A 72089-nucleotide genomic window follows, 5' to 3' on the forward strand; every position below is an offset into this window, starting at 1 on the left:
GGCTGGCGGAGGGGTCACCTTGCGAGGGGCAGGCCACAGACACCTCAAGAGCCAAGCTGAGGGTCAAGCTGTGGACGCTGGAGCAAAAGGGAGGGATGGGAAGGCTCCGCTAGACTCGGGGGCCTGGTGCAGGTGTCCAACAGGGTCGGGAAGGCCTGGGCTATGGGGTGAGGCTGGGGAAGCAGAGTCCAGGGTGGGGTCAGGGAAACTGATTCAGGCAGGGGAGGGGCACCCGGGCCTGGCAGGACAGGATCTGGGCTGAGGGGGCAGGCCCCGGGGATCCTGTCTCAGGACGAGCTTTTCCAAAGGTGTCTTCCATGTGCAGCTGGCCCTACACCCAAGGTCACTTTCTATCCTGCAGCCGGAAGGTGTCCGATCCATCGGAAGGCAGGGTCAGTTCTGACGGATCCAACTGGCTGGTCCCTCACGGCTCAGTTCAGCTGCTCTCAAAAGCTTCCTGACTGACCCCTGGGTTAGTTGACACAGGCCCGGGGACCTGAGGCTCCTGCAACAGAGTTGGTGGGCGGGGCAGGTGGAGGTGGGGCTGATGGCTGCCCCTCTGCTTTAGGACACAGTGCAAGGTGGCCAGGAAAACATGCCACAGACCAGGGGCTTTCACCACGGAAATAAATCATCTCCCAGTTCTGGAGGTCAGAAATCTGAGGTCAAGGTGTGAGCAGGGATGGTTCCATCCTGGGTCTGCAAGGGAGAGCGTTTCCCAGGTGCAGCTCCTGGGATGACTAGCTGCCCTTCCCAGCTACGTGTGCTGGACACAGCCTGTGAGGCAGCAGCACTGCTCCCATGGCCTCAGCCCCAGAGCTGGGGTTCAGAAAGGCCGAGTCTCCCAGAAGGTTGCACAGTGTTTTGGGGTCCAAGCAGGTTTCCATCACGAGGACAGCACCTGAAATGCAAAGCTCCACGATTGGGTGCTGTGCCAAGATGTGTTTGTCAACCCTGACACATCTTTTTAAGAGGTTACAGAACTCTGCTCCCAATGGCTCTGATGCTCTCATGGAGACACTGGGACCCAAACTGAGAGAGTAGGAGAGAGAGGTTGCCAAGGAAACCTGCCCAGAGATGCAGCTGGCAACATTAGTGCCCATCACTTTCACAAGCCTGTGGTGTGGAAGTCAGGCAACCACAGGGCACATGCACCTGCTGGGGGTGTGCACACATGAACATATATGTATGCGTGTGAGCAGGTGTGCATGTCTGTGTGTGAGCAGTATGAACATGTGTATGTGTGTGTGAGCAGGTATGCACGTGCCTGTGTGTGTGAGCAGGTATGCATATATGTGAGCAAATGTGCACATGAGTAAGTGTGCATGGCAACAGGTGTACACATGTGTATGCATGTGGGCAGGTGTGCACTTGTGTCTGAGTGTGAGCAAGTGTGCACATGTGTATGTGTGCATGTGAACAGATGTGCACGTGTGTGAGCAGGTGTGCATATGTGTGTGAGCAGGTGTGCACGTGTCTGTGTGTGACCAGTTGTGCATGTGTATGTGGGCAGTTGTGCACATGTGTATGTATGTGTGGGCAGGTGTGCACATGTGTATGTGAAGGCAGGTGTGCACGTGTGTCTGAGTGTAAGCAGTTGTGCATGTGTGTGGGCAGGTGTGCATATGTGTCTGAGTGTGAGCAGGTGTGCACATATGTATGTATGTGAAGGCAGGTGTTGACGTGTGTCTGAGTGTGAGCAGGTGTGCACATCTGTGTGCATGTGAGTAGGTGTGCACGTTTAGGCAGGTGTGCACATGTGTATGTGTGTAAGCAGGTGTGCATATGCCTGTGGGCAGGTGTGCATGTGTGTGGGCAGGTGTGCACATGTGTGTGCAGGTGTGCACATGTGTATGTGTGTGGGCAGGTGTGCACATGTGTATGTATGAATGTGGGCAGCTGTGCACATGTTTGTGTGGGCAGGGGTGCACATGTGTATGTGTGTAAACAGGTGTGCACATGTGTCTGTGAGTAGGTGTGCACATGTGTGTGTGCAGGTGTGCACAAGTGTCTGTGTGTGTGGGTCAGGTGTGCACATGTCTCTGTGTGGGCCAGGTGTGCATATGTGTCTGTGTGCATGTGAGTGTGGGGGGGCATTGCTCTCCCAGATACAGTGTTAGTGGGAGTCCCAGGCAGTCCCAGGCCCTCAGAGCTTCCTCCCCCCTCCACAGGCTGGGGAGGCAGGAAGATAAATTTGAGCCATGCGGCTGGTGGGCCCAGCCCGAGGACAGGGACATTTTCAGAGGTGGGAGGCCGCCGGCAGTGGTGACTCCAAGCCCTGCCCCTTCCCTAGTTTGTGTCCACCCAGCGTCCTGCCCTGGTCACCAGCATCAGCAAGGCTTCCCAGACATGGCAGTTGACATTCCTTACTTTTTTTAGCCCAGGGTTAGTTATGCTGCAGGTGGTCCATAAATGCTGCCCTGGATGCTTTTTGCAGGAGAAATCATAGGAAGAGGAGGGACACCCCACCCAGCCTCATGCCCCCAGGTGAAGGATCGGGCAGAACAAGAACAGGAGATGGGCCTGGAGCTAAGGGTGTCCTTTTTATGTCAAGAGTCCCTTTATATGTCTCTGAGTGCCATAACGCACTGCTTGGCAATGAATGGCTCCTTTAAATTCGCATTTGCCAGCCTAGTTCCCCTCCTGCACCTCTGCCCATGCATTGCTTTGCACTTGCTTTTTGTGGGGGCTTTGCTCCCCAGGCCAGGCAGGGAGTGAGGGTGGGGACTGGGCCGTCTCTCACACCCTCCCTGGGCTGAGGCTATGGGACTTCTACGTTTTGTTTTTGAGATGGAGTCTCCCTCTGTCGCCCAGGCTGGAGTGCAGTGGTGCGATCTCAGCTCACTGCAAACTCTGCCTCCCGGGTTCAAGCAATTCTCATACCTCAGCTTCTTGAGTAGCTGGGATTACAGGCATGCACCACCATGCCCGGCTAATTTTTGTATTTTTGGTAGAGATGGAGTTTCACAATGTTGGCCAGGCTGGTCTCAAACTCCTGACCTCAAGCGATTTGCCTGCCTCGGCCTCCCATAGTGCTGGGATTCCAGGCGTGAGCCACCACTTCTACTTTCTAGTTTGTCTCCCTTTGAGTGACTCTCCATGAATCAGGGGCCTGGCGTGAAGGAGCCACAGAATCTCCAGTGGGCAATTGTGGGGCTGATGAAGGATGTTTTGGGGTGAGAGGGGTGGTTAGGGAAACCAGCAGGGGCTGGGAAAGCCCGTTTACCTGGAGCTTACCTGGGAGCACCGGGAGGAGCAGCCTCACCTGGACATTGTCCAGAAAATTACCCTTCCCTGCCTTGGGCCTGGAGGGGCAAGGGCAGAGGCACTTCCCGCACCTGGTGGGCACTGATTTCCAGGAGCTCCTGGACCTCTGGGGTGACCCAGGTGGCCCTCCCACAGCCCAGTGGTCAGGGAGCAGGGGCCTCACGTGCCCAGACCCACCTCATTGAGGCAGGAAGCCTGAGGGATTCTGTGCGCAGGGGAAGCCTGGGTCCAGGGCTGAGGCTTGTGCCTTCGTCCACTCTGTCCTTGAGGGCTGTGCGTGCCTGACAGCAAGGAGCTTGGCCCATATATACTCTTTCTTTGTTTTTCCGACGCCATGGACCCTCCTCTGTGTGCAAGGGAGGCCCTGGGCCCGGCTGCAGGAATATTGACACCTGCATGGCTGGTGCTCTGAGAGGCCGGATTTAGGCCCAGGCCTGAAACTCCCAGCCAGGCTGCCTCCCAGGCCAAGGACTATGAAACGTTTTCTGAAGACAACAGGCTCCCAGGGTTTTGAGCCTGGGGGTGACTCTGGCATTTGAAAGACCCCTCTGGCTGCTGCTGGGGAATGGTCTGCAGGGCAGGAAGGAGGCCGCTCCCAGCCCAGAGAACCACACCTAGGCAATGGTCAGAAAGTCTTTACGTGTAGGGCAGATGGTGTGCTGTGGGATCCCCTGCATCCAGCGCTGGCCCAGGCACCTTGGCAGAGGACTGTCTGCACCTGCTTCTCTCTTCTTTCTCCCCCTCCCACCTCCCCATCAGGAACTGGGTCCTGCTGGCTCAGGGCAGACTGCCATGGTGACAGCCACCTCTGCAACGCTGAGTTCCTGGAAGCCTCACTTTGTCTTTACATTATCACGGGGGAGATGAGGAGAGGACTGAGACCCAGACAGGAGCTGCTCCTGCCCTTGGCCTCGTGTCCATGTGCCACAGCTGTCTCTGATTGGTTGCCCTGGGGAGTGGGCCCCACCTCAGGCCTCAGCAAGTCCCTGTGGGGATCACTGGGCAATTGTGGGCCAGAGCAGTGTGGGCAGAGCTGTGGGTGGCTGCACTTGATCCCACTGCCTTTTCAGTGAAGCCATTGCTGTCTCTGTGGCATATTCGAGCTAGGGTGGGTCTCTGAGCTCCCGCCTCAGCTTTCTGCTTTGGGGGCCCTGCCTGGGGACTTTTCCTCATTCAGTACATCTCCCTGTTGGCCTTCCAGAGCTACCCACCTCCTCTTCATCCTTGATCAAGTAGCAAAGTGGATGTGAATATCCCTGAAAGACTCAGACCCTCCCCCTCTGGAGACCCTGCCTGAATGCAGACTGTCATCATCTCTTCTCATCCATCTTCCTTTCTGGCCTGGGAGTAGCCAGAACCTTCCAGGGCCTTATCTGATGCTTGTTGGCCTCTCCAGGCCCTGGCGTGGGATGGTGTCAAGGAAGACAGGTGACGATTGATCATGAAAGCAATGAACAAATGGGTAGTGAGACTGCTGGGTCCTTTTGAGAACCCTGCCCGGCCAGACCCACTAGGACTGTCCCATTCGACAGCGTAGGAGACTGAGTCTCCAGGTGGGGGATACGGTTACTGTCTCAGGGGGGCAGCTCCTTGCAGTGTCCTTTCTGGTCCTCGTTCATCTGCATAACTCTTATCATCCTTCAGGGCTCGGTTTAGGAGCTGCCTCTCCCAAGAGGCCTTCCTGGGCTCTTCTTTGTGTCCCTATTCCCCTTTCCTTACTTGGCCTCAGCCCTCCACTCCCCTTGCCTCCCCCTCTGTCCTGTGAGCTTCCCAAGGGCAGAGCTGGCTTTAGGGAGGTGCTGCCCAGAGGCACTTGCAGAGAGGATTGCTGTTCATCTTCCAGATGGCCCAGGCAGCTCTCACGCTCTTGGTTCCACCCACAAAGGCCCTTGTTCAAGGGGTAGAGGGTCCTCCTGGGCCCTCCCCTGCACTTTTGGTTTGTCCCCAAGAGGACAGGCCATGCCTCCTTTACCTCTGGTGGCAGCGCCCCCAGTCCTGAGCCCCTCCACTCTCTCTCTGGGAACCTGGGTGCCTGGGGGTCCTTTACAGAGCTTCTGGGTGTCTGATAAGGGCTGCCACAGACATACTGGCCAAGAGGAGGAACCAGCCTGGCTTTTTATTTTTGCACCTTCTTAAAAAGAAAACAACAGCATCAATATGTTAAAAATAAAGTATTTTTACTTTAAAAGGGCAAAAACAGCCCAAACAAAGAGCCAATGAAAAGATCTTGGCTGGAGGTCCCGGCATTTACTCATAGCTGCCCAAGGGTGAAAATGATTCAGGCAGGGACCCATGGAGCAGGGCGCCAGCAAAGTACCAGCCCTACTGCGTGCCACGGAATGGAGAGAACACCCCTGAGAAGCACATGGTGCCTGCACAGAGTGTGCTGAATGAACCAACAACAGGTCATGTGTCTTTAGAGTAGCTTCTGCCAGAGAGGAGGCATGTACACCAGTAGCTTGTGGGGCTGGGAAGTCAGGGAAGGCTTCCAGGAGGAGGTGGCTGGTCTGTGCTGAACTTTGAAAGGCATTCCAAGCAGAGGGAATGCTGTGGAGGAGCCAGTGTGGTGTGTATGGGGTACCTGTGCTAGCAGAAGGGTTCAGAGCAGCGCTCACAGGCCAGGGAGCCCCAAGTTCAAATCCTGCCCCACACCTGGAGGAGCTGGGACCTCTGGCAACCTGCTCACCTCTCTGGGCCTATGTGCATGTGTGCAAAGCCCCAGGCAGGGAGACCCAGCGGCTTCAGGGCTGTGTGTGTGGAGCATAGAGTGAGGGTGCTGCTGCCGTACCAGCCCTGTCCGGTCAGCACCTTCCAGTAGGTTGTGCTTCCCCATTTGGCCAGACTATCTGTTATCTCACTGGGCCCCAAACATCCCTGGGAAGTAAGTGGGGCTTTCAGAAGTGGGAAACAGCTGCTCAGAGAGGTTGAGTTACTGGCCCTGGGGCACACAGCCCAAAGAACAAGGAAATTAACCCTGAGTCGTTCTGTCTCGGCCACTGTGGTCTCTGATGTCTCTAGTCAGGGGAGCGGGGACCCCAGGGTGGGAGGGGGCATGAGGAGGCCCTGTGCATTGAGGGGCCGAGGGTCTTGGGCCAGGGTCAACATTCTTCTAAGTTGTTGTGGATTAGCATCAGGGCTCTTGGGGGCAGTTGCACTGACTGAACTGGAAGGGAGTTTGAATTCATTCACTCATTCATTTATTCACCCATTCATTCATTCATTCATTCACTCATCCTCCTGGCTCCTTACTCTGCCCACACTGTGCTGGGCACCGAGGGCGTGGGGGGCAGTTGCACTGGCTGAACTGGAAGGGAGTTTGAATTCATTCACTCATTCATTCATTCACCCATTCATTCATTCATTCATTCACTCATCCTCCTGGCTCCTTACTCTGCCCACACTGTGCTGGGCACCAAGGGCACAGGGGGAAGTGGCCTTTGGGCTCTGCTTCAGGAGCTGCTGCTCTGCGGGCGGGGGCTCACGAGCTGGGGCTCACCAGGCCTCTGGGACCACCATTCTCAGCTCACCAGCCTCCCTCTAAGAAGGCCCTGGCCCCTGTAAAATCCAGTTTCCAGGTTCCACTTGGAGATCTGGACTCAGGAAGTCAGAATGAGGTGAGGGACCTGCATTTATCACCTCCCTGCTGGTTCTGAGGCAGAGCCCATTGGTCACACCGGGCTGGCCTTTGTGGGACCTGGACTGGTCTGAGCCCAGGACCAGGCTACTCCTGTTAGAAGCCTCTCGTGGGACCGCCCACTGCCCCACCTCCCTTCCAGGTCCCTAGGACTCCTGCAGAGGGAGGGGCTCGGGAGGGGCTTGCCAGGATGTCTGAGGACCAGAGGTGGGGCAGCGGGGGGCCTCCAGTGGGACTGTGGGAGCTGTGTGGGGATGAGGACCAGGGCCTATAGGTGGTCAGGGAGCCAGAGGGTTGAGGGTGAGCTGAGCTGCCGAAGGCCATGGGCCAGGGAGAGGCAGGCAGGGCATGCCTGGAGCCCTCATCACTCCCTAGGCTGGCCTCCTTGGGCACGTGGGTCGGGGCACTTCAAGCTTCACAGGGAAGGCTCCTGGGGCTGGCCTGATCATCCCACAGGGTCTCGGGCCCAGGACCACACTAGTGAAGTGGCAGGGTCTGGGCCTCCTTAGGGAATGTCCATAGGGAATGTTTATGTGTCCCGTTTCCTCGGTAAGGGATTGGAGGGGCAGGGAGCAGGGGCTCTTGGCTCCCCATCTGTGGTGGGCTCATAGCCCCCTTTGTAGGAGACCGTTGGCCTCTCTGAGCTTTAGTTAACTGTATGGGAACCATGGAGACCTCACCGGTTGTTACGAGGCTCGAATGAGTCAAAGATGGTGAGGCCAGGTGTGGGCCTGGCGCTCAGTAACTGCTCCAGATGGGCTGGCTGTCACCATTACCCCAAGCCTGTTCAGCCAGGAGTGATGAGCCCGGCAGGACCCCAGCTCCGATGTCTGCAGTCTCCCTGGGCTGTCCTGTGGGGCGCGGGGCTCCCTCTGCTTTAGGCTTCCGGCTTGTCTGGTGTCTGGGACCCCTCAGTGACCACATCTCCAGCCCCTTTCAGCCACCCCCTCCCCCGTGGGCTGAGGCAAGGACAGCTAACCCTCTCTCTTTCCCAGTCTGTCTTGGCTCCAGAGACCCTGGCTCCACGTCCCTGCCTGAGGTCTGGCCTGACGAGCCCCTGCCCGCCTCCGTCTGTCCAAGGGCCTGCCAGGCACAGCCAGCTCCTGCCGTAGTCTGTCTGCCGGCCCCTTGAGCTCAGCGGTCTCTGATGCTGGCCGGAATGGCAGGCAGTGTGCGTGCCATCGCTGTAACCACTGTCAGGTGACTCCTCTTTTCTCAGGCAGGGACACAGAGCAGGATGTGGGGCCAGGCAGGAAACCACAGGGTCTCTGTGTCCCTCAGACACCTGGGACAGGAATGGACACTGTAGCCCTAAGGGTAGAGAGGGCTGCCATCCCACCAAGCAGGGGAGTGCCCTTTGACTCTGCCCAGCAGAGAGGTCTCCTCAGAGCTCAGATATCCCTGGGCCTCCCTCCTTGTCCCTGTCTGTGTCCATGAGCACCAGCCTGAGATGTCCCCATGGTGGGACAACAATGATGCATTTCAGCACTTTTAGCTTGGCCCCAGGGAGTAGGTAGGGCTAGGCTAGATTTGTGAAATAGATGAGTGAGTGAATGAGTGAGTGAAAGAGTGAATTAGTGAGTGAACGACTGAATGAGTGAGTGAGTGAATGGGTGAATGAAAAAATGAGCGAGTGAGTGAGTGAGCAAGTGAATAAGTGAACAAGTGAATGAGTGAGTGAGTGATTGAGCGAATGAGTGAGTGAGCAAATGAATGAATGAGTGAATGAGTGAGTGAGCAAATGACTGAGTGAATGAGTGAGTGAGTGAATGAGTGAGTGAGTGAATGAGTGAGTGAATTAATGAATGAGCGAATGGATGAGTGAGTGAATGAGTGAGTGAGTGAATGGGTGAATGAACAAATGAGAGGGTGAGTGAGTGAGTGAGCAAGTGAATAAGTGAACAAGTGAATGAGTAAGCGAGTGAATGAATGAATGAGTGACTGAGTGAGTGAGTGAATGAATGAATGAATGAGCGAATGAATGAGTGAATGAGTGAGCAAATGAATGAGTGAGTGAATGAGTGAGTGAGTGAATGAGTGAAGGAGTGAGTGAATGAGTGAGTGAACAAATGAATGAGTGAGTGAATGAGTGAGTAAATGAGTGAGTGAATGAATGAATGAGTTAGTGAATGAATGAGTGAGTGAATGAGTGAATGAGTGAATGAGTGAGTGAGTGAATGAGTTAGTAGGTGAGTGAATGAGTGAGTGAATGAGTGAGGGAATGAAGAAATGAATTAGTGAGTTCAGAGCCCATAGACCCTGCAGGACGAAGGTGCATTAGGCCCCTCCAGTTCAGCGAGTTCCTGGGAGGTCTCTGGATGCTGTGGGATGCTAAGCTGTCACCTCATGATCCACGCAGATGGGGCCTTACTGGCCTGGGGCCAGGCTCAGGGAGGAGGAGGATGCATCCCTGTTCCTGGGGACCAAGCCACAGTGGGGTGGGGCAGATGGGTGAATGCAGAGTCGCCTGCCTGGGTTTGCTTTCCATCTCTGCCCTTGCCTGCTGCTTGGCCCTAGGCCTTCGACTTCACCTCTCTGCTTCTGCTTATTTATCTGCAAAATGGGCCTAGTGGGGGAGCTGTGAGGATTGCATAACTGTGGTGCATGAATGTGTATGTAGGGCGGGGCCTGCACATGGGAAGACCGATTAGGTATCAGTATCACTGCGCCAGGCACTCTGTGGGCTGCTCCCAGAAGCCCATCCTATGGAATTCACACACCCGGCATGCCCACCCTGCAGCCTGGCGGCCCTGTCTTCTCCCAAGCACATCTTCCACAGCCTCACCCCACGCGGCTGCCCTGCCCCTCAGGCTCTTCCTCAGCCTGCTGGAAGCTGGTGCCTCAGGGCCTTTGCACTTGCTGCCTGGAACACGATTCCCTGTATCCACGTGGCTCCCTCTCCGGCCCCCGTGTCTCTCCCTAAGCACCCCCAGTGAGGTCTCCCCTGCAGGTGACCCCCCTGTTTTATGGGTTTTGTCTCTCGTGCACTCTTGCTCCCTGTGGCTTTCCTGGCATGGATCGGACACTCAGAGTGCATGTGGAAAGAAGGAATAGTCTACAAGGAGCAGTGCAAAACACGCTACGCACAGGCGTGTGGAGCCGTGAACCCAGGACAGGGCTGAGGCCGCACACTGAGTGTCCAGGGGAGAGGAAGGATGTGTCCAGAGCCTGGGCGGAGGGCAGGGCCAGGCTAGGCCCAGGATAGAGGAGACGGTCTATGTGGAGAGCAGAGCCAGGCCCGGCCCAGGACAGAGGAGACAGTCTGTGCTAGCTGTGTAGGAGTCCCGGCTTTGTCTCGAGGGCAATGGGAAGCCACAGAGGCTACAGGCAGAGCCATGCTGGACAAACCCTCCCTGGAGAAGGTTAATGACAGGTGGGGGGAGAGGAGGGCCAGGCTGGGGGCAGGCCCAGGGCAGAGCTGGCTGCCAAGGTTGTGCACAGATGGTGAGACACTCACAAGCAGGGAGACTGTGCCAGGGGCCATCTGACCTCGCTGGACACAGAAGAGTGAAGAGGCCTCCTCCATCTGTGCAGAGTCCAGGGCCCGCCCCCACCCCGGACACTGTCTGCCAAGGGCACGCACCCTTCCTCCCTCTCCACTGAGGTGGGGGCACTGCTTTCTGACCTGGCAGGCAGCCCTGGGCAGAGGGAGCTGAGCTCTGTCCTGCCTCTGACTGTGTGTGCGTGAGAGATGGGGGCCCGGGGGGTGAGCACGACTGTCCCTCATCTAGGCAGCCTGCAGGGGTGGTGTGCCCACCGGCCAGGTGGGGCTGCTCAGTGTGCGCTGTGACCATGGCAGGGGAGGGGCTTATTAACATACAGCTGTCAGGTCTGGATATAGCTTGGCCGGGGCCCAGGCTGAGCTTGATAGTTTGCAGTGGTGGGTCTCATTTTAGGGGGCTCCATGAGAGCGGGGATAGACCTTATTTGTCTCTGTACTCTCAGCATCTAGCACGATGCTTGGAACAGAGTGGAGGAGAGTAGACTTTCTGTAGAATGGATCAGCAGTGGTGTCCCACAGCCCCACCCTGGGTTCGAGTCAGCCTGGCACGCATTCAAGGAGAGACTCGAGGGTTCCACGATGAATGCACTGCTGTCTGCAAGATGAGAGGTGGCTGGTAGGGCAGGGAGGGCTTCCTGGAGGCACTGGGGCAGGGAGGGATCATGGGGTGGTCACTCTCTCAGGGCAGAGTTAGCTCCAAGGCTGTGGCCTGTAGGCGCCGACCCTGGGGAGCTGCTGGTCCTCTCCTCTGCAGAGCCCTGCCCTGTCCTGCCCCTGGAACCCCTGGGTAGAGTTCTGTGACCCAGCACACCTGGACGGTTCAGGCTGGCCCCTGGCTGTGCAGAGAGAGCAGAGGCCCCAGGCCACCGTGGAGGTGCTTGAGCCTATGGTCCAAGGTAGAACCACGTGAGGAGAGCTTTGATGCATGAGGAGTCAGAGCCAGGCCGAAGCACCTGGGGTCAGTGACACAGGCTCCAGAGAGCTGGCTGTGCTCCTGTGTCTCCTCCCAATGCTGCTTTCAGTGCCTTGGGGGCTCCAAGTCAGCCACGGTTGGGTTTACACCATGGATATCAGCAAATGCTAAAGTCAGGGCTCTCCCAAGCCCCGATGCAGAACCAGTTGTTAAATCTTTACCAGCACGGCACTGACAGGGAAGAGGGAGAGCTCAAAACAGAGAAAGGTCCCAGGACGAAGGTGTGGAGAGGACGCCCAGCACATGCAGGCACATATAGACACGCTTACATGCAGATACATCCAACACCCGAAAACACAGAGACTTCAGACAAGCAGACAGACACATGCACACACCGACATGCCACAGGCACAGCTATGCCCCAACACACAGACACATGCACACATACATTCACCCATGAGAGCACACTCAAACAGGTTTGCATACAGTTAGAAACACACACTGGAACTCTCAGACACACAACTCCATGTATACACACAGCCACATACAGATGCACACACACAGGCAGGTGAGGCTCAAGGCTGTGCAGCCTTGTCTTGCTGCCGTCTTTCCCCTGGCTTGGGCTTGTAGAGGGTGTGTTTCTGACAGCTGCCCAGCCCTACCCTGGGGGCTGCTTGATCTGGCCTCTGTTCATTGGCCACACTCTGCTAGGATATGGCCCCAGTTTGGGCCTTTGATTGACTCATTGTCCCTTCACTTATCACACACTTTTCATTTATGACCCAAATATTTGCTCACTCATTCATCCACCCACCTGAACATCCATCCATCCATCCATCCATCCACCTATGTACCATTTATCCACCCATCATCCATGATATAACCATCCATCCATCCATCCATCCATCCATCATCCATCCATGCATACATGCATCCATCCACTCATCCATCATCCACCCACCCATCCACCAATCCACTCATCCATTATACACCCACCCATCCACCCATCCACTCATCCATCATCCATCCACCCATCCACCTATCCATTCATCCATTATCCATCATCTGTGATATATCCACCATCCACCCATCCATCCACCCACTTGAACATCCATCCAACCATCCATCATCCATCCATCTATTATCCATCCACCCATTCAATCACCCATCCATCCATCATCCACCCATCCATCCACCCACCTTAATGTCCACCCATGCATCCATCCATCTACCCATCCACCCACCCATCCATCATCCATTCATCATCCATCTGCCCATCCACTCATCCATCCATCTATCCATCATCCACTCATCCATCCATCCATCATCCATGTTACACCCATGCAACCACCTATCATCCACCCATACATCCACCCACCTTAACCTCCATCGACACATGCATCCATCCATCCATCAACCCATGCATCCATCCATCTACCCATCCACCCACCCATCCATCATCCATCCACCCATCCATTATCCATTCACCCATCCATTATCTACTCATCATCTGTCACCCATCCATTCATCTGTCTAAACAGGTATTTCCTCCCCCCTCACTTGCCCTTGTCAAACCATCAATCTTCCTGGGGCCATGCTGTGTGTCTTGGGAAGACTGTGCTCACCTCAGGCTTTGTGTTGTGTGGTTTGTGTGAGTGGTTTGTAAGTGTGTTGTGTGTGTGTGGTGTGTTGTGTATGCATGTTACTGGGCAGAGGCCTCCAGGAGCACCCACGCATGGGCAGGGATATTTGCCCTCCCTTCACACTGTCCTGCCACTCCCCTCTCTCACTCAGCCCCTGCTCTCTGTAGGAGCGGGATTTCTCCTCCATCCAGGTGGGGGTGGTTTCTGACACCTTGGCCTGGCCTCCTGCTCTCACTGTCTGTGCCCAGGGGCAGGGCCTTGTCCTGGAGCCCCCACACAATGAGGGCCCCTAAGTGAGGGTGGGGGGTCAGCAGGGTGCCCCGTTTCCTGACCCTGCTGCCTGGGGAGGCTCCCAGCTGAGCCGGAGCTGAGAGAGGCCCTTCGCAATTGCTGGCCTGGCTGTTAGCTTGGAGCCCAGCCTGGAGCTGCACATGGGCTCTGCTGTGTACTGAGGGTGGTGGGGCAGGGTGGTTGGCGCCCTTGCCTCCAGCAGCACCCAGGCTGCAAGTTCCCCAGGTTGTGAAGACCAAAGAGAGAAGAAAAGCAGGGACTTCCTTTATTTTTTGGGGGAGGTTTCTCATGGGAGTGGCCTTGGGCACCAGCCTAAGGGGCTGAGAGACAGTCTGGTGTGTGGAGCGCGGAGAGCGAGGCTGGGCAGAGAGGCATCCTCTCAGGGTGCCACGCCCTGGGGGCCCAGCGGCAGGTTACAGAAGGGAAAGGTCCTCGTCACTCCTCGTGGAGTCAAGGGTTGCGTGGTCTGGGAAGGCCGGGGGTGAGGACTGTGTCTTCCTGACCACCTGGAGTGTGGAGACAGAGCTGAGGATGCCTGTGGGTTCTGCTCAGGGACTGGGGCCCACATGTGGGAGACGGTCTCACAGACCCAAGACCTTGAGAGCAGACCCTGCTCCCCAAGCCCACTCTGCATGTGGGGTGTCCCCAGGGTCCCATGGAGCTCTGGAGTCATGGAGTCACCTTGCCTTAATTAGCTCTTGGTGCTGTTTGAGTTTACTTAAAGGGTGTAGGGCAGGAGGAGGCAGTGACTGTGGGGGTTTGAGAGGATTTTGGAGGACAGATCTAGGGGTGGGGGTCCCTGAGGGGTTCAGGGCGGGCATCCCTGTGTGTATGATGGACCGAGGGTAGGGAGTGCCATGCCACTGTCCCAGGCCACTGGGGCAGGAGGACTCTGCTTCCCCTCTGGGATTGTTCATTTCAGAGACCCTGGCCTCCTGGCAGTGAAGCTGCAGGTCTCAGTGCATCAGAGATTTCGGGTTTCTCTCCCTGCCCACCTGGGAGAGGTGTGGGCAGACCCCGGAGGCTTAGCCAGTGGGGAGGAGGGATGGGCCCATCTGCAGGTTGCCACAGCAACCAGCTACTTCTTTCCCACAAGGCTCCAGGCTGGGAGACAACAGAGGGCCTCTGTGTTGACCCTCCAGGCCCCAAGACCTGATCCCAGGCAGGGGAACAGGCTCTAGGTTCTGGGGAGGGGCTGGTCCAGTGGAGGGTGGGGAGGGAGCTGCAGGCAGCCTCCCCATAGCTCAGTCCAGGGGTCCGAGAGATCTGGGGGAGAAGGGTGGGATGGGGGGTCTATTCTAGGGGTGTAAATTCCCCAATCCCTGAGGAAGGGGGTGCTCTGATGGAGAACAACACACATGACACACTCATGCAGACATCATACAACACATGCAGCATACATGCAAACACACCACACACACCATGGACACCACACATGGCACACACATCATACAAGCAACACACCACACACATTACATACACAACACACAGCACATGTATCATACATGCAACACAACACACACAGCACACACACCACACATGGCATATGCCACACACCCAGCACATACATCATACATTCAACACACCACACACATCATATGCCACACACAACACATGCATCATACATGCAAACACACCCCACGCAGCACACATGGCACATGCATCAGACATGCAAACACACCACACATACCACACATGGCATATGCATCATACATGCAAACATACCACACACAGCACATACCACACACACACATACTGCTGTAAGCACACACACACACACACACACTACACAACACAGAATGGAGTCTCAGCCACACGGGCCAGAGTCTGGGTTGGAGGAGGGCTCCCCTACCCAGTGACTCTGCCCCTGGGCTCTGCCCCTCCCATTCTCAGCTTCTCCAGCCAGTCACCAGGAACTTATCCTGAACCACCAGCTGGCAGCCAGCCAGGGTCCAGGCCTAAGGTTCTGCCTCCTAAACACCTCTTTCTGTGGCCTTTTGCCCTCTCTCCTGCCCCCGGATCGAGGCCTCTGCCATCTCTCTCCTGGACGATGAACTACAGTGGCCTCCGACAGGTCTCTCGGCCTCCCACCTCCCTGCAGCCCGGCTCCCTGTCACTTGCTGATGGCCCCTGCTGCCCTGGGATGCAGTCTAAGTTCTCAGGCCAGTGTGGCAGATGGCATAATTGGCCACAGTTCTTCATTCTGCCCTGCATCCAGGCCCTCTGCCAGGAGACTGTTCCTCCCGCAGAAGGAGGAATGCGTGTCCTGGCCCTGAACTGGGCTCACCCCGGGGCACGTGGGCGGAGAAGAGAGTGTGCAGGCCCAGGGCCTGGGCCTACAGAGGTGGAGGGTTTTCTACTCTCCCCAGCACCTTCGCCATTGCTGAGGGAAGCAGCTCGTCCCCACCAGCCCCCAGTCCATGAAGGAGAAGCAACAAGGGGACACCCCAGACCCAACGGCTCCAGCCAGCCAGCCTCCCGGCGGAGCCCAGATAAATTACTGCATTGCGCGCCGTCGAGATTTCACAGGTGCTTGTTGGCTGCAGGGGCTGACTGCTATGGGGCCCTGCACCCAGCTCCAGCCTCCTGGGCAGCCTGCACGTCACAGACTGCTGTCTGCCCAAGTGCCCACTGCGGCCTCCACTTGTCCAGAAATGTTCAGTGAATACCTCCTCATTCCACATCTCCCTGCCCCCCGGGAGGTGGGGTCAGAACTCAATGGTCAGGAAGATTGAACCAAGCCCTCATGTTGCTCCAGTTCCTCAGGCTTTGGGGAGGTGCTGGGCTCGGCGTCCTTTGAAGAGTCTTGTATTAGTCCGTTTTCACACTGCTGATAATGACATACCCAAGACTGGATAATTTATGAAGAGAAAGAGGTTTAACGGACACACAGTTCCACGTGGCTGGGGAGGCCTCACAATCATGGTGAAAGGCGAAACACACGTCTTATGTGGCAGCAGACAAAACAGAATGAGAGTCAAGTGAGAGGAGTTTCCCCTTTTAAAACCATCAGATCTCAGGAGACTTATTCACTACCATGAGAACGCTATGGGCAAACCGCCCCCACGATTCAATTATCTCCCACTGGGTCCCTCCCACAACACATGGGAATTATGGGAGCTGCAATTAAAGATGAGATTTGTGTGGGGACACAGCCAAACCATTTCCAGTCTCATTCTCCCCTCGCCTGACTTGGTCTCCCCGACTCTTTTTCTTTTTATGCCACCCAGGTCTTTCCTGCTCTTGAACGCATCATTTCATGCAGGCTTCCTGGACTGGGCTGATCTTTAGGCAGTGTTTTCAGGTGGGCGGAGGGAAGGCTGCACACCCTTCGCCTGTCTGGAGTGTCTCGCTATTGCTGTCTCGGCTGGCGCGTGGGTACTGGCGCGTAACCCGGCACCACAGACTGGCGGCTTCAATAGCAGAAACGTACTTTCCCCCAGCTCTGGAGGCTGGAAGTCTGAGATCAGGGGTTGTCACGGTTGGTTTCTGTCTCCCTGGCTCGCACGCGCCGTCTTCTCCGTGTGTCCTCACAGGGCTGCCCCTCTGTGCATATCTGTGTCTTCATCTCCTCTTCCTATAAGGACACGTGTCAGATTGGATTAGGGTCACCCATGTGACCTCACTTTGTATTAATCTCCCCTATTGAGTCCCTGTCTCCAAACACGGTCACATTCTGAAGTCCTGGGACTCAGGGCTTTGACAGATGTATTGGAGGTGGACAGAATTGCCCCAGACAGCTGAGCACAAAGTTCCTGGGTCACCGTGAACGCTGGAGATGGGGAGAGGTGGCAGGGGGGGTTAGTGTGACGGCCCTCCAGGACCCCAAGCCTCACAGTGGGTGGACCTCAGGCACGGGGTCCCTGTAGGGGCAGGGGGCCTAAGGCGGCACTGAGTGGTGCGTTTCACCCCATTTCCCCAGCCTAGCTTGCCTGTCCACCTGCGGGAGTGGCGGCGGTGTGAGCTGTGGTCTCTGTGGATTGCAGGGATTCTGGTGGTGGATCGGCGGGGTCTGTGCGAGGGCCACTTGACATGCCTCTTTAAACCAGAAGTGTTTTCCTAAACTCCTGGGGTTTGTGCCCCACATGTTTCTTTTGTCTGACTTTAAGAAATGGCATTCACGGTTGAAGCTACAGATTGATGCCCAATGACAGTTTGGGCTCTGTCTCTTGTTTGCTACGTAGTATGCTTATATTTATTTTATTACAAATGATACGTCATTGTATGTCCTCTTTGCTCCATTACTTTTATATTTCTAAGCGGTTGGCTTCTTTGTTTAAACTTTTATGATTTGTAGCTTCATTGCATTACAAGAAAGCAAGAGTGGTGTAAATTTTGCATTTTAAATATTTACTTAGATTTACTTTGCATCTAAATGGTTGCAGTAGGCATCCCTGTGCGAGGCGCTCCTGCAACGCCAAAGCCCTGCTCATCTTGTCTTCCCACCCCTCGCTGGACTCATTTATTATGGCCTTCAGAGTGGACCTAATCCCTTCCCCTGTATTTATAAAGATTTCCCTTTTTTTTTTTTGGTGTTTTGCTGCTGTCTTGGTGAGTTCACAAATGCTGCTTACTGTTAGCACTCCATCTTTATTTGCATATGTGAAGATTATAAAATGATTCCTGATGTAACAGTGAATGCTTCCTGTTGTAAATTCAATTTTGCAATATTAATGTGCCAGCCCCAGCTTTCCTGACTTTTACTGTAGTCTGTGCTTTTTTTCATCTTTTCATTTTAAACCTTTCTGTGTTATTTTGCTTTATGAAGTCTCTTATAAGTGGTAAGACATTAGACTGGTCTTTTTTTTTGTAACCAGAAATCCTTTATATTTACATAATTCTACCTGGAATTTGGAATGAGTGTGTCATATTGACCTCTTGTCCTTCCCCTCCACCTCTTCCCCCCTCCTTCCCTCCCTTCTTCCCTCCTGTCCCTCCCTTCCCCTCCCAGTCTCCCTTCCTTCTTCCCTCCCATCCCTCCCTTCCCCTCCCAGTCTCCCTTCCTTCTTCCCTCCCGTCCCTTTCTTCCTCTACCTTCTTCCCTCCTATCCCTCTCTTCCCCTCCCCTCGTTCCCTTCACCTCCATCCCTTCCCTCCCTTCCCCTCCCCTCCCTCACTCTCTTCTTTTCTTCCTCCCTCCCTTCTTCCCTCCCTCCCTTCCCCTCCCCTCCCTCCCTTCTTCCCTCTCATCCCATTTCTTCCTTCCTTCTTCTCTCCCATCTCTCACTTCCCCTCCCTCCCATCCCTCTCTTCCTCCTTCCCTCCCCTCCCTCCCTTCTTCCCTCCTGTCCTTTCATCCCCTCCCCTCCCTTCCTTCCTTTTCCCTCCCATTCCTCTCTTCCCCTCCTCTTCCTTCCCTCCTTTCCCCTCCCATCCCTCCCTTCCTTCTTCCCTCCCATCCCTCCCTTCCCATCCCCTCCTTCCCTTCTCCTCCCTCCTCCCTCCCTTCTTCCTTCTTGCCCCTCCCTTCCTTCCCCTCCCGTCCTTCTTCCCTCCCCTCCCTCCTTTCTTCCCACCTCCCATCCCTCCCTTCTTCCTTCCCCTCCCTCCTTTCTTCCCTCCCATCCCTCCCTTCTCCTCCCATCCCTCCCTTCTCCTCCCCTCCATATCTTCCTTTTTCCCTCCCATTCCTCCCTTCCCCTCCCCGCCTTCTTGCACAATGAGACAGCTGACCTGCACCCATAATGACTGTCTAAGGGACCACCTTCTTCCTGTTGACCACCTCCTCTTCTTCGTGCCCCCCAATTCTTGTTTTTCTACATATGGTTACTTTTCTTCCCTGCTCTATAAACCCCTAAATTTAGCCAGTTGAGGTGATGGATTTCAGAATGAGCTCCTACCTCCTCAGCTGCGCACCTGCATGAAGCCTTCCTTCTTCCCTGCAGTATTCATTGTCTCAGTGACTGGCTTTCTGTGCAGTGAGCAACAAGACCAACATCAAACTCCTGGTGTTTCAGTCACATATTTTCTGTCCACATATTTCTTCTTTTAAAAAACCTGTAATGATGAATGGTCATGTGGCTGGCTGGCTGGACTGAGCAGTGGGTGACCCCATCCTACAGTCCATCTTGTAACCCGCCCTGCACCTGGGGGCTCACAGGATCAGGCCCTGCCAAAGCCGAAGTGTCCTGCCTCCCAGCTCCTTTCCTGTCCTCCAAGGACACTTGTGGTTGAGGGTCTGTAGGACTCTTCGGGACCCTCGTTCTTCTCAGGAAGCCCCAGGTCAGCACAGATCCTCAGCGGGAGTTTTCTGGAGCTGAACCCCGCCTGTGAGAGGCCAGAGCTCCTGCTGGGGAGTTTCATGGGAGGGGGGCTAGGAGCAGCCACTCAGACCAGAGGCTGATGGAAAACCCTGGAGCTGGTGCTCCCCTGTGGGAGTCCTGATGAGAGTGAGGGATGGATTTGGCATGTCCTGATGTGAACCTACTCTCCCAGCATCTGAGCTGCAGCCAGGCCCACCTGCAGGAGATGCTGGCCGGGCAGAAAAAGGACGCTAATTCCTGTTTAAAAGTCAGGGATCCGGAAACCAGTGCTGCCTGGAGAATCCAACAGCAAAAACTGGGATGATGTGGTTGCACCACTCTAAGCAGGGCTGGAAGTTGCCTCCCAATGCTAACGTTAACCTTAACTGATGAGATTCTGACCAGCTCTGTCTGGAAGGTTCTGTGTCTCCGCGTGCAGCTGTCACTGTGCCCCTCCCTCCCTCCCACGGTGCTGTCCCCGCCTCACCTGGGGTGGCAATGTGGGTGCGCTCTGGCGGGAGCAGCACCTCTCCTACCCCCTCCTGAGCTACGTCGGCTGGCTGGGGTGGGGGTGTCTGGGGCTGAACACCTGCCTCCTGGAAGGATGTTGGAGGCCAATGGGCTTGGCGGGGGGTCCCTTCCCTGTGCCCCTTCCAGCTGGCAGAGCACCAGCCCCTTGTCGGAAGGGCAGCTTTCACCTTGTGACCGCCTGGGAGCTGTATGGAGTGGGCAGGAGTGTGCATGCAGATGTGTGTGTGAAATCGTCCCCATAAACTTCATAAAATTAACCAGGGAAGAAGGGAGGGGGAGAAACGAAAATGAACCCAGCCTGGCGCCCTCACACTTGTCCCTGGGTGGTCGTGCTCTGACGGGCTGCCTCAAGCCTGTCTGCTGCCTGTGGCCCCAGAGTCACACAGGCCCGGCCACAAGTCCACTGCCTTCTCGACTGCTCTGCAGATGAGCGCTGGGAACATGTGTTTCCCTCTGAGATGCCCCTTCAGGCCCTGCGTGCCGAGGAAGCTCCTGACGCCAGCCGGCCTATAGGACCCTGGAGGACCTGAGCTGCTGAAGAATCATCAAGTCCCCACATCTTGATGATTTCAGCCCCTTACCCCGGCCAATCAGCCAACCCAATTCTCCAGCCTCTCACCCTCCATGATCCCCTTAAAAACCCCAGTCCAGAACTCTTCAGGGACAGGGTTTTGTGGCTCACTCCCACCCCCTCACTCACTGCCCTGTGATCAATAAGCCCTTTCTCTGCTGCAAACCCTGCTGTCTCCACGTCAGGGGTGTGTTACAGCGCTGTGGGCATACACATCTGCTGGTCCTGTAACACATGTGCGTGCCTCCTCCATCAGACGGGCTCCTTGGGGCGGGCCTGGAGTGTCTGTCCAGTGCAGGAACGCCGTCTCCACTGCAGCCTCTGAGCTCTTCTGGCGAGCATTGTCTACTTGATTAGGTTATTTCAGAGGCGTTTTCTCACTTGGTCCTCCCAGCTACCAGTAAGGAAAGTGCTAAAAACCTCAATTACATTTATATTTGGGGAAACAGAGGCTCAGCAGGGGACATGACAGAGCAGAAGGCAGACCCCAAGACAGACCAGCAGGCAGCAGGAGAAGCAGGCTTGGGCCCTGGCTCCCTCCGAGTCCAGAGTCCCTTTCTGGGCTCTTCACTTTGTGCCCAGTGCGGTGCTGACAACAGGCATCAACTCATGGAATCCCCAAACCAGCCCATTTACTGCTGGGGAAACTGAGGCTTAGAGCTGCACCTGAGCCTGAACTGAGGCTGCAAAGGCAGTGCACACAGATGCAGGGCCCTCTGCTCCAGAGCCTGGCTGTGGTAATGCCTCGAGTCATTGGCCCACCCCACAGCCCCGCTTTGCTGCTGTGGAGCTAGGGGTGTGAGAAGGGGCCTCGGGCCCGGGAGGGTGGGAGGAAGAGCCCCTGGGCAACCTGCAGGTGAGACCCTTCTCCCGCTGCCAGCCTGCCCACCAAGCCACCCTCAGAACATCGCTCAGTAACTCTGCCCAGAAACTGGAAAGATAATTGGGTCAGGGCAAAGAGTGAATTATTCCTCCGGAGAAAGTTTTAAAATGCATGAGCCCTCAATGGCAGAGAGAGAGGCAGTTATGAAGCTCAGAGGCAGTCTTGGAATTGGAGCCACAGAGTGGCTCCTTCCCTGTGCCTTCCGGGGTTCAGGGAGGAGCTGGACAGGACCCCCATCCATAAAGGAGCCCCTATTCTGGTGGGAGAGACAGAGACCCAGACATGAGTGCTGGCAATGCTGGCAATATGACCTTTCAGGGCTGTGGGGGGAGAGGGAGAGCCTGGGGCCAGCCTGGAGGGGGAAGAGGAGGGTCAGGGAGCACCCACATAAGAGGAGACAAGACAGTGAGGGGTGCCTTAGGGGGAGGGGACCATGCAGGCTGAGGCTGGGGTTTAAAATTTCCTAGCATGGTGAGACTCCTTTGAGGACTGCTGAAAGGGAGGGCACCCCAGCTAGTGCAGCGGGCACGCCAGGACCTCGGGCAGCACAGGGAACCCCCTGACCACAGGTGGCCTGAAAGTCGGAATAGGAGAACTCCTACACATGCTTCAGGGCCCTGCTCAAGTGTCCCAAATCCCTCCCAAAGGCTGAGGATACCGCATCTGAGAATTGGGCTTCTGAGGATGTGTCAGACATGGCCCAGGAGGCATCAGCCAGGGCGGGGCTCAGGGGCTCCTAGGAGCTGCTCCTGGCTGCTGTGCCCTGCCTGCTGGTCACCCATCCTGCACTAGGCGAGAGGGTCCTGGAGGGCAGCAGGACTATGTCATAGGAGGTGTGAATGGGGCTTTGCTGCAGGCTGTGGGCGGGGACTGGGGCTCCTGGGGGCCGAGGCACATGGCAGGCAGGGGAAGAAGCTGGGGCGGGGTGCAGAGTGTGGGGAGAGAGCGCTTTCCCGGCCCAGGCCTCATCTGGAAATGGGAGGTGATTTTCCAACACAGGCAGCTCCTGGGCTTAGAGGCTGGACGTTGCCTCAGTGAGCTACGGGCAGTGTTCCTCCTGGGGTGGGGTGGGAGGGGGTTCTTATGGCCCCTGGGGACCTTGGGGCCCGGTGGGGTCCAGTGCCCTGGGAGGGTCCCAGTGTGGGAGAAGGAGGGGTCGGGGGGTGGTGTTTAGGCATGCAAAGGGTGGAGATGTCCCTGTAAGTCTGGAGCTGGCAGCACGGGTGTCTCAACTGCAGCCTTTAGGGCCGCAGTGGACCAGCAGAGGCTTCACCTCCCTGGGGACCCCAGCAGAGCGTGAGGCAGGGGCCTCTGTAGGCCTTGATCCCACTTTTCTCTGGGTGGGCCCGTGGCAGCAGATGTTTGATAAGCCAGAGATGGGGAGCCTGCCTTGCATGGCCTCGCCCTGCCTGCACAGGCGCTCACCCCGCCCCACCCTCCAGGACACTCCGTGGGGCATCGCTGCTGCCCCGTGAGGATCCCCCTTGTGGGGTGGAGGTGTGTGGGGGCCAAAGGCGGGGCCTGAGGAGCTGTGTCTGGGGCCTCAGAAGATGCTGGTCCCCTGCCCTGTCTACACAGCCTGGCTGTCCTGGGGGGATGGGGAGACAGGACACAGGCCACGGGTCTGTGCGGGCTGCTGTGCGGCTGGGGAGAGCCAGCACCCTGAGGGAGGAGGTGGCTGCTGGGGAGCAGGATGAAGCAGGAAGGGGTCACCCCACTGAATGGGGTGTGGGTGCAGTCCCTTCGTCCTGAAGCCACACATGCCTGGTTCGTGGCCTTTGACTCATGCTGGTGATGGTCACCGTGTGTCCAGGACAGAGCCTGGAAGATTAAGAGCATGTTTAATTTTTACCACTGGCCGGTGATGCTGGTGTTTTCAGAGGGGAACTGAGGCCTGTGGAAGGGAAATAGCTGGCTGGGGGCAGAACACTGCTGGCCAGTGACAAAGGGAGGGACCTACACTGGCTGTGTGCCTCTAACACGCGTCCTCCCACGTGGCACCACCCACAGCGACCCCAGCCCCCTTGCTTTTCTTCAGCACCTGTCATGGGGCCAAGAACCCGAGACTGGGCTGGTGACCTGGCTGTGACCACAGGCCCCTCCTCTCCGGCTGGGGCCCATGTCTTCAGGTTCATGCGGGTCCAGACGGGTCAAACAAACACAGCTCACCCACGCAGGGTCATCCTGAAGCTGAGGATGGAACTTGAGAAAACATGTTTCTTTGTTTGGCAATGAGGTCTGCAGAGGGTTCTGAGGGTTTGGAGACATTTTCTTCCTGGAGAGGGCCCTCGTTCCTCCCAGGTATTTGACTCCCACTCCCTGCGAAGCCTCCGAGAGCCGTGCTGGGCTCTCCTTCCTCGGCCGCCTCCTCTCCAGGGCAATAGCCCTACTGAGTCCTTGCTCACCTCCAAATGACTCTTCTGTGGAACTTTCCAGTGGAGAAGGAGGAGGGAGAGGAGAAGCAGGGAGCAGCCCAGCCTTCCTCCTCTGTGCCCACTGCCCTCCTGCCATGGGCCCTGTCTGGGCACCCACTTAGGGGTCTCCAGCCTGACTGGTGGCACTGCAGCCTCCCCATGGCTCTAAGGCTGTCTGGGGTGTCCAGGGGTCACAGAGATGGAAACAGATTCACCTTAGTTCTGCAGTGCCTGCTCCTGACACCATATGTTCAGGGTTAGACGGTGTCCCCCGCAAAGTCATGTTCATCCAGAACCTCAGAAGGTGACCTTATTTGGAAATAGGCTCTTTGCAGGTGGAATTAGTTCAGATGAGATACGGGGGTAGGGTGGGCCCTGAACCTGGTGATGGGTGTCCTCACAGGAAGAGGGAAATCCAGACTCAGACACAGAGAGGAGGAGGAGGAGGCTGAGACAACAGAGCAGACAGTGGGGTGATGCGGCCACAAGCCAAGGATGCTTGGAGCCACCGGGAGTGGAAGACACAGGAAGGGTGCTCCTGCAGAACCTTCAGAGGCAGCGTGGCCCTGCCTGCACCTCCATCTGGGACGTGGGACTCCAGACTGCGAGGGAGTGGATGCCCGTTGTTGAAGCCCTGTGTGGGCACCCTTATCGCGGCAACCCTGGGACTCCTCAACTGTGCCCTGTCACCTCTCACCCTGCTGCTGGAGAGGCTCGGTTTGCTCCTGGAAGTCATGACTGTGAAACGTGGATGTTTTGCTGTGGCGTCCATTGCTACTCTCATGCTGGGGTCCTGCTCTCTCCACCCGGGTTCCGTCACTGCTGAGCTGGACATCAAGGCCGAGGATCTTCTCAGTGGGCAGAAGTGTGTCTCTACAAATAGTGCCAGGTCCTTTTCATTATCCTCCCTGGTCCCTCCCCTCCCCTCCCCCTCCCTCCCTCCTTCTCTCCCTCCCTCCTTCCATGTCTGGAGAGGACCCTGGCTTGGAGAAGGCATGTTCTGCTCTGTTGTGAGGCAGATCTCGGGCCTCCTCACTCACCGTCCCACTCGCCAGGAGTCTGGAGGGCATGGTTGGGGGCTCTCAGTTGGGGTCTCTCAGTGGGTGCCCTCGGGGGCTGCTGCCATTGAAAGCGCTCTGGGGTGGGAGGCCAGCAGTGTTTGCTAGGGGTGGGAGCTCAGCTGGGCTGCCAGAAGGTGTCCCCACATGGGAACCCCTGGATGGGGGGCTCGGGTGGTGGCTGTCCCCTGCAGAGAGATGGCCCAGGAGAGTGACATGGGCTGCCTGCTGCTCTGCACCGGCCTGGACATGGCAAATCACTGTGCTGTGTCCACTTTCCAGTGTGGGGCCTTGAGCACTGCCAAGAGGTTTTGCCCCAGGGGCTTCCAGGAGGCCTTGCCATCGTAAGTGTATGATATCACCTCCCTGGGTCTGAGGCTCCTTCCTGGAGTGCATGGGTCCCTCCGAGGGACTAGGACTGGCAGATACTCAGCGTCCACAACTATGAATACCTGAGCAGAGGCGGGCTGGGATCCAGGTCCAGCTTTCTGGAAGCTTCTCCATGGGATCTCTCAGGATCCCCATTTTCTCCCGTACCAGTGAAGAAAACCAGCATCCACCCACCACAGAGCCCACAGCTCAGGCTCCTGGCCCAGTGGCCTGGTGATGCCTGGAGACCAGGCTTTGTCTGCTGGTCATTGCTAGAGGCCCCTGGCCACTCTCACTTGATCTCCCACATGGAACTTCCTGCAAACTCTTGAGCGGAGGCACAGTGGCCACCATTGCCGACATTTCAGTCAGCAGGACTGTGGGCCTGGAGGGCCCCGGGGGCCGAGGTTGCAGAATCGGGGTCTCAAAGGCCCCCACCGACATCCAGTCCAGCACTTCCTGCTGGAGTCCGAGGACACTTTGAGCTCCGCCTGGAGCTGTCTGCCGGCCCCTCAGAGGGAGTGATGCTGGATGCGGCTCTGGCCACTCGCAATGTGGCTCCAGGGAGGCCGTCTCTGGGGTCTCAACTAGAAAGGTCAGGAAAAGGGGCCAGATATGTGTACAGGGGTCCCCAGAGAGTTGAGGGAGACTAGCATCTCCTTAGGGTAAGGAAGGCAAAATGCCCATTCCTGATCCCAGATTGCTTAGATACTGTGCCTGGGAGTCCTCCCACCTCGCCTTAATTCCTATCTCCACTCACAGCTTGTCCAAGTTTCTTCCCCTGTTGGAGTCTCACTCCCAATCCCCTACTCTATCTCTCCAGGAGCCTACAAAGCACTTTGAAATCTGAAGTTTGTGGGAGGTGGCTGTATCGCACAAATACTCTGAGGTGCAACATGACTTGACTGGTAATGAGGCAACCATCCCACCTAGGGCAGAGTTCAAGGACTGCCTTCAAGAGGGGCTGGCCTCAGTTTGCCTGTTACAGAAGCCAAGGGCTAACAGAGGCTGCCCTCTGCCTCACAAAGAAGGAGATAAATGGGTCCACTGGAGAGCAACAGTCACAATCAAGTCTTAATGATGAATTAATAATTCATAATTACCCCAGACTTGCAGATAAGCGCAAGCCCACTGGAATTATTTCCCAGGGAGGATCACAGTCAGAAAGGGTGAGAAGGGGACTTCAGTATAGACATTACTTCCAGAGGCTGTTAAGTTCATTCCTCTGCTTCCCAACCAGAACCTGGAAGAGATTCATTAGCTTCCTTGTCTGATTCCTCCTAACAGCTACCACCCCCTGAGCTTCTAAACAGTGCCATATTACCCCTCTGTTCTTCATAAGGCCAGAGGACCATTCCTGCCAAAGTGACCTCAGAGCCTGGACTCTGGATTTCTGGGGTCTCTCTGTTCTCTGCTCCCCATTCTGCTATTTACATATGAGGTCCCCTGTAGGAGGGCCTGTGCTAGGTGTCCCGGTGAGATGTGGACATCTTTCTGGCTCTTCTCCTTCTCTTATCTAAGTCCTTACATGGTGGGAAAATACCTCTCTAATGCTATGTAGAAAGAGAAGCAGGGAGTGCCCCTTCTAGCATGGATGCCTTTGGTTCCCAGATCTGGATTTGAGGGGCTGGCTCTATCTCTTAAGAAGACATTTACCTAGCCTCGGTAATGGAGATGGGGCCTTAATATGGCTAGGGAGGCACACCCAACTCCAGACCCAGCTCTCTGCTGTTCCCCTTCCCAGTGCACACAATCCCAATTCCCACTCCAGAAAATTTTTTAAAAACATATCTTAAAAAAAAAGCCTCGAAAAGCCAAGCAGACCCTCAGCTTCAAGGTATCTCCTCATTCTCTCTCTCTCTCTCTGTCTCTCTGAATCTACAAAGAAGGAGTGAGTTTTGCCTCTCCAAGTACTCAGAGCCTTAGATCACAAAGGGGCCTTAGATCCTGGTCTTTGGGAGATCTTTGACCACCACCTCTGCTGTGGCACGACCATTGTCAAAATGCTAGAAAGAAGAGAGACTGGCTCTTAGACCAAGGGAATTTGGGACTTGAAAGGACTTCCAATTCCAGTTCTATAGATTTCCTTCCTATTAGCCTCTTCATGTGCATCAAATGTAAATGGCAGGCTAAACCTACAGGATGAAAAGAGTTGAAAGACTGCTGCCTAAAAATACCCTTGTCCAAATCTGTGGGTGCAGAAGCACATTGAAAAGCAGCTACCCAGCCTGGCGGTGTGGCACATGCCTGCAGTCTCACATACTTAAAAGGCTAAGGTGGGAGGACTACTTGAGCCCAGGAGTTTGAGGCTTCAGTGAACTATGATGGTGCCACAACACTCCAGCCTGGGAAACAGAACTGGACCCCAATTCCAAAAAAAAAAAAAAAAAAAAAGTAGTTACCCAGGTAAGGCGGATGATCAAATACACCCAGTGAGAAGCACACAAACCTTACCGTTTACCCAAACTCTCTCCCTTACCTGGCACATTTCTGGTCTCTAGAGGAGAATCAGTTAGGGGGTGTGACCCAAGTTACCCAGATAATTAACTGTGGAAGCACAAGGTTTTTTTTTCACTCCTTTAACGTCTAAATATGAGAGATCTTTACATCTCTTGCCTAGCTCACTCTTATTCTCTACCCTCTCCCCAACACGCACGCAAATCCTAACAACAAAAAATCCTAAACATAGGAAGACAAACCTTCCTGACCTACCATTTTGGCCCACCTGCAACCCCTGTCCCCCGCCCCCCCCCCCCCAATTTTTTTCTCTCCTGAGCCTCTGCTCTTGGCTTCTAAAATTAAAAAAAAAAGAAGAAGAAGAAGGAATTTTCAATAGTCCCACTTGTCAAGCGAAGACCATCTGTTAACCTTCAACAGCAGCGAAAGCCATGTGAACTCTTGGTGAACCAAGATTGAAGTCATAAATCACGCGTACAAAGGCGGCTGCGGAGGCTGGCGCGGGCTGCTGCACCTTTAACGCTTTCTGGGGCTGACAGGCGGCGGCCCAGCTAAAGTTCACAGCGCCCGGGGAGGGCCCGCCTCCGCCTCCCCTCCCACCCCCGCCTCCCCTCCCACCCCCGCCTCCCCTCCCACCCCCGCCTCCCCTCCCACCCCCGCCTCCCCTCCCACCCCCGCCTCCCCTCCCACCCCCGCCTCCCCTCCCCCAGCCCGGCCCCGGCCCCCAGCCCCGGACCGGTCCGCCGCGCGGCCACCTGAGCTGCGAGCTGAGGAGGCCCCTTGGCTGTTCCCGCAAAGGGCCGGGGGGGCGCATTTTCTCTCCTGCCAGCCAGCTCCATCCTGGTGGTTTATTCCCGGCCTTCCCTCACCCCCCACCCCCACAGCCTGCTGTATGTAAATAGGGAAATAGATCTACACGGACACAATAATTTAGCTTGGTTGGTCTTTGGCATTTTCTATAAGACCCCAAGAGGTGGACTTTCCTCTCCCCTTCCTCCTTTTAGAAATGGCATCCTTCATCTCTGTCTATGCAGGCCCAATTATCCAGATCCTCGGGGCTCCAATAGGGTCTGAGTCATTGGAACCAGGAACACCTGGCTGAAACATGCCACATAATTAGATTTTCTTTTTCTTCACCTTTTCTTTCTTATTTTTATAAGAGGCCCGGAATTAGCCTCTTCGACTGGGGCGGAGTAGCTGGGGTGTGGGAAAGGAACACCTTCATACAACTTCCAGCTTTCAGCCCCTTGGAGAGATTTCCAAATTCCCCTGAGCCGCTAGCACTTCCTTTCCTCGATCTCTCGGCCACCTCCTCCTCCTTCTCCGATCTTTTTTTTCCCCCTCCTCCCACTGTCTTCTCTATGGTTTAATCAAAGTTCAGCGACTCCACTTGCCTCTCCTCTCATTTCTTTCGGAAAGCGGAAACCAGACGATCCAGCGGCCACAGGACGAGTCGCCCCAACTCAACCCCAGCAGGACGCTGGAAGGGCCTCCCTTGCCCACCTCTCTTCGCTGGCACTGGCCTCCCACACCCGGGTCTGCAGTCCCTCCACCATCTCACAGGTGTGCAGCCGCTAGGCCTGGGGGATCCGAATGACTGGGGCTGGATAGGAATGCCTTCGTGTTTCCCAAGACCCCCGGGCCTGTTCCACAAAGTTTGAAGGGTGGGTACACCCCGACCCAGGCAAGTTGCTCCCCCAAACCCATGACTGACTAATCTGATATGACAAAAGCCCATGATGGATTTGGTGTATGTTAATTCACAATGCCCTTTCCTTCAGAATTTAACTATAAGTTAATACACACCGGAAACCACGTGCATACACACTCCTTAATGGGCTTAGGTATTAGCGAGTCCTAACGATGCCTACAAATGTGCTCTGTGCTCTGTGGACCCCTCAAGATTTATGGGCCTTGAGCTCTCTGAAGCTGTAAACAAGGAGAAAAAAAAAAAGAGAGAGAAAGGGAAAGCGACTGGGGGGAAGAGACAGAGGCCTGACTCGCCCCTCCAGGTTTTGGAGAGAAGGGATTCTTTATGTATTTTCCTTTCCTTGCAAGCTCGGTGCGTGTGGGTTTTGGCATTGGTCTGGGGATGGTGTTCTGCCTGAATGCTGGTGTGCGTGGGCAGTGTGTTGTTTGCGTGCTGGGGTAGGACGCCTGCCTCTTCGGATTGCTGTGCAGGGGCCTGAACACAGCAGGCATTTGTGAGCATATATGCGTGAGTGTGCACCGTGTTAGGGTGTGTGTGTGTGTATGTGTGTGTGTGTGAGAGAGAGAGAGAGAGACAGAGAAGGAGAGGCAGGCTTCCCCCTGGGCCAGGCTGCTGTCCCTTGAACGGTGGTGAACAAATCTCTAACAACAATCATAATAACAATAATTAATGAATAATAATAATAAAACAGTAGTTAACAGTCCCTCCATAACAGAATAACAATAAAATGCATGAGGAAATATTTTGAGGTGGAGACAGAAGGAGTCAGGATCACAGAATCTGAGGGGGAGATAGGAAAGGAAGGGAGGAAGAAAGCTTCTTAATATGCTCTTGGCGGGGCTGGGGTTGGGAACCCCTTTTCCAGACAAGGGACAGAAGAGGGGAAGGAGAGCCAGGAGGCCACTCTTTGTTGCTTTTTTTCTCAGGCTTCTGCTTTGTGTGATCAGGGAAGGGATCCCACATTTGGGAATGGTTAATGGATTTTGGGACTCTCTAGGAGCCCCTGTTTTAAGAAGGAGGCCAAATGTGTAGGCTCAGGCCAAGGGGCAGAGATGAATGAGGTGATGACCACAGCCTTGATCCGGCAGGAGCTCAGAGATGCCCGGGAAGTCAGGGTGCCCGAACGGAAGCAGAAAAACACTTATGTCTGCTGGGAAGTTGGGAGAGCCAGGCTGGGGCTCCGGCAGGCCCAGGGAAAGTTCCCTTTCTAGGCCCTTTATTAAAAAATTTAAAAGGAGGAGTTGAGGCGCCTTGAATTTTCCTTCGTGAGTTTGGAGACCAGCCGATTTTTCATGAAGTAAGCAAAGACCGCGGTCCTGGATCCTGCAACATATACCTCATTTTCTCCAGGTACAGTTTTCTGGTCATTTAATTAGTTTGTTTTCTTGGGGGAGATGGGAATCACAGGGGTAGAGATAGTAAGTTTGCTAGAGAGGAAGCCACCCCACAGTTTCAGGTCTAACGAAATCCCTCCTTTAAAAACATTTGTACCCCCAATAAAAATAAAATTAAAGAGGAATATAGAAACACAAATTAGCCAACTTTTTTAAAAGAGAAAAAAGACAAGAAAATCATTGTAACAAATGAGCGTGAGAACTTCTAAAAATTTTGTCACGAACCCTTTCAGAGGTCTGAATTCTTTTTCAGTAGCCGGTGACCCATTTGGTCTGAAAAGAGAAATACACTATCCACTGAGTCACTTATTTAAAGCCAGCACACACACACACACACACACACACACACACACGCATTCAGAAAGCCCTGGGTGCCCTCGCATTTGAAAACAACACCGGGTGGAGGACGCTGCGATACCTAATTGGACAAAACAGCAATAAAATAAGACCAGTGGAAGTGCTGAGCACAGGGCGCAGGGCTAGGGCCCGGGTTTTGTGTTCCAGGCCGCCAGAGAGGCAGCGGCCCCGGGCGATGTGGCGCCGGGTGGTCAGGCACCGGCTGGCGACTCTGCTTGGCCTCCGCAGCCCGGCCTGCAGCCCCTTTCCCCCAGCCTCTGGGCCTCGTGGGCTCTCTCCGCTCTGACGCCTGTTCGGGCCTTCCCTGTTGAGAGGGTTTTAGGCCGAAGGGCCAAATGACTCAAGCCAGATTCTGCTTTTTCATTTTTCTCCCTTAGGCCTCTCCACTTGCCCGAGCTCTCAGCCACCAGGAGACAGACGGAAGGGGCTTCTGGGCTGTGTTGGGAGCGGGCACTGTCCCCTACTCACTCCTGCACAGTTTCCCAAAGTCCAGCGACCTCCGATCCTCCTTGGGGAAAAAAATACCAGTACCCAGACACCTCTGCACCCTGTTATATGACTGGGCTTGCTTCAGGAATATCTTACAAAGAAGAAGAAGAAGAAGGAGGAATGGCTTGGAGTCATGTTTACATCTAGTTCTTCTGATCCGTTCACATCTAGAGAGTTTATTTGTAACTCCCTCTATAACTCTCTGTTTGGAGGCACTGGTGGCTCTACTGACAGACTGATGTCTAGGAAATATTGCTCTATGTCTAACCGTACCTAAATGTGCTGTGGTTGTATTTACAGATTTACGTTTGAGGGAAATATAATTATTTCCATTGTATTTGTGCATATACAGTAGTTATAGGAGCAGATTTATATATGGGAAAATATGCGACTCTCTTACAGCCATCCGGCTTTATGTACATTTGATATCCTGACAGATTTCTATCTCTGAACAGCTATATAGATAAAAACGTATATTGTTAGAATTATGTATGAGGAGATATATACTTATTGATTGCAAAATAGTGTATTTAGAGCATTCACTTAGAGCCATATATGGCTATGGAGATATTTCTATATTATTATCACTATATATAGGCATATCTATTTATAACTGCATAGTTATAAAAATAGACATAAGTAATTATAGTCCTATATGTGCATGCTGCAATCTCTCTCTAGAGTTATAGACACTTTCAAATATAACTCTATAGAGAGATCTGTATGTATATAAGGTGTAATTATCTTGTGATGTGTTTACGTTGGGACTTAGGCCTGTCTGTCCAGAACAGACATATTTATATGTAGGGGCTGGGAGAGACTTATTCACAGATATCTGCAGAGGGCCAACTGGAAACACTATATCTGCCCTCTAGGAAACCAGCTAGGAGAGTTGTGTACTTATGGAGGGATGGAGTTACAAAAGGGTAAATAGAGCTCAGGGAGCCTTAAGGAGGGGAGGTGAATGGAGGGTTGGTGGGCTCAGTTTGAACAGATAGTGGGAGGAAAGGGGTAAACACCAGCACCCACCAGAAGGCGAGAACCAGTTTTGTGAGGTGCTGGCGCAGACGACTGTGGACAAGGAGCTTGTAAAATGAGAAGTGGCTAACAGTCCTGCCACCTCAACCTGAGACACTCTCCACCGAGGAAGCAGCCTTCAGTTTGGCTTTTAGTGCACTGTAGGATAGGGACTGTTGTGTCACTCCTGTAGTCCTAGAGCGTTTCTGTTGAACCCTAATTTTTAGGTCTCAAAGAGTGGGCTTCAGAGATAAAGAGGTTTAGGCAGGGACAGGGCGAGGAGCGTGGGGTGTACTTTCGCTTTCCAATAAGTGAGGCAATCCAGGAAAGTGAGTTAATTTGGCCAAATAAAGCTTGTTTTTATGTGGGCCTCCTGTGCCCTGGTGGGGATGTAGGATGGGACCAGAATCTGGTGGACTGAGGAGTGAATTTCCAAGTATTGGGCCTGCTCTGATGGGGGCTTGGGGAGGTTGTCCTCACCACCCGCCCTCTTTCTCTGAGGCCTGAGTGGCCTAATTCCCTCTGGGCACAGAGGGACTCCTTCAGCTCCCTAACAGTGCTGCCCTGGGTCTTTTCAGGGAGAATTTGACTTTAGGAACAGGGAACATGGACTTACCCCACTAGATCCCATTTCTCCCACTCACAGCTACACCACTCTTACGTCAGCCTCCTTCCAGGTGCCACTCGGCCAGGGGTCCACAGTTCTTCCCCTGCTACCAACCAGCCCAGTGGGGAAATACCTCCCACGACTGCCAGTTTGTGTGTGTGTGTGTGTGTGTGTGTGTGTGTGTGTGTTTTAACCAGGGAGTTACAGATAACTTCGTTAACTGCGTGAAGGAATTGTCCTGAACTCAGTCTCTGTGGCCAACCTAGCCTCCAGGATCTCTCGGATGCTAGGAAGGGAGTGGAGACCCTTGGACCAGGCTAACCACCATGTGCCATCCTCCACACACCCCTGCCCACAGGACTAGGAATTCCTGCAGTGGAGGGACTGTCTGCTGCCTGGCACAGAATGGTTGCCCAAACATACCTCTTGAGGTAAACGGAATGGCAGTCAATACAAAAACTCACCCTCACTCTGCACACCACCATAGCCACTGCTGGCTAGCAGGCACCCTAGCCAGGCTGGGAGATAACATGGCGGCTGGCAGCAGCTTGGGCTTTGACCGGACCAGTGGTTAGTAGGGTGGGAGAGCATCCTGAGCCTAGGATGGGGCGGGGACTGGAGCAAGGCACCTGGAATCCAGAAATTTGGGGATAAGCCAAGGCAGACCCACCGTCCCAGTGCACTTCTGCTTTCTATCTCCAGTCTCCTGGCTCCCTGGACCCCCAAAAGTTTTGAAAACTAAACCAGAGCTGAGACCTGGGCTAGGAAGGAATTGCCTGTCAACCCGAGGGGTGCAAAGAGGAACCACCATTGGGTCCATTAAGAAATTCACAAATAAAACAAAAATAAATCAGTGTGACACAGACAACCTGGCTGAAGGAAAGATTTCTCTCTATGCCTCAGCCCTGCTCCAGGGCTACCAAACAGATCAGGCTTAATATTTAAAATGTTTAATAGTTAAAATTTTTTAACTATTTAACTTTAAAAATGTCACACATTTTCTGATCCAGCAATGCCCCAATCAGATTGTTTCATTTTATTATTATTATCAACAGTGTCCCCTTTTTGGCACCTGTAAAATAGTTCCTTTCGGGAGTTTGGAGCCAGGCCAGGCACCGTCAGTGCATGGGATGAGACAGGCAAGTTTGGAGCTCCTCTGTCTAGTGAGGATCATGGTCTGCAGAGAAGGGTTGGCCTCCCCGTCTCCCATCAAGGCTTAAAGCAAGGAGAACCATCCTGAATTTGGTTCCTTTTCTCCTAAGTATCCTTAGAGGCAATCCACCCTGTGACTAGGTGACTAGGTGAAGGACTGAGGTCCAGAAAGGAGCTATCTTAAACCTGGAATCCCATTTCCTAGTCTGCAGCCTTAAGCAGTTTCCCTCTCAGACAACTAGCCCTCTCCTTCCTCCCCATGAAAACCCATGGCTTACAGGGATGGTTGTTGCTTTCCCTAAAGAAATTCAGGAAGGGAGATCTGAGGGTCACTTCTCAGCGGTGGCGTTCTTTAAAGGGGACGCAGCCTGACTGCCAGGAGGGGAGAACGAGTCGGCCCAGCCAATGCACATGCGCGAGGCACGAGCGGCTTCTCCCTTCACAGTGGTTCCCATGGTTGTCTTAGAAACCAGTCCCCGAGGCTTGGCAAAGCCGGAGACTTCCGTGGCAGTGCTTGGGTGTCAAGGCTCTGAGGCTCCGGCCTGACCTTTCCACCGGGTCGAGGGGAAAGTCTCTGGATGCCAAGAGTCACAAAGGGCCGAACAGGGTGAGGAAACCCGACGCAGAGTCCGGAGAAGGCAGCACGGAATCCCTCCCTCAGGCCTGCCCGGACGGTGTTGGTTGGGGTGAGTCTCCCCAAAAGTCGTCACGTGGTGATCTCGAGGACAGGATGGCCTGCGTGCCCCTGGGGTGCTCTCTCACCGAAGGCTCGTTCTCCTCGAAAGCAGAGCGTCACAGACGCAGGGGTTGCCTGTGGGTGTGTGTTTCAATGCCTCTGCTGTAAGACTCTGTGTGTGTGTCTGTGTGTGTATGTGTGTGTGGGTGTGTGTGTGTGTCTATGTGTGTCTGTGTGTGTGTCTCTCATTCTCTCTTCTCTCTCTGTCTCTCAGTCTCTGTGTGTTTCTTTCCCTCTTTCTGTCGGTTTGTGTGTGTGTGCCCGTGTGCGTGTGAGTCCTTGGCCGAATCTGCCCTGAACGCCACAAAGCTGTTTCTCGCATGGCGGACTGTCTTGGGTGAGCATGTTTCTGTCTCTCTGCCTGGGTCATGAGACCGGTTGTCAATCATTTTCACCGCCGCGGATCCGCTTTGAGTGTGTGAAGGCCTGGCCCACATGAGGAGTTGCTTCGGTCCCGGAGCAATTGAAATATCATCCCCATCCCAAGCGGCCTCTTTTCTAGGATCAAGATGAACACACTGCAGACGAGGACACGAGCCCCACAGGAGCTCTTTGTCCCGCAGGAGACCAGCGGACCCACATCAGAGAAGATGCTTGTATTTTTGCATGGCCCTTCTCTGAGAAATGAAGCCACACCACAATACGGTCTGGAAGAGGAAGCCGGGAATGGGAGATGGCAACAATCCCTGTCACTGGAACGCTGGCCTCTCTGGACAAGCCACCCTTTTGGAACCCCACCCCTTATGACCCTGGCAGTGGAACCGTGATATATCCTGCCTCGCCGCCGGTGTCTGCCCTGCCCTCCCTCCTGCTCTGCCTCACCTGTTTCTCAAGTGCCTTGATGCCTCTCGCTGAGGCCCAATGTCTTCAACAAAGGTGACTTCCCAGTCCGTCAGGGAGACATTTCTTCGAGATGCGTGTCGTGATTGTTTCTCTCTCCAAACGTGTTTCTGCTTCATTGGGCAGGTCGCATGACCTGGGAGCTCCTGGCTTCCATTCGTGTCTCAGGCAGAGAAGCTTCCTTCTTCTCCACGTTTCCCCTCATGGGTGGGTGGACTGCCTAGAATGAGCGCTAGGCGACCGTGACAGGCCTTGTCTTCCAGGACAGGTAGTGTCGCATTTCCTCTGCACTTCCTGTCTCATTCATGAGGGACATCCTCTCCTCTGCTCCTGGGTGGACTGACTCCCTTGATCTTCTGGCTGAAACGAATGTCAGGGACCCAAAGGGACTGGGCTGGGGCTGGGGCTGGGGCTGGGGCTGGGGCTGTGGCTGGGTGCAGCCGAAGTTGCGTTAGGGCTACCGGGGCGGTGGAGGTTTGGTGGTGGAGCGAATTTTGCAGAAACCTCTTTGCTCCTCTGGTAGGCATGTGAAAACGTGGCTTGGGTGAGGCACAGGCTCCCCACTCCCCGGGTCCTAGGTGTTCTTCGATTTTCCTTGGCATTGATGGAAAGGTCAACCATTTCCCCATTCAACCGGCACATGCCTGGACACCACCCTTTGTTTCGCCGTCGCCCCGTATGCCTCCGGTGACACACATTAACACCAACTGCTGTGGGATAGGCCAGTGCCACGTGTGGTCACATGGTCTCCACCTCGGATTCGCCCGTTCCTCTATGCAGGTGTCCTGTAAAGCGCGGTCGGCTTTCCGGAACCCCAGGGCTTTTAGAAGCGGGGCAGGCCACTGCTCTTTCAAAGGAGGAGGGAGGCAGAGGGCTGATGGATGAGTGAATTTGCAGCTGACACTAGGCCTTGAGATCTATGGGATCATTCTGTGCTGCAGCGAGGCCCTGCCGGCCTGAACAGATGTGGTGAGCCCATCCTATCTCACTCGAAGGGGGCCAAAATTGGATCTGAACGGGAGCCCAGAGAACACAGCAGGCGTCCTGAAGCACCCCCTCCCTCGGTGGAAGTCAGCTCAAGCAGGTCCTGAGGTGAGGACTCCTTGGGGTTTGGCCCTGGGACAGAAGAAGACACCCGCGGCCCCCTCTCCCACGCCGCCCCAACTGGACCCCGGATCTAGCCGCCGCCGCGGGGGTAGCAGGAGCCTCGCTGCTGCCGCGCTCAGAGCTGGCAGTATTTAAAGGGGACCCAGCCTGACTGCCAGGAGCTGAGCGCGAGTCGGCTCAGCCAATGCGCATGCGCGAGGCGGGAGCGGCTTCTCCAGTCACAGTGCTTCCCATGGTTGTCTTAGAAACCAGGCCCCGAGGCTTGGCAAAGAAGGAGCCCTCCGTGGCAGTGCTTGGGTTTCGGGGCTCTGAGGCTCCGGCCTAAACTCTTCACGGGGTCGACGGGAATGTCCCCAGACGCCAGGAGTCGCAAAGGGCCGACTACCATGAGGAAAGCCCAGCGGAGATGGGGGAAGCAGCACGGGATCCCAGCCTAAGGTCTGCCCGGACGGTGTTGGTTGGGGTGAGTCTCCCCAAAAGTCGTGTCTCCATCAGTGTTCTCTAGGACAGGTCGGCCTGCGTGCCCCTGGGCTGCTCTGTCCCCCGAGGGTCGTTCTCGTAGAGAACAGAACATCACAGCCTCAGGGATTGCTTGGGGGGTGTGTTTTACAATGCCCTGCTCCTTTGAAAGAGCAGTGGTCTGCCCTGCTTCTAAAAGCGCTGGGGCTCCGGAAAGCCGACAGCGCTTTACAGGACACCTGCAAAGAGGAACAGGGGCAAATCCGAGGTGGAGACCATGTGACTACACATGGCACTGGCCTATCCCACAGCACTTGGTGTTAATGTGTGTCACTGGAGGCATACGGGGAGACGGCGAAAAAAAGCGTGGTGTCCAGGAATGTGCGGGTGGAAGGGAGAAATGGGTGGCCTTTCCATCAATGCAAAGGAAAATCGAAAAACACGTGGGACACGCGGGGTTGGGGGGGGCTTGGCTGTGCCAGACCGAAGCCCTGTTTTCAAATGCCTACCAGAGGAGCAAAGAGGTTTCTGCAAAATTCGCCCCACCCCAGACCCTCCAAAGCCCTGGCAGCCCTGAAGCAACTTTGGCTGCACCGAGCCCAAGCACCAGCCCCCAAACCTAGACCAGTCCCTTGGGTTCGCTGACATTATTTTCTGCCAGATGATCAAGGGGATCAGTCCACCCAGGAGCAGAGGAGAGGATGTAACTAAAGAATGAGACAGTAAGTGCAGAGGAAATGCGTCACCACCTGTCCTGGAAGACAAGGCCAGTCACGGTCGCCTAGCGCTCATTCTAGGCAATCCGACCACCCAGGAAGGGAAACATGGAGAAGAAGGAAGCTTCTCTGCCTGAGACACCTATGGAAGCCAAGAGTTCCCGGGTCATGAGACCAGCCCAATCAAGCATAAACACGTTTGGAGAGAGAAACAATCACGACACGGATCTCGAAGAATGTCTCCCTGACGGAGAGGGAAGTCATCTTTGTTGAAGGCATTTGGTCAGAGCGAGAGGCATTCAGGCCCCTGAGAAACAAGGGAGGCAGAGCAAGACGGCGGACAGAGCAGAGGCTGGAGCCCAGGCAGGATACAGCACCGTGCCACCGCAACGGGCATAAGGGGTGGTGTTCCAAAAGGGTGGCTTGTCCAGGGAGGCCAGCGTTCCAGGGACAGGGATTGTTGCCATCTCTCAAACCCGGCTCCCTCTTGCTGACTGTATTGTGGTGTGGCTTCATTTCTCAGAGAAGAGCCGTGAAAAGACTCAAGCATCTTCTCTGACGTGGGTCTGCTGCTCTCCTATAGGACAAAGAGCACCTGTGGGATTCCTCTCCTTGTCTGCAGTGTGTCCGTTTGATCCCAGAAAAGAGGCCGCTCAGGATGGGGATGAGAATTCAATTGCTCCGAAACTGAAACATCTCCTCACGTGGGCCAGGCTTTCAAACACCCAAAGGGGATCCGCGGCTGTGAAAGCAATGACAACCAGCCTCATGAAACAGGCAGAGGGGCAGAAAGAGGCTCAGCAAAGACAGGCCACCATGCGAGAAACCGCTTTGTGGCGCACAGGGCACATTCAGCCAAAGACACACACGCACATGGGCACACACACACAAACCCACAGAGAGTGGGAAAGAAACACACAGAGACAGAGAGACAGAGAGAGAAGAGAGAATGGGAGACACACACACAGACACACACACACACACACACACAGAGTCATAGAGCAGAGGCACTGAAACACAGACCCCCAGGCAGCCCCTGAGGCTGCGGGGTTCTGCTCTGGAGGAGAACGACCCTCGGGTGAGAGAGCAGCCCAGGGGCATGCAGGCCGACCCGTCCTCGAGATAATGGACGGCAGAATGACTTTTGGGGAGACTCACCCCAACCAACAGCGTCCGTGCAGGCCTGAGGCTGCGATCCCGTGCTGCTTCCCCCATCTCTGCCTGGGGTTTCATCATCATGGTCCGCCCTTTGCGACTCCTGGCAACCGGAGACTTTCCGTTCGATCTCGTGGAGAGGCGAGACTAGAGCCTCAGAGCCTCGCCACCCAAGCACTGCCACGGAGGGCTCCTGCTCTGCCAAGCCTCGGGGACAGCTTTCTCAGATAACCGTGGGAATCACTGTGACGGGAGAAACCGCTCCCGCCTCACGCATGCGCATTGGCTGAGCCGGCTCGCGCTCCACTCCTGACACATAGGCTGCGTCCCCTTTAAATATCGCCACCGCCGCGCGGTGGCCGCGATGCTCCTGCTGCCGCCGCGGCGGTGGCTGGATCCTGGGTCCTGTTTGGGGCGGCGTGGGAGAGGGGGACGCGGGTGTCTCCTCCTGTCCCAGGCCCAGACCTCCAGGGGTCCTGTCCTCAGGAGCTGCTTGAGCGGACTTCCAACGAGGGAGGGGGAGCTTCAGGACGCCTGCTGTTTTCTCCGGACTCCCGTTGAGATCCGATTTTGGCCCTCTGCCAGTGAGATAGGATGGGTTCACCACATCTGGTCAGGCCTGCAGGGCCTGGCTGCAGCACACAATGATCCCATAGGTCTCCAGGCCTAGTGTCAGATGCAACTTCACGCATCCATCAGCCCTATGCCTCCCTTCTCCTTTGAAAGAGCAGTGGCCTGCCCGGCTTGTAAAAGCCCTGGCGTCCCGGAAAGCAGACCTCTCTTTACAGGACACCTGCAATGAGGAACAGAGGCGAATCCAAGGGGGAGACTATGTGACCCAGCGTGGCACTGGCCAATCCCACAGCAGTTGGTGTTAATGTGTGTCACCGGAGGCACGCGGGGCGACGGCAAAACAAAGGGTGGTGTCCAGGTATGTGCAGGTGGAAGGGGGAAACGGGTGACATTTCCATCAATGCCAAGGAAAATCAAAGAACACCTGGGACCCGGGGGTTGGGGGAGCCGCCTGTGCCTGACCCAAGCCACGTTTTCAAATGCCTAGCAGAGGAGCAAAGAGTTTTCTGCAAAATTCGCAACACCCCCAATCCTCCACTGACCTGGTAGCCCTGAGGTAACTTCGGCTGGCAGAAACCCACAGAGAGTGGGAAAGAAACACACAGAGACTGAGAGAGAGAAAAAAGAAAATGGGAGAAACACACACAGACACATACACACACACACACACACACACACACACACACACACATAGAGTCATACAGCAGAGGCATTGAAACACATACCCCCAGGCAACCCCTGAGGCTGCAGGGTCCTGCTCTGGAGAACCGCCCTCCGGTGAGAGAGCAGCCCAGGGGCACGCATGCCAACCCGTCCTCGAGAAAACGGAGGGCGACACGACTTTTGGGGGACTCACCCCAACCAACACCATCCGTGAAGGCCTGAGGCTGGGATCCCGTGCTGCTTCCCCCGTCTGCGCCTGGGGTTTCATCATCATGGTCGGCCCATTGCGACTGCTGGCATCCGGAGACGTTCCCTTCGACCCGGGAGAGGTGAGGCTTTAGCCTCAGAGCCTGGACACCCAAGCAATGCCACGGAGGGCTCCTGCTCTGCCAAGCCTCGGGGCCTGGTTTCTAAGACAACCGTGGGAACCACTGTGACGGGAGAAACCGCTCGCGCCTCGCCCATGCGCATAGGCTGAGCCGACTCGCGCTCCACTCCTGACAGATAGGCTGCGTCCCCTTTAAATATCGCTGCCGCCGCGCGGCTGCCGAGATGCTCCTGTTGCCGCCGCGGCGGCGGCTGAATCCTGGGTCCTGTTTGGGGCGGCTTGGAAGAGGGGGCCGCGGGTGTCTCGTCCTGTCCCAGGCCCAAACCCCCAGGGGTCCTGTCCTCAGGACCTGCTTGAGCCCACTTCCACCGAGGGAGGGGGTGCTTCAGGTCGCCTGCTGTGTTCTCCGGACTCCCGTTGAGATCCCATTTTGACCCTCTCCGAGTGAGATAGGAAGGGCTCATCACATCTGGTCAGGCCGGCAGGGCCTCACTTCAGCACAGAATGAACACATAGGTCTCAAGGCCGAGTGTCAGCTGCAAATTAACTCATCCATCAGCCCTCTGCCTCCCTCCGCCTTTGAAGGAGCACTGGCCTGCCAGGCTTGTAAAAGCCCTGGGGTTACGGAAAGCCGACGGCACTTTACAGGACACCTGCAATGAGGAACAGAGGTGAATCCGAGGGGGAGACCATGTGAGTCCCCTTTAAATATCACCACCGCCGTGGGGCTGCGGCGATGCTCCTGCTGCCGCCGCGGCGGCATATATACATACATCATTTTTATATATACATATATATATACACATCATATATATGTATATATGTATAATGTTCAAAGAAAATTTCAGTGTAACAGTGATTATACTAGGCTGTTGGGGATAGTGGGGATAGAGGTAACGAGAAAAGTTACTTTTCACTATATATCTTTTTGTGTAATTTTTATTTTATTCCATGTATACTTATTATTTATTCAAAAATCCGAGAATAATTTATATGAAAAATACTTTCTCTTTTTTTTTTGAGATGGAATCTTGCACTGTCACCCAGTCTGGAGTGCAGAGTTAGGATCTCGGCTCAGTGCAACCTCTGCCTTCCAGTTTCAAGCGATTCTCCTGCCTCAGCCTCCTGAGTAGCTGAGATTACAGATCCACTCCACTACGCCCAGCTAATTTTTTTATTTTCAGTAGAAATGGGGTTGCACCATGTTGCAAAGTTTGTTCTCGAATTCCTGACCTCAAGTGATCTACCCGCCTCGGCCTCCCAAAGTGGTAGGATTAAAGGCATGAGCCACAGTGCCCAGCCTCACTACTCTTAACTCTACAGATTTTGCTTATGTTTTTTGCCTCATGAGGGAGTTGGTAGGTTTTTTTGTCTATTTTTAACAGTTTGACTAAAATAACAATTATCTTCCTTTCTTGAAGGAACATTGGAAAAAAGAGAAAGATCACACTGTTGCTACTGTACATACAGACCTAGGAGGTATGAAGGAATTGGTGAATTTGGGCAAAATCCTAAAACTCCTAGGTGGTGTCATTGATCCCTGGATATACACTGTCATCAAAATGTTTCCCCAGTTAATTTCTGGTGAGCAGACATCCATTGGAGGAGACAGGCAGAATACAATTAAATTTTGTCATTTCTTTCTGTTCATCCTGCTCAATCCTCAACACCAAGAACAATGTCTGGCACAGAGTAGGCAGTTGGTAAATATTTTCTGAATGTAGAACAGTTGCAAGACAAAAATCTTTGCAGGAATTCTTCTGGTGGCTATTTGAATTGTAACTTTTATGACTGAATACCCATACTATGAAGGTGGATGTCCAGAGGAGAATGGACATAAATGTTATATGAAAAATATACTTAATATGTTAAGTTGCTATGAATTAGGGCATATGCAGACACACCTAGAACGAAAATACTTATAATAAATAATGAATGTGTGATGATTTTAAAATATGTTTTTTCAAAAATGAATCTTCGTCTTTTTTTTTCTGAAGGCCAGCGGATTGCCACCCAGAAGAGTTTTAGGTGTCCTTGTTTTATTATGGAAGCGTAGGATCTCAGTGAAAGAACCTCAGATATTCCAATGAGGTTATCTTTATTATTTACATATCTATTTAAAACAACACTACTTCTCCTCTCGAATACATTGGAGTTAGTGCAAAGTATACCAGCTCATTTTGAGTTACTTTAAACGTAATGATTTTGTAATCACAATTATTAGATTTCTGCATTCATGTCAATTTAGAAACAAGCACATTATGGTAAACCATTCTAACCCAAAACCTGTTCAAAGACAAAGAATGTGACTGGACTCCCAGTTGCAGGTTTGAGTACAGGTTGCAGGTGCCTGAAAAGTTCTGTGTTCTCGCTGCAAGGAAGTACAGGAATGAGTCTCCTGGTTGGGTGGCTGTAATATGCAGGGAGACATGTTTAGCATTTTTATTCAACAGTACTGTGAGCCTTCTCTCCTGTTTTCTATCCACACTTGAATGAATCTCCATTAAGAGATTAGGGCCTTCCCTGTTTTCTTCTTGTACCAACAGTAATAATTCAAAGCCCCATCTGTATAACTGTCATTGATAACGGCCATTTCTCTCTCCTAGACATTTAGATTTGAATAACTCTGTATCACATCCTTTTCTTGGCCACTCATCACCATTGAAACAAGGAAAATGGGTTACTGGGTCATTTTCCGAATGTACGTTTTCTTTGCAGAGTATCTGCAGGAAACTTGGGGAGAACTAAAATGAACCCTCCTCCTTCCCCAGACTTGTGATGGACCCTTCCAGAAGCCCTGCACTTACTGTTCAGCTGAATTTGAATAAAGCTCCCAGGGACTTTTCCATTCTTCTTGCCATTAGAATCATCAATGATCTATACTATCTGGGAAGGAGAATATATTCTATTCTCAGTGTGTTCTTGCTCTTTCTTAACCTGGCTGTAAGCCAATAGGAGACAAGCTATTCTCTGCCCAACAGAGTTGAACATTCCATTTCTCTGCATGTGAAAATGAAGTGCTGCCATGTTGTGTACAGACATCTAATTGCCAAGGCCACGTGTATAACACACATTCTGTCTTTAGAAGGAGAGCTGGCATGTCTGCCTATCCCTTAGAACATCTTACTTCACAAGTAGGAAATTAGTAGAAAGTCATATTTCTGGTTTATATTTCTGGTGATTAAGTTACAGATCTTGCATTTAAAGTTTCTGTTCTGTAGTAGTTCTTTATAGGGTTTAAGGTAGATATAAGGGGGAAAAAAAAGCCTGACAGTACAAAGTAAGAACAGAAGACTACTAGGCTCAAATGAAAACATAGAGAATGTTATCCATTGATGCCTTTTGCACTTTTTTTTAAATAAAGAAGAAGCAGATATTCATGCCATGTAGTAACAGTCTTCTTTGGTGTCCTAGTAAGATAAAGTCTCTATTCTAAGACAAGCAGTGTTGGAGCTAAGCTTCAGACCCACTGAGAAAGTTCTTATCATCAATGTGTCCTTCTGAGTCTTAAGTTAAAACATACTGAGTGGGAAGGTTTGAGGAAGTGACTGACAGCGCAAATATGAGGGAACTGGTGCTTAAATAATAACCCCAAATGATGATCTGTTACCACAAAATGGTCACTCCAGACTCACTCTCAAGAAAGTCTGCGAAAGACAAATATTTTATTAGAGATGCAAGTTTCTATTTTAATGTCTGTGTTTAAAGAAGCAACAGTGCAGAGTCTTCAGAGAGACCATGAGAGTTACTCATTTGGATTTTAGAGACTCCTCCTGGTTCGAGTCTAGACTGACTGTATCTCTCATTTTATTAGTCACTTTGGATCTGGCAGGAAACACAAACTCATAGTCAAAGAAAATAAATAATGTACAGTCTTTGATTTCACTTTTATCACTGAACTCTAGCAGCTAGGCACCAATCAATGAGACAGAGGCAGAGCTCATGGCTCAGAAGAGTTTGGCTATGTTGGCCAACCTTGCATTATTCTGTTTCTGGTCAACCTTGTCTTACAGATGGTGGTGTTTTTTTTTTTTTTTAATGGAGTTTTGCTCTGTTGCCCAGGGTGGATGGAGTGAAGTAGCATGATCTTGGCTCACCGCAACCTCCACTTCCTGGGTTCAATTCATTCTCCTGCCTCAGCCTGCCAAGTAGCTGGGATTACAGGCATGCACCACCGCACCTGGCTAATTTTTTTATTTTCTTTTTAGTAGAGATGGGGTTTCACCATATTGGCCAGGCTGGTTTCGAACTCCTGACCTCAAGTGATCCACCCACCTCAGCCTCCTAAAGGGCTGGGATTAGAGGTGAGCCACCATGCCCAGCCCAGATGGTGTTCCTAAGAAACATTATAAAGATTGTTTCTTCCAGCTGCGTGCAGTGGTTCACGCCTGTAATCCCAGCACTTTGGGAGGCCAAGGTGGGCAGATCACAAGGTCAGGAGTTTGAGACCAGTCTGGCCAACATAGTGAAACCCCATCTCTGCTAAAAAATACAAAAAATAAGCCAGGAGTGGTGGCGGGTGCCTGTAATCCCAGCTACTTGGGAGGCTGAGGCAGGAGAATCGTTTGAACCCGGGAGGTGGAGGTTGCAGTGAGCCAAGATTGTGCCATTGCACCCCAGCCCAGGCAATAATGTAAAACTGTCTTAAAAAAATTTGTTGCTTCTTTGTTCTACCATTAGTTGCAAATCTTCTTTTGGAAATTTAGGACTGCCTGTGTTGAATTTTCTATTTTAGGCTCTCAATAAGTTTAACTGGATGAAAAGGAAATGAGAATGGAATAGAAGGGCTAAAGTAGTCTCATATATTCAAAATGCTTAAATAAAAGAAGCACAAAAGCAGGCACACAATGAAGTTCAATTGGAAGGCTTTCCTCTACTGAGTAATTGGACAAATTGGTATGCAGACTTCATATTAGAATTCCTCATCCAGTTCCATGATATTATCAATAGATTTATTTTTAAAAATTGGGGCATAATTGATGGTTATTGCAAAGAAAAGGTAGAGCATCTTAGGATGTAAATTAGGTAAATTTGTGCAGAACTGACCAACATTCTAGTAACACCAGGAACACCTGACTCAGAAAGGCGTTGGAAAAATTATTATTTCATGAAGTATTCAGAGCAGTGTGCCTAGTTTTGTCCCAAAGAGATTTTAATAACTACTTTCTGAAGTAGGAGTGCTATATATTTTTTATTTTTTTGAGACTGAGTCTCACTCCATCACCCAGACTGGAGTGTAGTGGTGTGATCTCAGCTCACTGCAACCTCCGCCTCTCAGGCTCAAGTAGAAGTGCTATTTAAAACAGGTTTCATCCACATTGAGGAATTATCTGCTAACTGGCAGAAAGATCCCACTGATATCTGATATATGTGCAAGACATTTAAAAAGACTTTAATCTGAGCTTTATTATCCTGTAGAGAGGATTGATGTACATGGTCCTGAAGTACCATGGAGCTGGTATACCAAATGTCATCGGTTTAAGAACCAATAAGGAGGGAAAAAATTGGGAGACAAAGAAATCCATCACACATCACAATTATGTGCCTGACTTTTTCCCAAAGAGATTTTTAGTAACTAGTTTCTGAAGTAGAAGTACTATTTAAAACAGGTTTCATCTGCATTGAGGAATTATCTGCTGGCTGGCAGAAAGATTCCATTGATATCTAATATATTTGCAAGACATTAAAAGGGACTTTAATCTGAGCTTCCATTCAAAAGAATGGAATACAACCTTAGATGTTTTATTTTTGTACCAAATATACAATGGACTCTGTTGGAAGAGTAGAGAGATCTTTTTTACTGACAGTTTCAATATGCATTCTGAACAGTATAAATTTAAAAGGTATCTTGATATAGCAAGGCTTCAATGGATAGACCAATAGAATCCATCACACACCAAAATTTTTGTTTCCTTGTCTCATTTTTTCCCTCTCTTTATTGGTTCTTAAGCTCATGATATTTGGTATACTAGCTCCATTGTACTTCAAGACATTAGCACTCCATTCTACAGGATAATAAATCTCAGATCAAAGTCCCTTTTTAATGTATTGGATATCAATGGGATCTTGCACATATATTGGATATCAATGGGGTCTTTGTTTGCTTGAGCTATTAACAACTTTGCAAGACACGGTGAACTCTGCTGCCATGAAAAAGGTAGAGGGTAGGTGAAAATTGTCAGTGCTTCAATTTCAGTTTGTTTTCTCTGTATCAGTAAAGCTACAGCCAGGACTTGTGTATATGTGTACATGAAAACACACAACTTAGTATTTAAAAAGCTAATTTTCCTTTGATAGTCCAATCATTGTAGTCTATCTGAGGAATGAATGCATTTTTTTCATTAGTAAAACATATTCACAACTACTTCTTGTGAAATCATAACACCAGCATTATTATGGCAAAGATATTTGCACCTTCTTTCTTGGCTTGTGTTTTCCAATATAAAGAGTCCCAGATTAATGTCATTGTCTCTGCCTGAACCATTTACTGACTAGAATCAAGCCCATGCATCTCCCTCTAATTGCCAAGTTTCTCCTTTAATGTCAAAGAATGAGGATGTTCATGCCTTCACAATCAGATGGCTATAAATCATACTTTTGAGGAAATCAGTTCCTGAGATGCCTGAAATTTATTATTGAAATCAACCACTTTTAAGTGTTAACGAGTTTCAGGGATTTTAGCAGCATATTCTTTGTCATATCCTTTCCAATATACTTTCATAGTGTAAGAGCTCACCTATATCAATATGCCAAATACTAAAGCAGATGTCTCATTTAAACTTCTTTTATTCAACATATCAGAAGACAGGGTAAATATAAAGTTGCCCTCCAAAGAGCTATATGCCATTTCCCAAGATGGCCTAATTTAGTTTATTTTCCAAGTTAGGCATCTGGATATTTTTCCTGCCAGAGTGCAGTGGTCTTCCATGATTGAAAAGCCTAAGCAGATGCAGGAAGTTTGGGGTGTCTAGATTTCAGCAATGTACATTGCAAGTAAAAAATGTTATGCACTTGAGTCCCAGTCCATAGTCTCTTGGAGTCTGTGCAATAATATTTGTTTTTTTTCCCTGTTGTAAACTCAATGTTGTAAAGGAGCAATGAAAGGATATGACGTATTTCAAGAGCTGTTATTAGTGGCTTATTGGTGCCTACCACATGCCAACCACTGTGCTTTTAATTTGATATCAATTCTTTCATTTAATCCTCAAAGACTCGAAGAAGTTAAAGAACACAAAGAGGTAGCATATGAACCTAGATAGATTTGATAAACGAATCAAAGTATGATTATATTATTCTGCTAATGTATCAGAATCTACAACAAATCTTAGATAAACAAAAGACTAATGAGAAACATCCCTTTTTATCAGCTTCCTCATAGTTATACCTAGTGAATAAAAGTATATGAATGAACATCTTTTAAGGTAAAACTCCATGGAGATAAAGAATTGAGAGAAGATAATATAATGCAAGTCACAATGGTGGTTCAGTCAGCCTAATATGGCTCTGATAGTGGTATCCAACCATGTTGTCTCCAGGAATAGAAAGTAGGAAGTAGAAGGATCTGAAAATAGACGGTCTAGAATACTATCCTTAAATACATAAGTTTTCCCAAAACCATCTTACTGCTTTGTGAGCCACTTAAAAGCTGGCTTCTTGAATTACTATTGATTTATGAATCTCTATTTTTTAGAGTACTCTACCTCAGCTTTTAGCTGTCCCTGAATTCCTGCAGCACGAAGAGGATCTCTCTTTCTGTTCCTCACCCCTCACTCCTCTAGCAATAGTTTTCCGTTGCTTGTTATTTAGTGCTTATGAGGCTCGCTGTGTGGGTAGGTGGACTTCTCTGTTGTCTTGGTCCAGCTTCAATCTTAGACTGGCCCCATGTGCTTGGACCTTGGATTTAGGGTTTTCTCAGCATTCATACCTTTCCTCCCTGTGGCAGCCAAACACTGCCGTGTTTCTCTGTGGGTGTGGTGTGAGAGAGTTTTCTGCTTCTTTCTCACAGGTAGCAAAATTAGAATGGTATTGTTATAGGGTCTTCAGCTCAGAATGGTTTCCTGTCTCTACCCAAAGGTAGAGATTTTTTTCCTTGACTCTTTTCTTTGCTGTTGTGGATCTTAACCTGTGCTCTGGGGGGTGACAGAATGTGCTGTCAGGTCTTTAGCCCCATCCCCAACAGCTTAAAGCTTTTCCTCCTGCAAGAGGCTGATTTAGGCAAGAATGGTGGGATTTGTGCTTTCCTGCAGTGACTGCCGATTATGTCTTGTAAGCCTACACTTTTGCTGGGGCTCTCTCTGTGTCTCACCCTGCCCCTAATTACTTCTTCCAACATCTGTGAAATGGCCCTACCAGTGAATATAAACTCCTTCTATGTCTGCAACTCCCAGCAGTTCTATATTCTGATGATAGCTCTCACTCAATCTTTTACCCAGTTTCTTTTTCTTGCTTGTATGGCAGATAACATTTCTTTTTCTATGCTCTGCTGCAGTTGTGCCAGTCCATAAGCTGCCTGTCTCCCTTGGAGGAGCCTTTTCCCCATTGGAGTCCAGCCTACTTGTTTGCCCTGTAATCTCAGGTCTCTGATGGGTTAAAGCAAAGTTACAATTTTTCTATTTATCTAGCTTTACTTATTGAGGCAGAAGCAACACTCTTTTCTAGCAGGAATGGGAACTCTAGCCATCTTCCATTGCATCTAAAATTGAAATATTGGTATCAGAAATGCAAGACCTTTGTCAGTATTCTCTCTGAACCATAAGAAGCATTGCAAATCATATTATCATTGTACATCACAGATCATAATTGAAATACCTTCCTCCTATTCAGTCTGAGAAAGAGGGCATTGTTTTCCCTTCTGCTGCACCATTTTCCCTTCCATTTTCTTTTAAAAGAAGACTGAGGTCTTTTCTCAAAAAATGTTGAGAGAATTTTATATTTAATTGTTAAAAGTCTCACAGAGACTAGAGTCTTTATTGGGCCGCTTGATGGAAGAATTGGCAAGTGTCTGAGTTATTTATTCTGTGGCTTCAGTTAGGTTGTGAGTCATGGTAGTAAATTTGGACTCAATAAGGAGAAATCCCAAGAAACATAGCAAGGCTGAGGAATTAGATAATTACAATTTACTTTGGTTCCGATGGGTTTTCTCTGGGCTCTTCATAGATTTTGAAGATGAGATTATGGATATTATGAATATCTACAGAGCAGTCTCCACATTTTTATCTACCTTGGGCTTAATAAAAAAAATATGGAGAGAAACAATTTTTAATCCATACAAGAGAACTTGGATATTTCTCTTGAAACAATTAGAAGCAACTGAAGAGCTTTGCGTAGGACATATTTTCATTTCCTGAATGAACAAGTGATTGACTGAACCAATGAGAGTGAGAATCCAAGTATGGCAATCTTATTTTGAATTCAGATAAATAAAATTTTAGAGGAGGAATGTCCAGTTTGCTCTGAAATAGGTAACAACCAAGAAAGGGCAGATACTTTGTGCATTCCAGTTTTGGTGTTGGCAAGTTGTCAAAACCTTAGCTGAGAGCACAGAATTAAGAGAAGAGGAAGGTTAAGGCTTAGGCACCGTGTCAGGCCTGCAGCCACATGTGATAGGGTTCACTTAGCATCCTTAGCAGAGGATTCATAGGAGGGATTTTTAGGAAAATCTGTAGGGAAGAAAAATGACTCATCAGAGTCAGAAGACTAGGCTTCTGTGCTTGACCAAAACAATTGGGTTTGGGGACTGAATAAAGAAATAGGGATTTAGAAACTGCAGTCTCATTTCTGGAGTTTCCATGAATTAGTTAGGTGGCTACAAGGTTAACTACAGATCCTAGCATCTGTAGCAGTGTCTCCCCACATATCTCCTTTCTCTGCCGTGGTTAACCAAATCTTGTGGTAGGCATGTGACTGCAGGGAGGACCCAACTAGCAGGCCCAGCTGCAAGGAACATGAGAATCAGAAAGCATGGTAAGCTAAGCTGGAGTTGGCAGGATTAGAGTGAAATGTAGCCAAGGAGATAGAAAAATGCATCTGGTCCAGAATAGGCTGCTGTTCTACATCGTCCAAAGTACTCCAGTCTATAGTCTCACCAAGATTGCATCTCTCTGGCCAGTCTTTAGGGATCCTGCCATAAAAATCTTTATTTTGTATGCATGTTTTTTTTTTCCCTAGTGTCTTCCATACTATTTTCCTCAAGAGATTTGGTTGAGCAGATATAAAGTCCTGTACAATCAATTATAGCTTTAAAATTCCATGTTTCACATGTTGCTTTTTTAAACAGCATACTCCATGGGAAGAAATAGAGATGTGATGTCATCCGAGCAGTATGGCTTTTACATGTGGTCCTGTGTGGTTTCTAAGGCAGTTGTGAGGGTGTGCTTCCTGGAATGAACTCAATGACTTCCTTTCTAGGTCTTATCTTATGCACCCTAACCACCAGCTGCTAACAAATGCCTGGGTAAGGTTTGTGAGTTTTTCCTGAGAATGTGGGAATAGGCAATTGCTTCAGGTTGAGTTCTGATCTTTTTGTAAGGCTCTTCTAACATGTTCTTCACAGTGGGCTCTTTGAGACAACAGAAATATGTTGCAGGTCTTCTGGCTGTGATGATGATATGATAAGCTGAATAGTTTTAGTTGCTTTCTGGAAGCTCACAGAATATTGACTCTGTGTCGCATTGGTTTCTGCATCTGTTTGCTGATAAATGAGGAAAATAATCTTCCCATTGGGAGACCTTTTGTACCAATACAATATGTAACATACAATATTAGTTTTGTATGAACAGTCCAGTTTCACGGTCTCACCCTCCTGCGTAGATATTGCTGGTTGAGATTGAATGACCCTCTGTGACATGCTGGATGCCGTAGATGAGAAGAAATAACAAGATTGGTCCCCTGAGCTGACCTGTAAGAGAGCTTCCAAGAACTTTTGGGGCAGGAGTTAAATCTTCAGTAAAGGCAGGAGTCAGAATCTGGTTCCTTTCCTCTTCCTTCTTATTATACCTGAGTGTTTGTCACATATGACCAGTTGTTCATCCCCTCTTCCCTCCCCACTGTCTTCTCCCAGTCCTAGACTGTCCTCAGCCTATCAGCTACTGTCTTTACCAAGGAAGGCAGAGGCCATGAGTGCCCGTAATATGCTGCCAACAGTCATGTTGGCACCTCTATTTCTAGGAAAAAAAACTGCCTGCTCAGAGCCTGAGACCTACTTTATTCAGTTTTGTGTAAAGCTCCACCTAGAATTATTGGAGGTGAGCAATGCATCTGTCTCAGAATAGGAAAGAAAGTGGTACAGTGGGGAAGGCAGGGGCAGGGACAAGTTGTTAAATCATATCCTGCTCATACTTGCACAGACTAAATTGAGCCACTAGATGTGTTTAAGACAGCTCTTTCCCTAGCAAAGTTTGCTTAGTTATTCTCCAGACATTTTGGGGCCACAAAATTTTATTCCCAGATTTAGACTGAGATTAAAAAGATACCTATATTTTTTTTGAGTGAAGAAAATATATTTTACTTTAAAATACAGATGTGGTTTTGTATCCTTGGATGTAGATAGGCATATATATATTGTTACACACAAAATTTCAGGGTGATACTAGAAACTATGATATTTTCCCTGCCTCCTTTCCATCTTAATTCATGATTTCAAACAATTCTTTTGCAGTCTACTCTGTTTTCTGATTATCTTAGACTTCTGCTTATCCTCCTAATGTGTGATTTTGGTAACTTTGTTAAGACAAAAGAAAACTTCCATTCTATTCAATTTTGTTTCTCTTGGCTCAGTTATAATAGAAGATCACTTCCATTGATAAAATATTATTTCCCATCATCTTAGTCCATTTTATGTTACTACAAAGGAATACTGAGACTGGGTAATTTATAAAGAAAATAAATTTATTTGGCTCATGATTTTGCAGAGTATACAAGAAGAATGGCACCAGCATCTGCTTCTGGTGAGGGCCTCTGGCTCCTTCCACTCATGGTGGAAGGCAAAGGGGAGCTGTTGTTTGCAGAGATCACAAAGTGAGAGAGGAAGCAATAGAGAGGGGGACATACCAGGCTCTTTTCAACAACCAGTTCACTTGGGAACTAACAGAGTGAGAACTTACTCATTCTCTCCCCTCCAGAGCATTAATCTATTCAGAGGGATCTGCCTTCATGACCCAAGCACCTCCCATTCAACCCTAATTCTGACACTGAGGATCACATTTCAACATGAGATTTGAAGGGGACAAACATTCAAACTATAGCACTTGGGATTCCAGGCTACCGGACAGTTTCTGAGATAAGAATACAATTTTCTTTTTTCTCTACTTTTACCCCTAGCCCCTCAAGTTGCCCAGATTAAAAAAATATTCTGGAGCTGCCATACCATGTTGATCATCACCCATAATTTGATTTAGAGAACCTAAGCTCACTTAAAATGACCACCTTTGGTTAATAATAAAAATACTAGATAAAATTCACTGAACATTTATCATGTTCTAGGAACATTATGTACTTACTATTACTTAATCCTCCCCTTGTGAGACAGTTGAATCTTGTGAGAAATTATTACAGAGAGGAGACAGAGGCTCAGACACATGCTCAAGATCACGGATACAGTAAATGAAGAACCTGGGATGTAATCGTCCTCTAATTTAAGAGAATGAATTTTAATTCCTGCATACTACCTCTTGTTAACTTCCTTTTCCTACTTCTTGTTATCTTATCTCTTTCTTTTATTTTTTGCCCAAAATTAAAACAGAAGAATTACTTCTATTGAGTTAAAAGAAGTGTTACAGATTATCATGAGATCTAGAATCTAAATCCTTTTATTAATCTTTTTTAGATTAATTTTATTGAATATAAATTACATGAAATAATATATCACATTTTAAGCAAAACAGTCAAGCTGTTTTTGAAAAATGTATATGTAGCAGGATGAGCTGCAGACAAAACCTCTCAGACACCAAGTTGTAGAAGGAAGGGCTTTATTCAGCTGGGAACATCGGCACACTACTGCCTTAAAATCCGAGCTCCCCGAGTGCACAATTTCTGTCCCTTTTAAGGGCTCACAACACTAAAGATTTCACATGAAAGGGTTGTGATTGATTTGAGCAAGCAGGTGGTATGTGACAGGGGATGCATGCACCGGTGGTCAGAGAGAAACAGAACAGGGCAGGGAGTTTCACAGTGTTCTTCTATACAATGTCTGGAATCTATGAATAACATGGGTTTCTAAGTTATCAGTTGATTTTTAACTACTGGGTTTAGGCCAGGCAGGCCCAGACCTGGTTTCAGGCCTGGCGCCAGGCTGCCTGTCTTTGATTTTACTTCCTTGTTGTTTTTTCTTAAAACAGGTACTGAGTATAAAACAATATAAAACAATACGAGAGGGTCTCTCTCTTCCCTCATTTACATCTGTGTAACCACTATCCTAATCAACATATAGAATATTTTATCACCTTTTAAGTTCCCTTGTGACTTACTGTTGTCAATGTCCTTCTTCCATTCCCAATACCTGGAAACTACTGATCTGATTTTTGTCACCATCGATCAGATTTGCTCTTTTCTAAAATTTCGTATGTATAAAATTATATGGTAGGTATTCTTTTGTGTCTAGCTTATTTCTTTCAGAATAATGCTTTAAAATTTATCCATATTGATGGAAGAATCAGTACTTTATTTCTTTTGGTTGCTAAGTACTCTTCAGTTTTATGACTTGTGATATTATGAAGTATGTATTCAATCTTTGACCCCTTTTCCTGACATACGACTCCTAAAATACTAAGAAACTCTGAAGCGATGTCTTGTCTTTGCTAATGATTGACTGAACTGACGGCTGGCAGCCCCTGGGTAACTTCAGGATGGGGGATGGGAGAGACAAAGTCATGATTAGAGAGTTGGGACTTTCAGCTCCATCCCCAATATCTGGGAAGGGGAGAGAGTCTGAAGGTTAAGTTGACTACCAATGGCCAATGATTTAATCAATTATGCCTATTTAATGAATCTTCCATAAAAACCTAAAAGGACTAGGTTCAGAGAGCTTCCAGATAGCTGAACACATGGAGGTTCCTTGAGAGTGGTGTGCCCTAAGACGGTGAGGAAGCTCTGCACCCTTTTCCCCCATACCTTGCCCTTTGCATCTCTTCATCCTTATGCTTTGTAATATATGTATGCCTTTATAATAAACTAGTAAATGTAAGTAAGTGTTTCTCTGAGTTCTATGAGATGTTCTAGCAAATTAATTATTAATTGAACTCAAATGGGGGGTCATGGGAATCTCAATCTGGAAAGAAAAATAAAATCTCAAAACCACAAAGTTATTATGCCAAGGGGAAAATTAAGGTTGAAAACGGAGTCACACAAAACACTGCCTTCCTTCTGTTCCCAAACAGGTAACTCTAATCTCACATGCTTACTCTATCTTATGTAAAATGTAGATTTACTGAGGATGAGATGAATGCATAATTGATTTTTTCCTCTACTCTCTTTTTTTCACACACAAAATGTGGATTCATTGAGTGTTAATCAAAGCCTTATAAGAATGTAACCACTTGTCTCATTGCCTACTGTCCCTCCTTTTTTCCCCTTTCCCTCCTGCTTGCTCTTACCCCTTAAATAGTTAAGTTTCCAAAACCCTCTTTGGAAAAACACAGGTCAAGGATCCTACTGTGACTTATGTTTCTATTTCCCAGGCATATCCTCGACTGGCAAAATAAACCTCTAATCAATAGAGATCTGCCTCAGTCACTTTTTGGTTTACATGTTGGTGACCACAAAGGAACTCTGAGTGGAGTCTGGCTCTTGGCCTCCAGCAAGTCTCCTATTGAGGCCCTGGTACCAGCTGGAACTCTTTATTACTCTTACAGATTGAATGATTTGCTATGTAAGTTCTGGGAGCTTCTCCCTCCAGAGATCCCTGATCTCCCCCAAATTTTCAATTGGGATCTGAGGTTTATTCTGCTGTAAAACTCCTTTTCTGGTAGTTTCTGCTTCCATGATGGCAGACAGCAGTCTTCAGCTTGGGTCCATCTCCAGGTAAGGAGCTGGTTTCATATTGGGATTTGGTAGCCGAAAGTCAAGGTTTATTGTCAGTTGGCTATAACTTACCCTTATGCTGAGAGATCGCAATTATATGTGAATTCTGTGATCACTTTTTCTGGTTTTTCTTTTCAGTTTTGGTCCACCTTCTGTTAGACTTTACCAACTCCTGGCCCCCTCTAATGTTGAATGAAACTCTGCAGCTGGAGAAAGTCAATTTTCACTTCTAAAAACCCTGGCTGGGTAAAAAAGGTCAACAATTTGACTACCTGAGAAGTTTCATTTACACAACAAGACCCTTTTCCCATCCTTTCTTTAGGTGCAATTAATTTAAAGATTTTAGGGATATCTTATTCTAAACAATTAACAAAGAGATCACATTTAAAAAGGACATATAATAGTATCCATCCTAAATGTCAGCAGATGCCATCTAAAGCTTTCATAATTAAAGAAGAAAAGTCAATGCTTGGCTTAAAAACTTTAAAAAACAGGCTGACTCTCTTATTAGGAGCTAATGCTGCTGGTGACTTTAAGTTGAAGCTCATACTCATTTACCATTCTGGAAATCCCAGAGCCCATAAAATTATAATAAATCTACTTTGCCTGTGCTCTATGTATGGAACAACAAATCCTGGATGACAGCACATCTGTTTATAGCATGGTTTACTGAATATTTTAAGTTCACTGTTGAGATCTACTGCTCCAAAAAAGATTCCTTCTAAAATATTACTGTTCATTGGCAATGCACCTGGTCACCGGGGAGGTCTGATGGGGATGTCAAAGGATATCAGTGTTGTTTTTATGATTGCTAACACAACATCTATTCTACAGCACATGGATCAAAGAGTAATTTCATATGGCTATAAGATCAAGAATTAAATTTCAAAAGGCTATACTGCCATAGAGAGTGACTCCTCCAAGGGCTCTGGGCAAAGTAAATGGAAAATCTTCTGGAAGGGATTCATCATTCTAGATACCATTAAGAACATTCATCATACATAAAGTTACTGAAATGTCAGAGATTCAATCTGGGTCTCACAGCTCACCACACAGAATGCCAATCACTGAGATAACAGGTTGCTGAGCATAGGAGATCAGTCTCAAATATGTCTTCCCAACCAATCAAAAGGAGGGCATTTTATAGCAGGGAAAAAGTTGTAAATAAGTATGGGAAAACAGAAATTAGTGGTGGGTATGAAAGAGAAGTTGGTCACAGGCAGCAGGTGAGCAGTTAAGCAATCATGACAGGCGAAAGTTCTGGTGTTTCTGTCTAAATGCAGTGACCTGGTAAGTTTCAGTTCCTTGAAGAGAGACATGATGGTTGGTTTCCTGAGAAAGGAACCCAGATAATAAAAATGTAAGCTTTGAGCTTTAAGACTAGGATAGTCAACTTCTATATTTATCCAAAAAATCCATAAGCATCAGTTCTATTGGAGAGTTCAGCCAATTTCAATGGAAGAAGGTAAAAAAATGAACATTAGCAGGAGTTTGAAAGAAATTGATTTCAACCCTCATGGATGACTTTGAGGGGTTCAGCACTCCAGTGGAGGAAGTCACTTCAGATGTGGTAGAAATAGGGAGAGAAGTAGAATTAAAGGTTGAGCCTGAAGATGGAATTGAATTGTTATCTCATGGTAAAACTTGGATGGTTGAGTTGATTCTTATGTATGGCAAAGAAAGTGTCTTCTTGAGATGGAACCTACTGGTGAAGATAATGTGCACATTGCCAAAATTACAAAAAAGGATTTAGAATATTACATAAACTTAGTTGATAAGGTAGTAGCAGAGTTTAAGAAGATTGACTCCAATTTTGAAAGAGTTCTACCATGGGTAAAATGCTATCCAACAGCATATTGCACCCAGTGGGAAAATCTTACTCAAAGGAAAAGTTGATCGATGTGGCAAACTTCACTGTTGTCTTATATTGAGAAATTGCCATCTAGGTGCAGTGGCACATACTTGTAATCCCAGTGTTTTGAGAGGCTGAGACAGAAGGACCACTTGAGACCAGTAATTTGAGACCAGCCTGGACAACAAAGTGAGACACCATAATCTCTATTTTTTTTTTTAATTAGCTGGATGTGGTGGCACATGCCTGTAGTCCCCTCTACTTAGCAGGGCGTTATGATAGTGCCACTGTGAGGACCTCCTTCTAGATTTGTCTGGGCTGAAAATTCCCTCTAGGCTTGATTGATTGATAATGCGATCTTCCCAATGTTTTAGGTGGAAACACCCACGGTCTTAAGCAAAAGACACTTCCATTGCTTAGAATAAAACAGATTCAGGGTGAATCTGGTTTCAATGTATGTGCCTTATGGAAGAAACCATGAACATCAGACTGAAGTTTTTGAAATTATTTTAGTTTTATATGATTTGTTTCCTTTTAAATGACATAGTGCCTCTTTCTGTCCAATAAAAGTTACTGATACGTTTTCAGTATTTTAATTCTTAATCTGAGCAAAAATAGAGTCCATGCTTTGAATCTGGTAAGGACGAAGCCCTAATCACTCTAATCAGTCAGCAGCCATCAACATCAAGGAAAGACTCTCCACCAGCAAAAAAAATCACAACTCCTTGCTGAAAGCTCAGATGATTGGTAGCATTTTAATTAAAGTATGTCCATTGTTTTTATAGACAATGTTACTGCACACCAAATATACTACAGTATATTGTAAACATAACTTTTATATGCACTAGGAAACCGAAAAAACTGTGTATGACTTGCTTTATTGCAGCAGTCTGGAACCAAACCCTCAATATCTCCAAGGTATGCCCATATATTAAATAAAATGTACTAATATGATATTTAAATTCTCCAAATTAACTTTATGTATTTTATCTATAAGGGCTAAGAAAGCTATATAAAACTCTTTAACATGTTTAAGATTATTTCATATGCACCTCACATTTCTAAAAGTTTTGCTTTATGAATTTTTATGTCCAAATGTAATCTCTTAGAGGTATTTCAAAGTTTTTGGCCAATCTTAATTGTGTAAGTTGTAGACACTAACCTAGAGAGATATAGTAATATTATACAAAATTCCCTTTATTATTAATTGCAATTTAACAGTGATTTTTGAAGCATTATGACTATAAGTCAAGAATAGACCTAAAATAATGCAATTTTAGAGACTCTGGGAGGCAGACTGAAGATTTATTTTAAGGGTAGAGCCTTTCAATATCAGATTTCAAATTATATTAAATATGTGACTACTTAGCTTATCTTTTGGGACAGTCCTAATTATGAAATCTGGAGACATATGTGAAATGGGACATTTTGGAAGCAGAAATTCATTTACTAGATAAAATATAAAATTCATTTCTATGAAGTACATATTGAAAATGTGGGCATTAACAGAGTATTGTTTGTTTTTTCACATGTCTACCTATTTTTTCTTTGTGCATATTTCATTGTGGCATTATAAATTAGTAATGGAGCTATCTTAAAATTAAAAATTTAGTACTACCGAGTTAATTTTTTTGGTGAAATTTTCTCTTTAGATCTGTTTTACTGTAAGTTATCATATATATATTAGATATATATTGATTTTTTTCTTGAACTGTTGGCTTATGTGTTTAACTAGGAGTCTGTATTTGGGGTCTTGAAATATTTTCTGAATTTTTGACATAATAAGTACAGCTTTCAGAAATGCAAAGCCATTCTACATGAATAATATTTATTAAAACTTCATAAAATTATTACAGCTTTTACCAAATAGCATTTTGGTTGAGATTTATTTTAGTTTCAACTGATGTAAACATTTCATATTTGTTTATAATGATGAAGGATTATTAAAGCACTCACTCATGTAATTATATCTAAGCACTCAAAATATAGATATTATTTCAATATGTAAATTGGACCCAAAATGTAAATGCAAACTTGACCATGTATTTTATAAATAGAATATTTCTGTTGTATTACATTCCGGCACAGCAGGTGATGATTACGAGTTTGTGAAACTATAGTTAACTGTTCTCTTTGCTTTAGAAAATCAAGCTTGTCTTACTTATTAGGAAGTTTACAGTCTATTTTTTTCAATGCTCTAAAGCAATAGCATATTCAAATTTTATAATTCTTATTCTAGGTTTATAGTTTTTATTCAAATATATGAAGACGATTTTTCAGTGGGCTTTCTTATTTGATATGTGGCTTTGGGAAATAGCAGTAATTTGGGACACTCTTGTGGGCATTCAAAATTACTGAGGTGCACCTTGTGCCTTTCAAATGATAGATATTCCTAGGGGCAACTAGGCTGCTGGCCCACTCATAGGTTCTATACTCTAATTACCAAAAAAAAAAAAAAAAAACTAAAAAACAAAACAAAACAAAACAAAAAAACCAGAAGATGAAGAAGACACAGAATGACCCTAGACCCAAACTTCTGCATGATCTACATCCAAAACTGTAGTGGGAGAGACTATTCCCTGATTACTACAACAACTTCTGATATGTGCAGTTTCTTGGGCACAGCAAGATTACATTACCATGTCTCTTTTTCAGTTAAGAAGTGGCAAGATGATGTTCTCTTCAATGGAAGGGGAATTTCATTCACTAGAATAGTGAAAACTATACTTTATAAAATCAAATGTTTTAATCCTAAATTAAACATCGATGCTCAGAAATCTTACTGTGCCAAATATTTGAGCTTTACATTTTGACAAATCTTGGCACACATTTGGAATTGAGTTTTGGATGTTAAAATTATTATTCATTAGACAGTGTTATTATACTCTTAAAACAAAATGAAACTTTCTGTAAATAATAGGAAAAAATGGAAAGCAATTTTGAGCGCTTCTTGGACTGGCCCATGAAAACATCCAAAGCACTATCATACACATTATACTCCTAAAGATGCAGGATTTATGTTGACTCATGCTGAAGTGATATAGGAAAATGATGGAATTTCAAGAAGGAAAAAGCATAAGTTACCATTGGAAGAGATTCTCCCCATTACATGTGTCCATGAGAATTGTGAACTGCACAAAAATAGGAAAGAAACTTTCGATCCTAGATTGCTTCCTAATCCCTTCCCAATTCTTCCCATGTGTAGACACACATGCAGTTTTAAGAAACTATACAAAAAAATTCCTTGTACATTTTACCATTTCTCCCAATGGCAACATTTTATAAGATTATGGTATATCACAAGCAGGACATTAACATCAATATAAACAAAAATTATTATTCAGATTTCATCAGTTTTACATCTATTCGTGTGTGTGTGTTTGTGTGTGTGTGTGTTTAGTTGTATGCAATCTTATCACATTATAGACTCATGTGTCCACCACCACAGTTGACATTCAGAACAGTTTCATTGTCACAGGCATTGCCTCGTGTTGCCCTTTTATGACACAACCACCTCCCCTCTCTCAACTTTATCCCTAGCCTCTGGAAACCATTAATCTGTTCTCTATTTCTATATTTTGTCATTTTAAGGCTGTTTTGTCAATGGAATTGTACAGGAAGTCACATTTTGGCAGTGGCTTTTTCACCAGTATAATTCCCTAAAGATAGATCTAAGTTGGTGTATACATCAATAAATCCTTCCTTTTATTGCTGACTAGTACTGTATGGTGAGGGTACAGTTTGGCCAGTCACCTGCTGAAGGACGTCTGGTTTGTTTTCAATTTTTTAGTTATTCTAATAAAGCTGCTATGAACATTCTTGTACAGATTTTTGTGTGAATGTAAGTTTTCATTTCTCTGAAATGTATACCCTGGTGTGCAATAGCTGAGGAATACAGTAAATTCATGTTTCGTTTTTTAAAGAATATGCAATACTTTTTTAGAATGGCTGTACCATTTTACCTTCCCATCAGCGATTTATGAGTGAGGCAGATTCTCTGCATTTTTGCCAGGATTTGATGTTGTCACTATTTTTTTTATTTTAATCATTGTGATAGATATGTAGTGATATCTCTTTGTGGTTTCAATTTGCATTTCCCCGATGGCTAACGATATTGAACACTTTTCAAGTGCTTCTTCGCCATCTGTACATCCTCTTCAGAAAAATGTCTGTTTGGATAGTTCTTTATATATTCTAGACACTAGACCTTTGTTAGATATATGATTTGCAAATGTTTTCTCTCAGTCTCTAGATTGTCTTTTCTTCCTCTTCAGGCTTTTGCAAACCAAATGTTTTTAATTTTAATGAGATCCAATTTATAACATTTTTCTTTTATAAATCATACTTTTGGTATCAAGTCTAAAAACTTTTCTCCTAACTTTTGGTTTTAAAGATGTTCTCCTTTTTTTCCTAAATATTTTATAGCTTTGTGCTTTATATTTAAGTGTGTGATTCACTTTGAGCTGATTTTTGTATAAGGCATGAGATTTAGATCAGGGTTTATTTTTTGTCTTATGAATGTCCAGTTATTTCAGCATCATTTGTTGAAAAAACTGTCCTTCTTACATTGAATTACTTTTTTACCCTTGTCAAAAATCAGTTGAGCATATTTGTGAGTGGCTATTTCTGAGTTCTTTATTCTTTTCCACTTGTCTATGTGTCTATCCCTCTGACAATAATACATTCCCTCAATTACTGTAGCTGTATAGTAAGCCCTAATATTAGGTAGTGTGATTCTTCCAACTTTATTCTTCTTTGCCAAGATTGCTTTTGCTAGTATACAGCCTGTGCTTTTCCATATGTATTTTAGAGTCAGTTTGTCTATGTCTACAAAAATTCTTGCTAGAATTTTGGTAACAATTGTGTTAAACCTATGCATAAACAAGGTAAGAATTGACATTATAAATCTGTTGAGGCTTCCACTTCATAAACACAATATGCTTCTCCATTTATTTAGGTCTTTGATTTCTTTCAACAGTAGTTTTGTAATTTTAAGCATATGAATCCTATATGCTTTTTTATTAAGTGAATACCTAAATATTTTATTTTCTTTGGAGAGCTTGAATATGGCATTATGTTTTCAATTTTGGTTCTTATATGTACATTGCTGGTATACATAAATGTGATTGATATTTGCACATGGATCTTGTATCTGACAACCTTGCTGAGCTCATGTATTTGTTCTTGGAAGTATTTTTGTTGATTCCTTAGGAATTTCTACAGAGATAATAATTTCATGTGCAAATAGAGACAGTTTTCTTTCTTTTCAATATATTCACCATTTGTTTATTTGTTTATTTACTCTACATTATGAAAGTGGTTGGAACTTTCAGTACTATGTTGGATAAGAGTGGTGCCTTATCTTAGGAAAAAAAACATTTGTGCCTTATCTTAGAAAAAAAATTCGTGCCTTATCTTAGAAAAAGACATTCAGCATCTATCTCACCATTATGTTAGCTCTAGATTTTTTGTACATGTTCTTCATCAAGCTGAAGAAATACCCTTCCATTACTAACTTGCTAAGTGTTTTTTGTGTGTGTGTTTGGGTGTTGGAAATTGTTGATGGTTAAGACTTCATGAGTTTTCTCCTTTGGCTCATTGATATGATCAATTGCATTGATTAGGTTTTAGAGGTCCAACTGGCTTTGTATACCTAGAATAAATCCCACTTGGTCATAATATATAATTCTTATACATTGTTAGATTTGGTTTGTTAATTTTTTAAAGGATTTTTGTCTCTAAACTTATGGGAGATATTGATCCATATTTTTCATTTTTTCTGTATTTTCTCTGTTTATTTTATTTTTTTTTAGAGTAATAATGCCCTCGTAAAACAAGCTGGGGAGTGTTCCCTACTCTTATATTTTCTGAAAGAGATTGTGTAAAATTTGTGATAATTCTGTAAAAATATTTGGTAGAATTGCCATGAAAAAAAATCTGGTCCTAGAGATTAATTTTTATGAGCTTTTAAATTATTTTCAATGTTTTACTAATTCTAGGGCTATTCTAATTATCTAATTCAACTTGATTAAGTACTAGTACTTTGTGGGTTTCAGTGAATTGGTTTATTTTACTCTAAGTTGTCAAATTTATAATTGTAAAATTATTTACTATATTACCTTTTTACCTTTTTAATGGCTATGGAATGTAGTGCTTTCCCCTTTCTTTTCATAATATTGATTATTTGTTTCTTTTTTATTCAGTCTTACTAGATGTTTGTTAATTTTACTGAAATTCTCTATTGCTTTTTAAAATTCCATTTCATTCTCTCTTCTCTGATCTTTACCATTTCCTTCCTTCTGCTTGTGTTGTGCTCTTCTTTTTTCTAGTTTCTCATAGGAACATAAAAAGTTGAATTGAGACATTTCTTCATTTCTAATGCCCCATTATGTCCTTTTGTAATGTAGTTTTATCATTTCTGCCATCAAGAATAGGAGTCTAGTTTCTCTCCACATGAGCCTCAACTCTCAACTGATTCTGTGACTTTCTTGGGCCAATGGAAAGCAGCAGAGGTGACGTTCCGTGCCTTTTGGCACTAAGCCTTATTATAAAGACTATCAGCTTTGTTTTTACTGTCGTAGAAGCCAGGCACCATACAAAGAAATGTGAGCCAGACCACAGAATAATGAGAGACCAGGTGGAGAGAAAAGCCACTGGGGGAGAAATGGGGTACCCCAAGTGGTAGCTAAAACCAGGAACCCAAAATATGAGTCAGCCATCTGTTTGTGTCACCCCAAAATTTATATATTAAAACCCTATCTTAGGAGGTGAGGCTTTGAGAATTAATTATATCATGAGGGCAGAGGCCTTATGAATGGGATTAGCGCCCTTGTAAAAGAAATCCCAGACATCTCTCTTGCCCTTTCTGTCATGTGAGGACATAGCACAAAGATAGTTGTTTCTGAACTAGGAAGCTGAAGCTCACCAGACACCAAATTTTTCAGCACTTGATCTTGGACTTCCTAGACCCTGAAATTGTGAGAAATAAATGCTTGTTGTTTATTCTTAGTTTACGGCATTTGTCATGGCAACCCAAATGGACTAAGTCAACAATTTAGATCCTCGAGCTGCAGCCAAGCTATCCCAGGCAACACCATGTAGAGCAGAAGCGAGGCTTGCCATCTGGAACCTGCCAGAATTCTTGACCCAAACGATAGTGAGCAATTCAATGGTTGTTATCTTAATCCACAAAGTCACTGAGTTGTTTTTTACTCAGTAATAGCTAACAAGAACATTTTTACTTGTTAAACTACTGAGATTTGTGGTTTGTTTCTTAGTGTCGAACATTTTCCTAACTCGTGGAAAGGTCAGTCAAGAAATCCTCCAAAGTGAAGTTTTTTTTAATAGATAAGATAATTATGTAATATAGATAGTAATATTCATATATTTTATCCATTTTATTTTTTATTTTTTGAGACAGAGTCTCACTCTGTTGCTCAGGCTGGAGTGCGGTGGCATGATCTCGGCTCACTGCAACATTTGCCTCCTGGGTTCAAGCAATGCTCCTGCCTCAGCCCCCTGAGTAGCTGGGATTACAGGGATGCACCACCACAGCCAGCTAATTTTTGTATTTTTAGTAGAGACAGGGTTTCACCACGTTGGCCAAGCTGGTCTTGAACTCCTGACCTCACGTGATCCACCTGTCTCAACCTCATAGAGTGCTGAGATTACACGGATGAGACACTGTGCCCAGCAGATATATTTTACAAATTTTAAATACAAATGGTTCCCAACTCACCATGATTCAACTTATATTTTTTGACTTTTTGATGGGTTTATTGGGGTGCTAATGCATTTTTGACTTATGATATTTTTGACTTATAATGGATTTATTAGCATATAGTCCCATTATAATCCAAGGAACATTTTCATTTTATTTACGGTGATGGTAAAAACTACACTTTCAGGGCTGAGTGTGGTGGCTCATGCCTGTAATCCCAGTACTTTGGGAGGCAGAGGCAGGTGGATCACCTGAGATCAGGCTAGTTTGAGACTAGCCTGACCAACATGGTGAAACCCCATTTCTACTAAAAATACAAATATTAGCTGGGCGTGGTAGCAGGCACCTGTAATCCCAACTACTTGGGAGGCTGAGGCCAGAGAATCGCTGGAACCCTGGAGGCAGAGGTTGCAGTGACCTGAGATTGCACCATTGCAATCCAGCCTGGGCAACAGAGTGAGACTCTGTGTTGGAAAAAAAAAAAAAGAAAACAAAGAAACAAAAACTACATTATAATCCCAAGATACTTCAAATATCTTAATTTTAAATTAAACAGAAAAAATGTTACTGTGGCAAATCTTCGAGTCCCACATATTGATCAGTGCTTGGCATGCTTTTGGAACTGAGTTTCAAGAACTCAAATTAATATTATATTTTAGATATTGACATTATTACTTAAAGATACTTAATTCTCAAAATAATATAAAAATAAAAATAAAGCGTAAAAAAGTATTAATTTCATGATTTGACAAGCAATCTTGAAAGAAGGAAGGTGTATGGAGAACTGGATTTCCAGTACCATAGGTACCGTAAGTAAAGTCCCATATCTGCTGTTCATTCCTACTTAAGCCATCAGTAGTCCTTTTTACTGGAAGTAATTCTGTAGAAAGAATGAAATAAAGAAAGGGTTAACATTCAAAAGTAATTCACAAGGTGTTGGTTATAGTCCTAGCTCTGCCGTTGTTTTCTTTTCAGCAAATTATTTCATCATTTTGACCTCAATTTTCTAATAAGAACTTCATAATCTTATGTTTCTAAAATAATTCTCTCCTAACCCTGCAAAGGTCACACATCCTTAAAAAAGGCTATAGAATCTACATTTTTCTGCTCATAATTTAAGAAATTTTTGGAAAGTGCCAAGTGTGTTGCAGCTTGCTTATTCTTTACTATTTAATATGATTCTTATTAATAAAAAAGCTTTTCAGATACCCCCAATGTATATTTCAAATTTAATAAAATGTTAAGGTCTGTTTAATATATGGCGTGATGCCATCAATATTTTCTAATTATTTGTGTATCATTTGAGCCTCATATTCTTGCATCCTTGTAATTTGATAAAATGGATATAGATCACCTCACCTAAGAAAATGGAGGCCCATCTGTTATATTTTAAATGCATCTGTTCATCTGCTAAATCCATTTGTCAAATTCATGTAAGTTAACAGAGATTTCTTCTAAGTGCATAAAATGATACGTGAGGAAAAGAATTAAGACGGAGTTCTGTTTTACTAGATATGGGGGGGTGACAGATGCTTATCCAAATCCAACTATCTTTCCAAATGTTTCAAAATGTTTTTAATATATTGTAACTAAATTTTATAAAGCATATTTAATCTGCTTTGAAAACCATCCTCAAATAAGTTAAAGTCAGAGTGGATAATTTTTCTGCAATGGAACTGTTTTAACTTTTAAGTATATTTTTAACTTTAAGGAAAAATTAAAATAAATATTTGTATTAAGATATATAGGGGAGAGAAGATTGAAAGGAAAGGATCTAGTTAGCCTTCTGAAGATATTCTGCACTTTCATTAGTTTTCATTAGAAGGAATTTATAAAACAATATGCATTTGTAGTGAATTCTACCTCTTTCACTTTAACATTGAGCCTTGGTCAGAATGAGTATTCTACCAAGGTTCACAGACTTTTGGAAAATATTGAGAACATAGGTTCAAAAGATACCTGAGGCAGTGAAATTGATCAGCTGTTCAAAGCATCTCTGGTACCTTAAGCAAATGGCCTCTCTTCCTATTTCATTTACATTGATCTCACCCAGGGGAAATTTCTTTCGTATTCTTATCCAACTTTGTTAACATGACATTTAATCTAGACCAAATCAGCCTCTTCATATTGTGTATACTTCCTGTATTTTTTACAATAAATCTGAATCTTTCTATTATTTATGAATAATGTAAACCATTATTTGTAACTCTCTGAACCTCATTGTCCTCATCTGAACAATAGGATAATATTTCTACTACCACATTAGGCTGCTATAAAGACTTAAAAAAATAAAAAACAATAAACAGTAAATAATGTATAAAGTCTAAATCTACCACATACAAATGTAAGGAATTATCTCTGATTCACATAATTTACATAACTTCTTTCATTGCAGAATTTACCACTGTTGTCATAAATCTAAAACTGTTTTGAATGCTCATTTCTCTGTTTGGATTATTCTTACTCAACCTTTCTCCATGTTTTTTACCTATGTAATTCTTACTTACCTCCAAAGACCCAGGTCTCCTGTTAACTAACTCCATTTGAGAAACCTCTAAGACTGGACTTCTCTTCTCTTCTCTTAGCCCGACTTGAGTGGTCTTTTCCTGGTTCTCCTTTACCATATTACTTGTAATTCTTCATTTATGTATAATGTATAATCCATCTCTCCCCCCTCCCCTGTGCTGTGAACTGCAAAATGGTGGAGAGACTTCTAATTCAACTTTATATTCCCAAATGTGCAGCATCTTAAAGGTATTTAAGAATTGTTTTCCAGAGAAAAGAAACGATGAATTATATTATTAGGCCATGTTCTTTTTATTTTAAATGTTTCCCAGATCTGGAATATTCCCTCCAGACTTTAAAGTGTGTCTTCTTGTCACTTCTTGTGTCAAACACACCATGATTTCTCAGCAGGAAGTGAAAGGGCCTCTTTTGTGTGCTGATAATATTCTGTTTACAAATTTTATTGTCACTTCTGTATTTACCATATTCCCTGTTCCCACTATTTTGTGTCTTTTTAAATTTCATAATTCCGAAGATATGTATCCCATATTTGAATGCCAAATGGGTCAGAAAATCATGAAAATAAAATGGAACAGGGTGGTGTTATAATAGTTAACATTTGTTTAACTTTTAGTGCATTCCAGATACTGGAATTGATTAACTCTTTTAGCCTCACCCCAATTCTATGTGCTGGAGAATATTTTATGCCATTTAAAAATAAACTGAAGCACAGAGAGGTTCAGTAATTTGCTGAAGTGAAAGAGGCAGGATTTGAACCCAGAGAGGACTCCTCCAGGATCTGCATGCTTAATCACTAGAGTACATAACACTGTGAAGTAGGAAAGTGAGATAGGCACTGTGGCTACTGAAGAACAAGCACAAGCCCTTTCTAAACAGCCCCCCAAACTCACTGCCTTAACACAGTAAGTTATATTAATGATCATGCAAAGTTTATGCTAGTTGGGTGATTTTCCATGTGACTTAGCCTACCCCAATTTAATTAATACACAGAAAATAACATCTTCTTATAAGGGGGGAAAAACCTATTCTGAACTCAAAATCATAGGCTAATTATGTAAAGTGCCAGTGCAACACCCAGACATATATAAATGCTCCCATATGTTGTATGAAACATTCCACTGTGAATTCAAAATTCATTCACTCCCATGAGTGAAATTCTTACACTGTTTCTTCGTTTTTGAACAGTTGCTGATCTATAGAAAGTATTACAAAGTTTTTAGATGAATACATAAATGAGTAGTTAGATAAAAGGGGAATGTTAAAGGTAATGTAGTCTATCCTAAAATTTTCACTCATTATTATTAGAATCAAATAATCTCTAGAATACCATACACTCCTGGATTTGGCGGAGAATGACTTACAAAAGAGCTGCTGTTCCACCATTAAACATACTAAACACAGATGTTACAATATGGTGAAAAGAAATTAAAATAAGGTAATTCCTCAACATGGCCTTGGTTCAAAAGTCTTTTTTGAAGTGGTAGAAGTCACACCCAACCAATGAATTATGGCAATTAACTCAATGCCTCAAGGGAAATTTCTCTCATACTTTATCTGTTACAACACAGTTTATCCAAGATTAGTCACAGTTTACAAAATGGATGTTGCATAGATAATTATTATTTCTGGTTTAATTGTTTTATTTTTTAACAAAGAAGATATTTGAAGGAAAGATATATGTAGAACCTAACAAGGCTTTAGGCTTGTTTTTATGTTTTTTTCCTCCTGAAATCTTCTTATTCGAGGGGGGAAAAAAAACAACACTTTCCTGAACTCAAAATGGGATGTTTTATACTAAGGAAAGATAAAAACTAGGACAGGTTTCTACTATAAACACTAAGATGGTCAAAAGTAGTTCACGTATCTCACAGGCCATTTTAACATTTAAATTAAAACAGCAAGTTAAATGTCAAAATGTCGATAATTTAGATAAATTTGTGATCATCATTCTGATGTCAACAAATCATCCAATAATTAAAATATCCATGCATTCTTTTGGTTTAAAATCTACTCCAGCAATTGTCGATTCTTGATAAACAAAAATTAATGGACTTCTTATTCATTCTAGGTTTTTTTTTTTTTTTTTTGAGACAGAGTTTCACCCTCGCTGCCCAGGCTGGAGTGCAGTGGCTCAGTCTCGGCCCACTGTAACCTCTGCCTCCTGGGTTCAAGTGACTCTCCTGCCTCAGCCTCCCAAGTAACTGAGATTACAGGTGTGCACTAACACACCTGGCTAATTTTTGTATTTTTGCAGAGACAGGGTTTCACCATGTTGGCCAGGCTGGTCTTGAACTCCTGACCTCAGGTGATCTGCCTGCCTTGGCCTCCCAAAATGCTGAGATTACAGGCATGAGTTACCTTGCCCAACCATTCTAGTTTTCCTTTTATATCTTGTTTGGAAATTTCTATTTGTTTTTCCTTCAAAACATTTGAAGGAATTCTATTTCCAGTAATATCTCTAACTTATTATTGTGAGAAATAGCATTCTACAACAAATTCTATTTCACACATATACACATAATTCAAATATTCTGGATAAAATGTAGACAAACATTTTTTCTTCAACTTTTAAGTACAAGGGTACATGTGCAGGATATGCAGGTTTGTTTCGTAGGTAAACGTGTGCCATGGTGGTTTGCTGCACAGATCAACCCATCACCTAGGTATTAAGCTCCAAATGCATTAGCTATTCTTCCTGATCCTCTCCCTCTCCCCATCCCCCCAACAGGCCCCAGTGTGTGTTGTTTCCCTCCATGTGTACATGTGTTCTCATCGTTCAGCTCCTATTTATAAATGAGAACATGCGATGTTTGGTTTTCTGTTCCCGTGTTAGTTTGCTGAGGATAATAGCTTCCAGCTCCATCCATGTCCCTGCAAAGGGCATGATCTTGTTTCTTTTTATGGGGGCATAGTATTCCATGGTATATATGTACCACATTTTCTTTATCCAGTTGATGGGGATTTGGGTTGATTCCATGTCTTTGCTATTGTGAATAGTGCTGCAATGATCATACACATGCATGTATCTTTATATTAGAATGATTTATATTTCTTTGGATATATACCCAGTAATGGGATTGCTCAGTCAAATGGTATGTCTGCTTCTAGGTCTCAGAGAAATCACCACAATGGCTTCCACAGTGGTTGAACTAACTTGCACTCCCACCAACGGTGTAAATGTGTTCCTTTTTCTCCACAACCTCACCAGCAACTGTTTCTTGACTTTTTAATAATTACCATTCTGACTGGCATGAGTTGGTATCTTGTTGTGGTTTTGATTTGCATTTTTGTAATGTTAAGTGATCTTGAGCTTTTTTTCACATTTTTTTGGCCTCATGAATGTTTTATTTTGAGAAGGGTCTGTTCATGTCCTTTGCCCACTTTTTAATGGAGTTTTTTTTTTTCTTGTAAGTATGTTTAAGTTCCTTTTAGATCCTGGATATTAGACCTTTGTCAGATGGATGGATTGCACAAATTTTCTCCCATTCGGTAGGTTGTCTGTTCACTCTGATGATAGTTTCTTTTGCTGTGTAGAAGCTGTTTAGTTTAATTTGATCCCATTTGTCAATTTTTGCTTTTGTTGCAATTGTTTTTGACATTTGCATCATGAAATCTTTGCCTATGAGTATGTCCTGCATACTATTGCCTAAGTTTTCTTATAGGGTTCTTTTCTAACAGTTTTCAGTTTTACAATTAAGTCTTCAATCCATCCTGAGTTAATTTTTGTATAAAGTGTAAGGAAGGGGTCCAGTTTCAATTTTCTGCATGTGGCTAGCCAATTCTTCCAGGACCATTTATTAAATATTCTGTTAAATATTTATTAAATATTATATTCTGTTCCATTAGTCTATGTGTCTATTTTTGTACCAGTACCACAGTGGACAAACATTTTTTAAT

At 47.3% G+C, this 72089-nt stretch overlaps 1 pseudogene; it reads right to left on the reverse strand.

Moving 5' to 3' along the window:
- Positions 1–35090: 35090 nt before the first annotated feature.
- On the reverse strand, positions 35091–36699 carry LOC134808704 (protein FAM27D1-like; annotated as a pseudogene).
- Between the last annotated feature and the right edge of the window lie 35390 nt (positions 36700–72089).

The sequence above is a fragment of the Pan troglodytes genome, chromosome 17, assembly GCF_028858775.2.
Source record: "Pan troglodytes isolate AG18354 chromosome 17, NHGRI_mPanTro3-v2.0_pri, whole genome shotgun sequence".
NCBI lineage: Eukaryota > Metazoa > Chordata > Mammalia > Primates > Hominidae > Pan > Pan troglodytes.